The sequence below is a fragment of the Lynx rufus genome, unplaced genomic scaffold (genome assembly GCF_022079265.1).
Source record: "Lynx rufus isolate CCGP_SWC_20201006 ecotype Redwood Valley unplaced genomic scaffold, mLynRuf1.p SCAF_9, whole genome shotgun sequence".
NCBI classification, from domain to species: Eukaryota; Metazoa; Chordata; class Mammalia; order Carnivora; family Felidae; genus Lynx; species Lynx rufus.
In genome coordinates, this window is record NW_025814897.1 from 60680403 (window position 1) to 60752491 (window position 72089).

At 40.7% G+C, this 72089-nt stretch overlaps 2 protein-coding genes across 2 annotated transcripts; both read left to right on the forward strand.

Moving 5' to 3' along the window:
- The first annotated feature begins 24452 nt into the window (after positions 1–24452).
- LOC124504690 (olfactory receptor 52M1) lies at positions 24453–25406 on the forward strand. The gene has a single exon (XM_047070160.1). It carries the CDS (start codon positions 24453–24455, stop codon positions 25404–25406), a length of 954 nt encoding a protein of 317 aa, XP_046926116.1.
- A 42232-nt stretch (positions 25407–67638) lies between these two features.
- On the forward strand, positions 67639–68628 carry LOC124506397 (olfactory receptor 52I2-like). Its single transcript, XM_047072449.1, has one exon. The coding sequence runs from the start codon at positions 67654–67656 to the stop codon at positions 68626–68628; it is 975 nt and encodes a 324-aa protein (XP_046928405.1). The 5' UTR covers positions 67639–67653.
- Positions 68629–72089: the final 3461 nt, after the last annotated feature.

Below are 72089 nucleotides of genomic sequence, written 5' to 3' on the forward strand. Positions count from 1 at the left end.
GTTACAGTAACTATTTGCTGTGGTTTATGAACCCTTATTTATTTTGGCATAAGTTTTATATTTCAAAGTAGAACTTCCCATACAACAAACATTAAATTTTGAGCATATTGCTCCTTTGTCTCCTTTACTTATTTCAGTTAAATGGAACTGCAGATCTATGGACTTTCTGATCCTTTTTACCCATGCTCCCTAATAAGTCTAAAGTTACTTAATGTACATAAATTTTCCATTAAATTGTTAAATTGGTTTCCTATAATTTTTAGTTCAACCATGGTCTCTGGCTGCTATGAGGGATTTATTCTTCCAGTCTACCCTTATTGTCAGGTACTTATGAGTGCTAAGTACCAGGCAGAGAGATACCACTCCTAGTATTTGCAACTACTCTCAGCTGAGAACAACAATGCAGGATAAGGTGGTTTTTCCGAAGAGGAGGGAGGGGCAGAGAGCCAGAACGCCACCACTGGAACACATTCTGTGTGTCTCAGACACATGTTCTCTGTACCAGGCAGCCACATGGGTGAAAATCTGCTTCTCTGAGCATTATCCATTAGTCTGAGATCAGCTTTCTCATTTATAGACTCATCATATGGGTCTACAATGATTTATTTGTCCTGTTTTGGATGACACCATAGTAAGTTATTTTATTGTAGCTTTAGGGAAGGAAGAATCTTCTGTCTTCTATAACTGAAGAAAGTTTTTGGTGTATTGTGTATACCACTGTTGAATACTGGGTTACATGTGTCATAAGAAAGTAGATTAGGATGGTGAGATAGCTGGAGATTTAGAACAGGTATTTGATTAACAAAAAACAAAACAGGAGATAACATTATGGAGTTTCCCCAAAAAGTTAAAGATAAGCCTACCATGTGATCCAGCAATTCCACTTCTGAGCATATACACAAATGAAATGAAAATGGGACAGATATATACACTGCCATATTTACTGCAGCTTCACAATAGCCAAGATATGGGGACAAATTTAGTGCCTATCAATGGATGAATGTATCAAGAGGTGATACATACACACACAGGAAGATTATTCAGTCATGAAAAAGAACATTTTGCCATTTGCAACAATATGAATGGACCTTGAGGACATGCTCAGTGAGGCAAATCATATGGTATTTGTCTTTTTCTGAGATCACTTATATGTGGAGTCTAAAAAACCTAAACTCCTCTCAAAAAAATAAACCTTTAAAACAGCTAAACTCCTAAAAATCAGTACCATGTAATTTGGTAGTTACCAGAGAACTGAGGTGGGGGAGTGGGAGGCAGGGAGGAAGTGGAGAAGATGGGTGTTCAAAAGGTACAAATTTGCAATGAGTAGATAAGTCCTGGATATGCAATGCACACTAGTGAATATGGATATTATAGTCAAATTTGCTAAGAGACTGGATCTTAATTATTCTAACCACTAAAGAAATTATGCGAGGTGATAGAATTAGCTATTTATTACTACAATGGCAGTCATGGCATAGCATATAAATATGTAAACATATTGTACACCACGTGACATATGTAAATTTAAATTTCAATTAAGAAGTCAGCTGTTTAAGTGCAGAAAGAAAAAACTGTAAACTAAAATTTCTCCAAACTATTCTTTTTTTTTATTTAAAAAATTTTTTTTTCAACGTTTACTTATTTTTGGGACAGAGAGAGACAGAGCATGAACGGGGAAGGGGCAGAGAGAGAGGGAGACACAGAATCGGAAATAGGCTCCAGGCTCTGAGCCATCAGCCCAGAGCCTGATGCGGGGCTCGAACTCCCGGACCGCGAGATTGTGACCTGGCTGAAGTCGGATGCTTAACCGACTGCACCACCCAGGCGCCCCTCCAAACTGTTCTTTAAAAACTGAGGTAAAGACATTCCCAGATGGAGAGATTCATTGCTAGCAGAGTTTAATTATCAAGGTTGCCCTTCAGGCTGAAAGAAAAGGATACCAGAGAGTAAATCAAGCATGTGGGAAAGAATGAAGAGCATCAGAAACAAAGGAAATTTCATAACTGTTCTATGTTCCTCACTTATTGACCAGTTTTATGTTACATATACACCTAACAAAGCACCGAAACATAGGGAGAAAAACTGAAGGGAAAAATAATTGGAAGTTTTAATACCATATTCTCTATTTATATAATGATTAGACAGCAAGGATATAGAAAAATTGAACACTACCAACCAAATTAAGTAGTTCATTTATAAAACACTATTCAATTACAGAACACATTATTTTCAGTCACACATGGAACATTCTTCAGGATAACCAGATGGTATGCCATAAAGCAAGTCAATAAATTTAGAGGGACTTCAACTATGTAAGTATGTTCTCCAATACAATGGAATTAAGAAATCAGTAATAGTAAGACATTAGAAAATCCCAAATAGGGATTTTCTTTTAACTTCTAAATAATCCATGGCTCATAGAAAGAAGTGAAATTAGAAAAAGTTTTTAACTGAATGGAAATATATATCAAAATTTATGGGATGGAGCTAGAGCAGTGCTGTGAGGGACATGTAGTTTTAAGTGCCTAAAGTATAAAGGAAGAAAGGTCTCAAATGAGGAGTCTAAGCTTCTAACTTAAACTATAAAAAGAGCAAACTAAACCCAAAGTAGGCCAAAGCAAGGAAATATAAATGGCTATCAATGAAATAGAAAACAGGAAAGTCAAAAGATACCAAAATCTGATTTAAAATAACTAGTTGACCAGTCTTTAAGACTAAGGGAAAAAGAGACAAATACTAAAATCAGGAATGGAAAAGGGGACCTCATTGCTGACTCTGAATTTTGTGGGTATGGAGAGGGCATGATATTTTGGAAAAGTGAGACATAAGATAGGGCTGGCATAATTTAACTTTTGAATGTGTAGAGCTCCTTTAGCACTTCTAATAAGAGACTGGTCTAATTACTAGAGAAGGAATTCATCTCCCCCAAGACATTTGCTTGGCTGAGACTGGGAAGGGAAAAGTTCTGAGATCCCTCTGGACAGAATGCCGATCGATTGATTCACTTATAAAGTCTTACCAAGTCCCATCTACTTCCTAGGTATTTATCAGATCATTCCATTTCCCATCAATTACACTGCTCTCTCTAAATCTGAGTATAGTTCTTTAGGAATCTACAAATTTGAACAACTTTATGCACCTTCCACACACCTAAAACATGGAGCAAGTACAAGATAACTGCAATGAGGTAAAACTAATTAGGAAAGGAAGTTACCAAATGATTACTGACAGCCAGAAGGAAGGTGAATCAGCCTGCTCAGGCTGCTGTAATGAAGTATTACAGACTGGTTAGCTTAACAAAAATTCTCAGTTCTGGAGGCTGGAAGTCTGAGATCATGGTACCAGCATGGGTGATTTACAGTAAGGACTCTCCTTGATTTCAGGCCACCATCTCTTTGCTATGTCTGCATATGGCCTTTCCTTGTGTGCACATGAAGAGAAAAAGGAGAGTGCTCTGGTGTCTGAGGACACTAGTTCCATGGGATCAGGACCCCACCCTTACAGCTTCTTTTAACCATAATTCTTTGGAGGGCCCATCTCCGAATAGCTAACCTAGAGCTTTAAAATTTGGGGATGGGGAAGGGGAATACATTCAATCCGCAAATTATCTCATGGACTCCCATTAGACTTTTTACCCATTTACCTGGTCAAAGCACTCACTATTATCAGGAGAGTGGTTGTCAAGTTAGCTGAAAGCTTGCATACACTGGGAGACCTACCCTTGCACTTTGTCTTTCATAGCCATCCCTAAGAATAACCCTGAAAGGAGTCTCCTCCTGGGGGCCATTTGACCACAGCACAATTCCTATTTATTGGTGGATATAGAAGAACTTTAGCATGGCCTCAGATATTGAGCAATCACAGTAGTCCCATTTCTCCATACTCTGGTTTTGCATTTTAGTAACAAATTCTTTAAAGCCCAACTTGAAATTGGCAGCTTATCAATTTATAAGGACCACTTTGGTTAATGTTTACAGAGGTTATGTTGAATCATGATCTCTGTACAAATCAGTGTTCTGAAGGAATGCAGACTCCATGGTTTAAGAGACAGAGACCATTATCATGGTGTTGGTTTTCAAGTTCAGCAATAGATTGGAGTAGTGAGGCAGAAGTGTTGGTTTTCTTCTATATGTCATAGATTCAATTTGTTGGGATTCATGGCTTGCAGAAGTTACTTGAGATATGGCAGCTAAAAATCAGCTACAACTAAAGCCAGCAGAGAATACTTTGATCTCCACTCACAATCTCCAGCATTATTATACATCTTTGAGTCCAGATTTCTTTCCTTTTGTTTTTTCATCTACTAAAAGTCTCCATTTTCCTAACTTTATTCATGACAAAGTTAGGTCAGATTTTTACCTCAAATTTTGGACTTGCCAGTTTCCCTAGTTGTATTAGCCAATTCCTTAAGATTACCCCTCCAATTGGTTCTGTTTCTCTGGAAAATCTTAATTCAGCTTTTGGAAACTTTAAGAACATACTTTTAAAGATGGGTTTTCTAAATTGGTTCTGGGTATCTAATTCAAATCTGATTAGATATAGCCACTATTTCCAACAGTAAAGACCATGAGCAGTTCATGGCATGATAGGGCAATAGAGAAACTTGAAGTATTACCATTGGAAACCTGTAGTTAAATAAAGGAGGCAAGGTTACTGGTGACTACGTAGGATACCTTCAAACGTGTGTCAGTAACAAGTAGAATGGGATTTGCTGGTTATTCCTGATATCACTGGATAAAGTGGGGAAAGAGAAAGATGAGCTCAGACATTCAAATTCCCAGCTCAAGAGCTACATAAGGACCTGAAAGTGTCTATGTGTGCCTTGTAGCCACAGGGCTGAGACTTCCGGGGGCGGGGGGTGAGAAACAGACAAAACCAGAATCTTATCCTGGGACTGGCTAAATTATAACGCAAGCTGAACTCAGCCTTGCAGGGAATCAAAGTAAGGGTCTTGGTTGGGAAAAACTGGAATCCTGAAGTTGAAAGGGGATATATGAGAAGACCCAGATAAAGCTGGGGGACATGGAGCCCCTTCATTCTGATGGAGCCCCTTCATTCTAGTATGGAGTATAAGTCTAGTATAGTGTATTCCTAGAAATGAAGTATATAGGAAGCCTATTAAATTCTTGATCTGTAGAAACAAGATTCTGGTAAGTCTAACCTGAATCTAAAAAAAAATTTTGCCAGTGGAAGTGGCCTCTCCACCCGAGTTGATTAACCCTACAATGGCTGAGGAAACTTAGTGGTTTTACCTAAGGCAATTGCCACACAGGACAATGCAGATTCTCCTTAGGATCCACTCCCACCCCACTTTACTTTTCGGTTCAGCAAGAGCCCTAAAGGTGAGGTATAAAGTACGACCCAGGAGAAAACACACTACTCCAAAAGAACATGAGTTTTCTAGTTCATATAGACAAACCCACAGAATATGTGTGGGAATGGACATTAAGGGTGGTGGATAGGAAAGAAGATAAACTTCATGTGGTCAGTTTTATTGAGGTGGGTCCAATAAGCAGATATGCTAGATTTAATGTTACAGCTCAGAATCAAAAGGTCTATAGCAGCTCAGTTTTTTGGCTGAAACACGGACATAAGTGTGGCCCACAATAAATTAACTTGAAATGCCAAATCTGCCTTGGAAAACTAGGAAAAGGAATCCAGAGACTGGAGATAAAATGTTAAGGTAGATTTTCCATTTAAGGTCAGTTCACACACCCTTACAAGGGTCTGGAAAATATACCTTTCACCACAGCTGTAAGAATGGAGTTTGTGAGAGGAGCCCCAGAATCTTTGAAGAGCTCTGTGATTGCTCTCTTCTGTAGGCCAGGCCTTACAGTCTACCTGCAATGGGAGAAATTGGATGCTGGGATGGCAGGAGCCAAGTGGTAGGGTTTAATTGCCAAAGACAAGGTGGGCATGGTTACTGTGATGGACAGGAGAGTCAAAGTACCAATCAGGATTTTCTGTCTAGTATAGACTTATAACTATATACTTACAAGTTATAACTTATGTAGTTTATATATACATATGTATATATACTATTATAATTAGCATAGATTTATAACTCTAAGTCTAGTATGGAGTATAAGTCTAGTATAGTATATTCCTAGAAATGAAGTATATAGAAACCCTATTAAATTCTTGATCTGTAGAAACAAGATTCTGGGTAAAGTCTAACCTGAATCTAAAAAAAAAATTCCTGGCCCCTCAGTCAATTCCCAGACTTGAGCCAGTTTACAGATTCAGAGCCTCTCGAATGAGTGGGAGGCCAAGTTCCCTTGAGGGGACACTACAGGGTACATTACCAGAAGTTTATAGTAGTCATTCTCCCAGTCTTCCCCAAAGATACTTATTTTTAACTAGGGTAACTGCATGAGGGAAAATGATCAGACCGTTTGGAGAATTACTAGACACAGGCTCTGAATGGACACTAATTCCAGTATACTCAAGATGTCACTGTGGTCCCAACAGTAGGGATTATAGAAGTAAGGTGATAGAGTTTGTTTAAATCCATCTTACAGTGGGCTAAATGGGTACCCAAATCATCCCCAGTTTCAGAATACATAACTGAAAGACATACTCAACAATTGGCAGGATCCCCACATTGGCTCTCTGACCTGTGGTGTGAGGGTTATTAGAATGGGAATGGCCAAGCAGAAGCCACTACAACTCCCTCCAGGAAGACCGTAAACTAGAAGCAATACTGCAGTCATAGAGGGATTATAGAGATGAATACCACCAAAGACTTGATGGACACAGGGGAGATAATTCCCAACACATCCCTATTTAGCTCTTGCAGAAGACAGATGGATCTTTGAGGAGGACAATGGATTCTTGAAAGCTTAACCAGGTGACTAGTTGCAGTTGCTATGCCAGATGTGATTCCATTGCTTAAGCAAATTAACTCATTCTCTGGTGTCTAATATTCACCTATTGATCTTTCAAATGCCTTTTTCTACATCCCTTCCAGTAAGGATTACCAGAAGCTATTTGCTTTCAGTTGGCAAGGCCAGAAATACGCCTTTACTGTCCTACTTCAGAGGCATATCAACTCACTGGCCTTAGGTCATAGTTTAATTGTCCAGGATCTTGTTCACCTTACCCTTCCACAAGATATCACACTGGTCTACTGCATTGATGCCATTATGCTGATTTGACCTAAAAAGCGATAAGTAGAACTATTCTAGTGTTATTGGTAAGACATTTGTATGTTAGAGTGAGACATTTGTAGGAGTACAGTGCTATAAGGCATAAGAGGAATACTGATTGGGAAGGAAGAAATAATGTTATCTGCAAACAAATACAGCTTTATCATCTATGTAGATAATCTGATGTCCTATCAACTGAGCAACCACAACCAAGATGTCCCTCAGTAGGTAAATGCATAAGTAAACTAGTATAAATGAGAACGATTACAGCAAGGGTGCAGGATACAAGGCTAATATACAGGAGTCCATTGATTTCTTATGTACCAGCAATGAACACATGGAACTTGAAATTAAAAACAGTAAGGTCAGAATGGCTAAAATGGTTCCTCAAAAAGTTAAGATCCAGCAATCACACTACTAGGTATTTACCCAAAGAATACAAAAATACTAATTCAAAGGGATATATGCACCCCAATGTTTATAGCAGCATTAGCCATAGACAAATTATGGAAACAGCTCGAGTGTCCAGCAACTCATGCATGAATAAAGATATGGTATAAACAATGGAATATTACTCAGCTATAAAAAAGAATGAAATATTGCCATTTGCAACATGGATGGAGCTAGAGAATATGCTAAGCAAAGTCAGATCAAGACATACCATATGATTTCAATCATGTGTAATTTAACAAACAAATGAGACAAGGGGAAATAAAAGAGGCAAACCAAGAAATAGACTCTTAACTATAGAGAAGAGACTGATAATTATCAGAGGGGATATTGATGGAAGGAGGGGGATTTAGTGCACTTGTGATGAGCACTGGGCGTTGTATGGAAGTGTTAAGTGACTATATTGTACACCTGAATCTAATATTGCACTTTAGGTTAACTGGAATTTAAGAACCCCATAATATTTACATTACCACCAAAATAATTTAAATACTTCTTAGGTATAAATATGGAGTATGTACATGATGAGGAAGACTAAAAATGAAATCAAGGAATTACTAAAATGGGGATATAGTCCATGTTCATACTTAGGAAGACAATATTGTCAAGATGTTAATTCTTCCCAACTTGATCTACAGATTTGATGCAGTTCCAATCAAAATCCTAGCAAGTTTGTGGTTATCAGCAAGCTAATCCAAAAGTTTAGAGAGGCAAAAGAACCAGAATAGCCAACCAAATAATGAGAACAATGTTGAAAGACTGATACAATCTGACTTTTAGACTTACTATAATCAAAAGGAACATGATGCCTAGTGAGCTGCTTTGTTTTTGGAGGCAAGATATCCCTCTTCTGGGTGTGTTACTTGGGCCCACTTACCGAATGACCCAAAAAGCTTCTAGTTTTGAGTGGGATATGGAAATAGGATCTGCAACAGGCCCAGGCTGCTGTATAAGCTGTCCTGCCACTTGGCCCATATGTTCCAGAAAATCCAATGGTGCTTGAAATATCAGAAGTAGGGATACTTATTGGAGTCTTTGGCAGGCCTCTATAGGTGAGTTGTAGTGCAGGGCCTTAGGATTTTAGAGGAAATTCCTGCCATATTCTGTGGAGAACTACTTTTCACTTAAACAGCTCTTAGTCTACTATTGGGCCTGAGTAGAGACTGAATGTTTGCACATGGGTCATCAGGTTATGATGTGACTGGAACTGCTTATCATAAACTGGGTCTTACCTGACCCACCAAGCAATGAAGTAGAGCTTAAACAGCAGTGTTTCATCAAATACAAGTGGTATATATATGATCAGGCCCAAGAAGGCCCTAAATGCACAGGTTACATTGTCTTCCTTATGCAGAGGAAGACAAGACTTGGGCCTGACTTAAAGATAGTTCTGTACCATATGCAGGTACCACTCGAAAGTAGACTGCTTCAGCAATATAATCCCTTTCTGTGATATTCCTGAAGGACAGAGGTGAAGGGAAATCCCTGAAGTGGTCAGAACTTTGAGAACTGTCATTTATTTTTCTTGGAAGGACAAGTGGCCAGAGGCACAATTATAGACTGGTTCATGGCCTGTAGTTTGGCTGGATGATCAGGGACTTGGAAGAATAATTGGAAATCTGGGGATGATAGACTTTTCTGAATGGGCAAGGTATTTGTGTCCTAGGTAAATGCTCACCAAAGAGTGAATTTGATAATCAAGCGGATAGGATGACCTGTTCTATGTATATCAGTGAGTCCCTTTCCCCAGCCACCCCCGTCATTATCTAATGGGCTGATGAACAAAGTGGCCATGGTGGCAGGAATGCATGGCCTAAGCACTATGGACTTCCACTCACCAAGGCCAGCCTATGGTGACTGCTACTGGCTGATGAGGAATTCAGCAAAGACTACACTGAGTCCATGATATGGCACCATTCCAAGGTGATCAGCCAGCTACCTAGTGACAATGATTGTTATACTGGACTGCTTCCATCATGGAAGTGGTAACATTTTGTTCTTCTTGGAATACTTAACACTTAATGTTTATTTTTGAGCAGAGGAGGGCAGAGAGAGGGAGACACAGAATCCTGAACAGGCTCCAGGCTCCAAGCTGTTAGCACAGAGCCTGACACGAGGCTTGAACTCATGAGCCATGAGATCATGACCTGAGCTGAAGTCAGACACTTAACCGATTGAGCCACCGCGATACTTAACTCTGGATATGGCTTTGCCTTCCCTGTATGCAATGCTTCTGCCAAATTATATGTGGACTTAGAATACCTCATCCACAATCATGGTATTCCACACAGTATTGCTTCTGATAGAACTCCATTCAAGGCAAATAAAATGTGGCAATGGACCCAATGTTATGGAATACACTGGTATTTTCCCCACCATCCTGAAGCAGCTGGCTTGATAGTGTAGTGGAATGGCCTTTTGGAGACTCAGTTACAGTACCAGCTAGGTGGCAATATATTTCAGGGTTGCAAAAAGGTCTACAGAAGGCTCCATTGGATACTCTGAATCAGTATCCAATATATGATACTATTTCTCCCACAGCCAGTATTAACAGGTCTAGGATTTAAAGAAGTAGAAATGGGAGTGGCACCACTATTATCCCTAATGACCCATTAGCTAAATTTTATGCTTTCTGTTTCTACAAACTTAGGGCTTATAGAACTAGAGGTCTGAGTTCTAAAGAAAGGAATGCTACCTGGAGACAATGATTCCATTGAACTTAAAGTCAAGACTGCCACCTGGCTACTTTGAGCTCCTCCTGGGTGAATCAAAAGATAAAGAAGGGAGTTATTGTGTTGGCTGGAGTGATCGATCATTACTACCAAGGGGAAATTGAACTTACTCCAAAATATAGGTAAGAAATAATATGCCTAGATATACAGGAAATTACTCAGGGTGTCTCTTGGTATTACCATGTCCTATGATTAAGGTCAATGGAAAGCTACAATAACTGAGGTAGGATGATAACTGATCACGATCCTTCAGGAATGAAGGTTTGGATCATTCCACCAAGTAAAGAACCATAACTAGCTGATGTGAAGGCAAAGGGAATACAGAATAATGGAAGAAGGTAGTTACAAGTAACCAGTTCTAGCCACACCTAGAAGGTCAGTGTAGGCAGAGGGTAAAACTAAGGAACTACTAACACTGGGGAGTGTAAAGGAATGGTCTCATTTTGTGGATTAGGATCAGCTTCCTAAAGAACCTTTACCAAAAAGGTATCAGGAGTGTAACTAGTTCGAGTGTTGAGTCATTGGTTTTAAATGCTGCAGAGTGAAGAACATGTCTGGGTTAAAATAGGATCTGCAACTCACTGTTGATCAGATGGCTGTACATGGTCCAGACACACTGGAGATAATTCCTGAGGAAATGGCCAGCCTGGCAGTCTGGATAAAAACCACCATAATGTGTTTATCCTGAGAAAAGGAATTGCCAAATTCCCCCTGTAAATGCCAAGTGAAACATTCAGGTGAAGTAACCAATATGCTTCTTATAAGCAAGTCATGTGGAACTGGCTTTATGAGGACTGGGATATTCTTGCTGAATATGCCTGTTACCCAGGTTATGGTAAATGCTGTGAGTAAGGGGCTCCCTTTGAATAGGCACTCAATGTAATTCAATAGCTACAAAATTGGACAATAACTGGAGAAGCCTTATCCAGTTGCTCTCAGCTTCCCTGTATGGGTCTTACTGATACCAAGAATATAAAAATAATAAAGAGGGGAGAGAAAGGGGAGTGTCAAGGAACCCTACTCAGCAGAGTGGAAGTTTAGATGGTTGAAAATGGGATGGATAGAGTGGACAATGATGGAATTGAAACAAAGCTGTTGATGCAGCACTAAGGACTGGGTGGGTCAAAGGCACATCCTGTTGGTCTCCCAATATTAGAGGTCCCTAAATCTGTTCCTATCTGCCCCAGTTTGGAGGAATTTAAGAAGCAGAAAGGCAAAAATAAAGTTGAGAAACCTGACCAGGAAATGCCTGGGGCTATGATAAAGGCAGATTAATCAAGGTATAGATTAAGGTCTACCACCTGGGGACCCAAGGCCATGGGCACATGTGCAGATAAAATGACAGAGGGAGGAAAAAAAAATTCTGGACTCCTTGACACAGGAGGCCAAGGTATTGTGAATCTGAGATCTGTTGAAGTCTTAATGGGGTATAAGATTAGGTTGGGAGGAGGATATGGAAATATAGCAGTTGATAAGATTAAAGGTGGGAGTTTATTTAGATCAAAGTTGGGATTCTTGGGTTGCCTGGGTGGCCCAGTCGGTTAAGCATCGGACTTTGGCTCAGGTCATGATTTTGTGGTTCAGGAGTTTGAGCCCTGTGTCAGGCTCTGTGCTGAAAGATCAGAGCCTGGAGCCTGGTTCAGATTCTGTGTCTCCCTCTCTGTGCCTTACCTTGCTCACCCTGTCTCTCAAAAATAAATGTTAAAAAAAAATTGGGATTCTCAAACAGACTTTTTGAGGTGGTCACATCTCCTTTACCTGAATTATTGGGATGGAGATTATATCCAACTAGATTGCTTCCCCTACCTAATACTGTACAACAGAAGACCTTGAAATCTACCTTCAGACCAGCTTTAATTGAACGTGCTAAGTAGGAATTACTGAAACTGCCTGAGTCCACTTAGAACCACACAGAATACTTAGTAGGCAAAAAGATTACCACTTTAATGACATGCTGGAAGTTGGATCATTGGTACCAACAAATTCCGTGTGGCTCATGAAAAAGGAGATGGTTCATGGAGACTAACCATGGATTATGGAGGCTTAAATAAGTTGTATAGCTCAGCATTTTCAGAACTGGTTTCAATCATACAAAAAATACAATGGAGGGAAGAAGGCTGGTACTTAGTGATTAATTTTACAGATATTTGCTATGTCTTCATGGAAAAGAGCCAACCACAGTTTGCCTTCACCTGGGAAGGAACCCACTTACCTTTACTGTCTGCCACAGGGTTTTCTGAGCTCGCCCACTTACTGCCATAATTTTGTTAGAAGGGATTTGGACTGGATGCAGATCTCAGTTATGATATCAGTGTAGTGTATTATCTCAAATTAAATCCAGGTAGATTTTAGTGGCCAACTGGGGCTGGTTAGTAAATCCAGCAGATGTTCAAGCACCTGTACAAGTGGTAAGATTCTTGGGTATAACTTGGGCAGGAATTACCTGGGATATTCAAGTGATTATGAACAAACTGTCACTACCCACTCCTAAAACCAAGCAAGAAGCCCAGAGTTTGGTTAGTTTATTTGGATTTTGGAGAACTCATTCCATATCTGGCAATATTGCTAGCTTTTATCTATAAGATTACCTGAAAGAAAGCTGTATTTGAATAGGGACCTGAACAAGAACAGCCATGTCTGACTTCTACAGGCTGGCTCTCCTAATGCCTTTGGGTTCTTATGACCCCCACTCAGGATTTTCCAAGTATCTTCCACCTGTACTCATGTAGACTGGAGCTTATGGCAAAAGTCCATGAGGGTCTCTTAGAAGCAACTGTTGGGATTTTGGAACAAAGAATTCTCAGATGTTGCCATCTAGTATATGCCATAAGAGATCTTAGCCTTCTTTTGGGCATTAAGACTGCTTCAATGACTGAAGGACATAATCCTGAAAACTGAGATACCTGTAGGGTCTTGGGTGATGTCAGAGAAACACTAACAAGGAAGGCAATTCCTAGAGGGGTTCAATAAAATGCAATGATTTGTGTAGAAGCATGCAACCAGGGGACTGAAAGGAGGTACCCATCATACTCATGAGCAGGTTATCCCTTTTCCTCTAGGGCCAACTTTGGAGCCACCTGAGGAACTGCTAGAGTGAATTGCCACGTGGACAGTATCTGGTGAACAGCTCTTGAGTGAACAACAAAGAGCTGCTTGGTTTTTGGGCAGCAGTTTCAAGATGAATGGATGACATCCCATTTGGGAAACTGCCACATAAGACCACCAGATAGAAAGGCTTTGATTAAAGAAGCTAAGAATAAATCAGCTTAATAGGCTGCATTGCATATTTATCTAGCAGTGATGGAAGAATGGTGCAATGGTAAAAAGCCCCTAGGTTTATTTACCAACTCATAGGCTATAACCAATAGCCTGGCTGTATGGTCAGGTAGATTGGCAATGGAAAACTTGACTATTAAAAGGGATGCCTAAATGGGGCATGGCCCTGTGGAAGTCACTCCAGAACATAAGGGGCACATCGGAGTAGGACATATTGATGCCCATTGGAAGAACCTCTTCCAGGTTTGGAAAGGAATTAGAACTACCTGATGGACTTTTCCATGTGCTCGAGGTGGCTATGTAGGTCTATGAAGTGAGTGGACATAGTGGTACTGTAGCAATGTAGAGTTGGGCTGAATCTAGACATTCTTCTTGCACCCTGCAAGGCACAAAATGTCAGAACGGTTCTGTCAACAAGAGAGACTGCATATGGTTATGGGAAAAATTCCTGGGTGATGGGAAGGAAGGCCCCACACATAGCTGGCAAATGGATTACATAGGCCAATGCCAGTAACCCTTGAGGGGGGAGCTATAAATGGATCCTAATAGGAATAGATGCTCTAGACTGGGTCTTCACATTCAGTGATAGATATAAGTACCCAAAATACTGTTAAGAGGTTGAAACAGAAAATACTGCACCAATCTGGGCCACTGAATTACATTTGTTCAGAGCAAGGGATTCATTTTTCAGCCCATAATGTCCAACAGGGGGGATAAGATATCACATCAAATGGACATGTTTATCACCCTCATAGTAATGGTCTGATAGAGAACTGGAATTGGCAGTTGAAATTTTTGCTGTCTAAAATGGGGAGACATGGGGAAGAGACAAAAACATGAATAGCTGGCTTACATGCCTCCATGAATATGTAGTTATATTCAATATGAGGGGGACTAAGGGAAGGTCCCCACTGGATAGATTCTTCTGTTTTTCATGGAAATTTGGGTGAAGAATGGGGGAGAATACTGGTGTGACTACACAATTCTTTGTATCACTTCAATTTTTTTCCCTACTTGTTATAGTGGTCCAGGGACCAGGGATGCTACCGTGGGTGCTGAAAGTGGGGGAGGATTCCAAAGCAAGAAACTCTGAATTCCTAGGGGCTGATGGCATGACTTGTAGCTGCACCCTATTCTGGTGAAGTTGGGAATGATAGTGAATGCAGTTACAGTAAATGCAGCTGTATTTCCTGGTGAGGATAGCCTGCTAGTTTTCTACTTTTGTAAACTACCCTACATGAATGGAAGTGGGCTAAGGGCGAGGCACTTGCTAGATTAGTGTTACTGCCAGCAATGTGGATCAGTACAGTGGCTGAAAGTAATATCCCTTCCAGAAGGTGGAAAAGTCTAGATAAAAAATGACAAATGGACAGGGGAAATAGCTTTACCAGAAGGTAAAGGAATAAGTGGGTTAAACAATGAAGGAAAGCCAATAGTTGGTTAATACACAAAGGTAACATTCTCTTGCTCTGAGCCTCTAAGTACAATTATTGTAACAACCCCTGTCCTTAACAGTGTCTGGTATATGGGCAAGGGAAGATTGTTGGAAAGGCAAAGCAAACACTTCTGCAATTCTTACTGGTTTGTTCTGTAATGGAAGATCCTAAGTCAATGTGAATTAGAAAAAGGTCAGAAGCCAGAGGAGGAGATATGCCAGGAGACCTCTCCAGCTTTAAGACTTTGGACAGTAACAGGTCAGCTGAGTCTGGCCAGGATCAAAGATCAGGTATCTAAAAATGGTATCTTTAGCCAGTCCTTATAGCAATCCTGACTACTGTTCAAGGGTGTGAGACCTTGACCTTGCACTCTTGGATTTTAATATTGGTCTTTAAAAAGGGTTTGGAGTGGGTTAATAGGTACCAATTATATGTGGTATATAAGAAATCTACTTTAAGCATAAAGATGCATAATATGTCTTTTGCTATCCCTTTACTAACACTATCCCTTTGCATAATAGGTCTTTTGCTACCCCTTTACTAACACTAGTCAAAAGAAATCTGGTTAATTTCAGACAAAGTTTAGAGCAAGGGAAAATTACTGGGATTAAAGAGGGGCATTAAATAATGCTAGAGGTTGGGGCGCCTGGGTGGCTTGGTCGGTTAAGCGTCCGACTTCGGCTCAGGTCCTGATCTCACGGTCCGTGAGTTCGAGCCCCGCGTCAGGCTCTGTGCTGGAAGCTCAGAGCCTGGAGCCTGTTTCAGATTCTGTGTCTCCCTCTCTCTCTGCCCCTCCCCTGTTCATGTTCTGTCTGTCTCAAAAATAAATAAACGTTAAAAAAATTTAAATAATGCTAGAGGTTAACTCTCCAAGACAATCCTTAATGTGTATACACTTTACAGATCAAAACATGCAAGGCTAGAACTGCAAGGAGAAATAGATGAATCCAAAATTATAGTTGGAGATTAACTTCCCTCTATCAGTGATAGATCCAGCAAGTAGAAAATCAGGACATAGTTGAATTGAACAGCACCATCAATCAACTGGATCTAACTGACCTCTGTAAGTTACATTATTTAACAGAATATTCTTCAAACTCACGTGGAACATTCACGAAGATAGCACTTTTTTAAATGTTTATTTTTGAGAGTGAGAGAACACAAGCAGAGTGGCGGCAATGAGAGGAGGAGACAGAATCCAAAGTGAGCTCCAGGCTCCGAGCTGTCAGAGCAGAGCCCAACGTGGGGCTCAAACTCACAAACCATGAGATCATGACCTGAACCGAAGTTGGACACTTAACCAACTGAGCCCTAAGATAGGATTCTGGGCCATAAAACACACTGTCTAGTAGGTTTAAAAATAAGTCAGTCTACTCATACCAAAATGGAATTAAACTAGAAGTAAGGACTGCTGGAAAACCCAATACTGAGGTTAAATGTTTTTTAAATAGATGGGTCAAAGACTTAAGTTAAATAGTTTGAAGTTACAATAAAAATATGATTTGTATTTTGTATTCTAAATTTTATATTCAAAGTTTGTGGAATGCTGTGAAAGCAGTGCTTAGAAAAAAATTTAGCCTTGAATATATATTAGAAGAAATGAGATCTAAAAGAGGACCTATACTTCTATCTTGGAAAACTAGATGAAGGGATTTAAGCCTCAAGTAAGCAGTAAAGAAATTAGAACAGACATCAATGAAATTGAAGTCAGGAAGTCAATGGAGAAAGTCCAAACCAAAAGCTGGTTCTTTTACAAGATCAATAGAAGTGATAAACCTCTAGCCAGGTTAAGGGGGGGAAAAGATACAAATTATTAAACAAATGAAAGAGGGACCATAACCACGGACCCCTACACGGTAGAGGAGTATTCTGAACTATACTCATACATTTGACAATCTAATGAAACAGACCAATTCTATGAGAGATCATCTCTGAAACTCGAACAATAGATGAATATAAAGAAAATGAATCAGTAACTTTCTAACACAAGACACACAGTCCATATGGGTTCACTGGGGAATCTCAAAAACAGATACAAAAATCCTCCGCAAAATATTAGCAAACCAAATCTGGCAACACATATACTGTGACCAACTGAGATTTATTCTAAGTATGCATGGTTGACTCAACATTTAAGAATTGCTGTAGTTTATTAAGTCAACAAGCTAAAAGAAAAATCATGAAGTCAATGAATGCAGAAAAAGCATCTGACAAACTAGCAATGAAAAATGTAGAATTGGAACCTACGGTATATGAATTCCAATTTGTTTTTCACACACTACCTATGTAAATTTCAGGCAAATTAGTTAGCCTCGGTGTGTCTCAGTTTCTTCATCTGAGAAATGAGGATTATAGAAGCTCACATCTCCTCAGGTTGTTTTGGTGAAGAGGAGAAAAAGAATTTGGGAGATGATAGCCACAGGAATGAAAGTATAGCAGCACAAGGTAGTAAGGGGAGGAGAATATAAGAGGGGGTACTTGATACTGGGATAGGGATTTCATTTAATGACTGAGAATTAGAAGCTTTTTTATGTTTATTGGTATAATACAGCCCATCATTTGTCAAGTCATTCTGACACCTGAATTAAGATTTTCAAATATGCCTATGAAGATGTGGATCTGAAGGGGATTCTCTCATCCAGTTGTACATCCACAGTTACTTCAGGCTTTAACAGAAACCTCCCACATCCTGGAAAATACAGAAAAGAGTAAATCACCAATGGTACTGTGTGGGAGTGGGTAAAGGGATGCTAGGGATCTGATGGTTTGAGGCTCAGAGAAAGTTGATTGGTGGAATGAGGGATATAGAGGGAGGTGCAGGATAAGAAAGGATGTGATAAAGTTCACAAAAGGTGTGAAAACTCAGGGGTGTGTGTGTGTGGGGGGGTCAAGGATGGGATCAAGATAAGGAAAACCCGGGTTTGAGGATAACTTGGTCAAGGACACATGTCTAGGAAGTGTCAGTACTGGTAATCAACTAGACAGATGTGGGTTCACGTATAAGATCTTACCCACTATAGTATACCACTTCCTTCAGAAGTAAGAAGGGGCTCGAATTTGATCCCAGATCCTGGCTCTACCACTTATAAGCTAGGAGGATTTTTGGAAAAGTTCTTTATGTTGAGCACCAGTATTCCCATTTATGGATGAGAAAAAAAAATCAGCCTTCAGGCTTCAGAGAAGATGTATGCATGTCACTCAAATATTTATTCCCACCTACTCCAATTCAGGAGTTGGCCTATCACACTGAAGAGTTATTTTTTTTAGGAATTTCACATGAAGGATGGCTTATTTCAGAGCAAGAATACAACTCATTGAAAGAGTTATAAACCTGGGGCGCCTGGGTGGCGCAGTCGGTTAAGCGTCCGACTTCAGCCAGGTCACGATCTCGCGGTCCGGGAGTTCGAGCCCCGCGTCGGGCTCTGGGCTGATGGCTCGGAGCCTGGAGCCTGTTTCCGATTCTGTGTCTCCCTCTCTCTCTGCCCCTCCCCCGTTCGTGCTCTGTCTCTCTCTGTCCCAAAAATAAATAAAAAACGTTGAAAAAAAAATAAAAAAAAAGAATAAACTTAAAAAAAAAAAAAAAGAGTTATAAACCAGAAATCCAATATTCAATTTATTTTGGGTCCCTGGTATCCATAGGTTAGCCTGACCAGAATAGCCTCCTTATATTTGATGGACTTATAAGGGAAGCCATGTTGTAAGACAGGGCTGATTGGATGAAGGCAAAGCTGAATCAACACATTCAAACATAGGATTAACATGTTTAACATGAAGCTTGAGGTTTTCCTTTGTGTTGTGGAGCTGTCATGGTCTCTCATCCTTGGGCCAGGATGCCCTCTCCTGGACAGTGCTAGAATGTGTATGGACCATGTTTATTTCGGATTCATCTCTGCTTCCAAGGCTGAATAGACTTCTGACTCCCATTTAATACAGATTTAAGATATCCTATGGGGAATGTTAGTATCTTTAATGTTCTTTTACACAGCTCATATGCATACTTCTCTATCAGTTGAAAAAGGTGGTCTTGAGTTGGTCCATAAAGTCAAATTATTAAAGAGGCCTTATAACCTTTAACATGATTCAATTGATACTTAGAAATTATAGTCGATAAATCAGTGTATCATGCAAGATATGAATAAGAATCATAGCCAACCTACTAAATTCTAAATTTAAAGGAGGAGTTCAATTGGATGTGGTATTTACTGAACCAAGTTTCAAAAGCTAGATATAGATTTATATCTGGGATGACATTCCTACTTTACTTGGCAGAGGGTATAACATGTGCACAAGCACAAAAGCAAGGAATTACCCTGCAGCTACAAGCAGTTTTACATAGAATATAAACTTAAGGTTGGGAAGGAGGTAGCAAGGTTCTAGAGTTCCCAGATTTTCCTGAGGTGTTGGAAAATAAGATACTCTGGAAGGGGAGTAAAAATGAGAGCCTTCGTGTATTGATTCTACTGCATTAACCCCTGTTCTGACCATGTTGGTTCCTGGTCCAAAGGAGACAGGAGGTCTCCTAGGCTGATGAGAGCTAATGCTTCTGAAAGACACAAAAATTATAGTAGTTCTAACAATGCTGTTTATTAAGTGCCTGATAGGTTTTCTTACAAGCCTCTTCATACACAGTATCTCAATTATGAAAGCTACCCAGAGATGATTATTCCTACTTTACACTAAGGAAAAAAACAAAAAAACCTTGTTCAAGGTCACACAGTGGGTATTATGACTGAACTAGCTTGCAAACTCAAGCCTTTGGAGCTTCGAAGTCCATGTCTTGCCACAGTCCTAAATCATGATACCCACCAACACATAAGCATCCCATTAAGATACACCAAGATGGGTGCCTGGGTGGCTTAGTTGGTTGGGCGACATACTCTTGGTTTTGGTTCAGGTCATGATCTCAAGGTTTGTGGGTTTGAGCCCCACATTGGGTTCTGCCCTAAGAGTTCAGAGCAGGCTTAGGATTCTCTCTCCCTCTCTATGCCCCACACCCAAAACAAACAAAAAGCAACACCAAGAGATAAACCACTTTCTCAGTTTGGCTTCTCTCCTTTCTGAGGAATGGGAATGGGATGTTAGGTTGGAAAGGTTAGTTTCAGAAAGACATAAAGGAGATGCACTGCTCTACCTCCAAGTCCATGGGATCCATTCCTCAATAATGTGAACCAGAGTGGGGTGGGGGTGGGAGGGGGGAGTCCACAGTATATGGTTTTTAGGGAATAGTCATTGGTTTCTCTTTTCAATTTTTTGGTTTGTCTTAAAGTTTAGAGACACTATTATCACCTCCAAATACTTTCAGAATATCAAAACTTCATTAGATATTTACAACCATGCTGAACTCTAATTACAAGGAGATTCTTCATCCTTTTCCTATAAAAGCTTTTATGATTTCTATTTCTACTGGTGCCCTTAGAATAGCTACAGACTCCAGGGAGGCCAGATACAACCAGCAAGAGCAGGACTTGGACACCCAAGTAATCATGACTCAATTAGAGAGTCTGTCTGTTCTCCTGAGACCTCTCTGGACCAAGCCTGACATAATAGGGATAGCTATGCTTAAGGTTAGATTTTGTGTTCACTCTTCTGGGACAAAGCCTGTTATTTTCCTTCTTTACTAAGGGAAGTGGGAAGGTTAACAAGTCCAGATAGAATTCCCTCAACCCCTGAACAGAATGCTTATAAGTGCCAGGCCTCAGTGGCATTTGCAGAGCCCTAGGCTCTTGCTGACACTACCCAGCAGAGGTAAGAGCATTGTATAAAAGGGGAATCTAGAAAAGGAACAGAGGTCATCAGGAGGGGTTCCAAGACTATTAGGATGAACAGACTTGGGACCCTTGGGCATTCTACTTCTGACTGTGCTCCTGTGTAAGTCTCCAAGACAAGACTCAGAGGGAAGGAATTCTCTTGGGAGGGGACTTGAAGTGTGGAATCCATACAGAGCTCATGCTTCCTTACAGATTCAAGGAGTCTGAAGAGGCCCTCTAGATTGCTAATGGCAATCCAAAACACTCCAAGACACCTGCCAATGTTTTCAATACGCAATAAGTTATTCTCATTCAACATAGCTAGGCATTGTGTTACCCCAGGGATTATACTAGAGAAGATAGGAATGCTCCTTATTCTTATGAAACTTAGATTGTTTGAGGGATCATCCATGTAAGTAGGCAATTCAGAGCACTGTGTGTGTATAGTACAAAGACAGGCACTGAGCACAGACAGGGTTGGAGCGATTTAAGGTGACATCTAAGTTATGGAAAGGTGCATATGTAAGGATTGGCTAGGTGAAGAGGAATGCCATCCCAACACCAAGAACATGGGTAATTCTTGGAGGCAAAAGAACATGATATAGTTAGAAAGTAGAAAAATTCAGCCTTGTTGGAAGGTAGTGGGTAGGGTTAAGAATGGTAAAAAATCTGGTTGGTGTTGGCAGATGTATTTGGATAGAGCTCAGGTGGCAGGTTGGCCTGACTCCTTATATCCTCATGGCAACTCTGAGCAGGAGCTTCAGTAGCCTCCCCTTCTATTGTGTTTGAAGTGTGAAGGCTGTTTGACTAGGGAGACCTATGTTAAGGAATGTTACGATCTTAGGGAAGGATGGGAATGGGGCAGTCAGCAAAGTTAACCAAGACTCAGCCCAGTCCCATTTAACAACGGAAGTGCATCTCTCCAGTCATGGGTACCCTTTTCAGATTTATGAGGGGTTTCTGGAGATGAATAGAAAGAGGAAAACATGGAGAGGAAACGGTCATTGGGAAAAAGAGCACTGTATGTTGTCAGGTACAGGGGAGCAAAGAGAAAGGATACAAATAAAATCTGCCTTCTTCAGGGCTTGAGGCCATTCCAGGGGATTGAAGACATTTGGCTCGGCTCTAGTAAGGTCTGATGTAGTACAGGTGTGCTGGATTTCAAGAGAAATCACTTCTGATGTCTGGAAGTCCCTAGTTATACTTAGCTTTGTATGTAACTTGGGCTGTGAGATCTTCCAACAACAGGACTTCTCTGCCCAAACTCCGAAGGAAATGATTCCCCAGGTTGTGAGGCAGTATTGATGAGACTCAAATGGCATCAAAAGAAAAAAAAAAAAGACTGCTGAAACCTCTTCACTAAAATAGGAGGGTAACTGCTGAGGGAGGAGGAGTATGGGGATAGAAAACAAATTCATTGACAAGTCCTGTTGATTTTTCCATTCAAGGGTTCTTCCTTTTCTGGAATAAAGATTCTCTATGTGATTACACCTTTGCTTAGTACAGCATCAGGTTATTAAAGCCAGTTGATTAGATGCAAGGGTGAAGTAGACAAGTCCCCTCTTAAGTCTAGAAGTCCTGGTAAAGGTCATTTAGCCCTGAATGCCATTCATTTTCCTGTAGAACTAGTTCTGTAAAGTTGTCAACTTTCAGATTACATGTCCTGCTAAGGAAGCAGACAACTTCTCAAAGACAGTACTGAGTGAAGATTGTATAGTATTGGGATCTGGTGTGACCCATCCAAACCAGTGGCCTGGTGAAAGTGGCAGTTGAAGAGATTATCTACAGAGGCCTGGAAAGGGTTAAGGAAACTGACAAGGGGATGGTAAAGCACCAGAACCAACCTTGCACATTATTATCCTACTCAGGCCTGACCACATAAGGGAAGATGCTGTTGCCAGAAAACAGGAGGGGTCACTTTTTAGAGCTGTTGCCTTTGGTAGAAAACCATGGCAAGGCCATATGTGTGTGGCAGGAAGGGAACTGGAGAACATGTTCCTGATCTCCAGTCTCCTTTTCGTACCTCTTGTTGGTGCCTCATATTGGCTGAACTCCTCTAGAAGACAGAAGAGAAGGGAATCTGAGTAATGCAGCCCTATAAACTCCAGCTTATAGGGACCTAGGACAGGGCTTCAGAGGGACAAATGGAAAATAACCAGCACACAGGGTGAAAAAACCAAGACAGGCTCCCCTTGCCTGACTTCACCTGGTCACATCACAGGCTGGTTCCTATGCTCTTTTTTTCCCCCCAGCCTCAATGATTCAGCCTTTTTACTGCTACTGCCAACACTGTTCCCATTTGTAGTGATATAGGAGAACCTTGAGATGGAGAGGAAACCCAGCTCATCGAGAGGAATTCTGTGGGATCAAGTCATTACTATGGTGGTCATCCTCACAGTACCACGGCTCCCTAGAGAGGCATTCCAAGGTTTTTTGAACTTTAATATTTCAAGACCAAAAATATATCCAATATTCTCAACTGCGAAGAGCTAATGCTTACTGTTAATGTGTCAGACATTGCATTCTTGTTTAATCCTCATGCCTCCTCTAGGCTACAAGTGTTTAAGTTTGTTGTCAGTTGAAGTCAATTATATATGATATGATATGATATATGATATGATATATATGTAAACTTGCCTCAGCTCCTACTGCCAGGATCTGAAACCAGATCTGGAAAATTCCAAAGCCCAGACTATTAACTATCTGCTATAGTCAACCCAACAAGGTTCAAGATGTAGGAGACAAAGCTTATATGTTTTTCTCCTTCCTTGACATTCCTCTAGTATAGATAGGAAACATTCTGGCATAATCCTTTAGACCCTGAAGAAAAACCCACACAAAATTGCTTCTAGGTCTTTTCTCAAAATACAAATATCCCTTTAGCCAGTTGTCCTGAACTCCAAGTAGGACATTTCTTCTTTGGCCAAATACTTGTTGTCTAGGCTTCATGCCACTCAGAGCTGAATGGGTCTTCTTCCCTAATGGGGAGAATGCTCTGCTTCTGGGGCCTTATCCTCTATCTAGCCTCCATAAAAGGAGAGGGCCCTTGCAAGGATCTGCCTCTCGGCAGACAAACTGAGTTACATTCAGCAGCTTTTGCTTTTCAGGAATTGCTTTGTTTCTATCCTTCAAGGTCCCTTTTCTTCACCGGTCCATGTCTTAGTGATTTTTGGCCTGTAGATTAAAGGTTTCAGATCATCCAACAGCAAGTGTTGGCCTCAAGCTTAACCTTTGATTTACCATAGAGCCTAGACAGTCCTGGGGGTCTATCAATGTCTTTTCAAGAAGCTCTCATTTTGAGACCTAATAGAATACTGAGAGATACTGTATAGTTTACCTTTAAAGGACTAAATAGGTACTGGTCTGCCTTAGGTCATTTCAATGATTGATGCAAGAACATTGCTCCTTGGGAGTCCTATTATACAGAGATACTCTTACATTCAAATATGTATTTGGCTTGTGCTTGGAAATTTTTTGTCAGGTAAAATTTTGTGACCGTAATAATATGACACTTACACTATGATATTGTTCCATGATTTCTTTTAAGAAGTTTATAGCATCTTACCAATGATTCTATTCTTTATTATAGGATTTAATAAAATATTTCTAGAAAAAGTTTCTACTGCATTTTGGGGCATGAGTGAGAAGGTTCATTTATGAATCATGCTCACTTTTCAAAATTCCTGCTCAGTACCCAGCTCCTTCCAGCTTGCCGGCATCCCAGGGCTGGAGTCCCTGCATCTCTGGCTTTCCATCCCCTTTGGCTCCATGTACCTGGTTGCTGTGGCGGGGAACATCACCATTCTGGCTGTGGTAAAGGTGGAGAATAGCCTGCACCAGCCCATGTACTTCTTCCTGTGTATGTTGGCGGTTGTTGACCTGGTTCTATCCACTTCTACTATGCCCAAACTGCTGGGAATCTTCTGGTTTGGTGCTGGTGATATTGGCCTGGATGCCTGCTTGGCCCAAATGTTCCTCATCCACTGCTTTGCCACAGTTGAGTCAGGCATCTTCCTTGCCATGGCTTTGGACCGCTACGTAGCCATTTGCAACCCGCTACATCATACCACAGTGCTCACTCATGCTATGGTGGGATGGTTGGGACTGGCTGCCCTCTTTCGGGGGGTACTCTACATCGGACCTCTGCCTTTGATGATCCGCCTACGGCTGCCCCTTTACAAGGCTCGTGTCATCTCACACTCTTACTGTGAGCACATGGCTGTGGTCACCTTGGCATGTGGTGACAGCAGGGTCAACAATGTCTATGGGCTAAGCATTGGTTTTTTGGTCCTAATCTTGGATTCCATGGCTATTTCTGTCTCTTATGTGATGATTTTCCGGGCTGTGATGGGGCTAGCCACACCTGAAGTCCGACTTAAAACCCTGGGGACATGTGGTTCTCACATCTGTGCCATTCTGATCTTTTATGTTCCTATTGTGGTTTCTTCTCTCATTCACCGATTTGGTCACCAGGTACCTCCTCCAGTCCACACTCTACTGGCTAACTTCTACCTCCTCATTCCTCCAATCCTTAATCCCATTGTTTATGCTGTCCGCACCAAGCGGATCCGGGAGCGGCTTCTCCAAATGCTGAAGACAGAAACTAAGTTCAAGTGACCATTACTTCCTTCCCTCTCAAACATATGGAGAAGGTATTTAAATATGGTGGGCAGCTTGCCAAATGGGAGCGTCAAGCCGTCTGAGAGGTTAGGCCCAGTGTTCTCCAGTTTTTGTGATTCCAAAGGAATGTTAAGAATGTACAGCTTTAAGTTCTATTTATGTTTATTTTAATGACTAAAGGGTATTTGAGCTGTAAAGGTGAAATTATGATGACCTCAGTAATACAAATAGTTAGGATATTTATAAGAATTAAGTGCTCCCTCTCTCTCTGCCCCTCCCCCGTTCATGCTCTGTCTCTCTCTGTCCCACAAATAAACGTTGAAAAAAAAAAAAAGAATTAAGTGCTGAATGAACGCTAACTTGTGAGGTAGTTAGTACTGTTCACATTTTACACATTGGAAATAGGATAGAATACCCTTGCTTTATCAGTTGCATGCAGAGCTTCTAAGATGCCTAGATCCAATGCTTTGGAGTTTAGAATGTTATATAATAGGTTCTACTTTTTTCTGTGCCTGCTTCAATTCTAAAAAAAAAAAAAAAAAAAAGTCATTTTATTCATGTGGACTTAACAGGAAAAGCAATTTTGATTTAAGCCTTTAAGCCAAGATGCTAAAATTGCTTGTACTAAGAAAGCATGGAGTGTTCTAGAAGAACATGGCCTGTTAAAAAAAGATCAGCTTAATGAAGGGCAGTGGACAAGATGATCAGGTTTCAACATGACCTTCGTACTTCTCCTGCAGACCCATTCCTGTCAAGTAGCCTGAAGCGTGTGAGGGCTCCATGAAGAGGAGAACCTCTACTCCTTGCAGTAGCTCTCCCTGGGTACATCTGTAGGATCCCTCACTACATATGGTCTTTTTGAATTGATCACAAAATAAGGTGAAGTTAGGAGTTCCAGCATTTCTAGGAACATTGACTTTACCTTCAAGTATTAGTTCAATATCTAGAAAGGGACTATAAAACACTTTGCTAGTTAAGTAGCTGCTGTTGAAAGTTACTAATGTGATTCTTAACCACAGTTTGTAGGCAGTTACTGTCCCTGCTTTGCACATGAGAAATGGACATTCCCAGAAGTGACAGAAGAATTGCCCAAGGTGACTCAGTTTATAGGAGGTAAAAAAAAAAAAATTCAGCAGTTAAATTTGAGAGAGAGTGAGCATTCATGAGTGAGCATGAGGGGCAGAGGGAGGGGGAGAGAATCTCAAGCTGGCTCCATACTTAGTGCTGAGCCAACAGGGGGATCTAGGTCTGATCCCATGACCCTGATATTATGACCTGAGCCAAAAATCAAGTCCAACACTCGACTGAGCCAGCCAGATGCCGCATGGAATTCAGTGGTTTAGAATTCCAAAGCCTCTAGTCCTTATGACCCTCATTTTACTCAGCTGTGGAAAAGATGAAAAGCTTTTTTAATAAAGGTCTGAATGGTTGCATATTTAATGTCTCTTACACAGCTGACACTATAGTCAGTCCCAACTGCGAATGCACAGATCAGTTTCCCTTCTAAGGGTAGAACTGGATGCAACTCAAAGTTGGATTACAAACCCTTAACTATAACCAGGCAGGAAGATGTTGAGTCTATTGAGCTTTAGGTATACAACAAATGATCACAGACCTTAGTATGAAGGGAAGTAGTCAAGTGCAAATGAAAGATCACTATACAACAACCAGAATAAATGATTTCTGATTCTGACTATTGGGATATCTAGAATGTGTTCATTTAGGGTTCTGATTATATTCACATTTCCCCGAAATCTCTAACTTTTAGCCTATTCTATCCCATAGTTCCATCATGGTTTAGCTTTCCTGAACCTTAGGTCTGAGTTTGGGAAGAGTCAAATAGTCTTCATATAAAGGGAAAAACAATCATAAGCAAAGTCCTATTTTGCTTACCCCCACCATGGTTGGGGACCAAGGGAAGGGGTTTGGAATTAATGTCAAGTATGTGTTCACCGGATCTCAGGTGAACTCCTCTTTGTGGAGGAGTGTGGGAAAAGGCAAGGACAAGGACATGGCCTGGAGAAAAGGTCTGAAGCTTTAGCATTTAACTACCAGGTTAAAAATTGGAGAGAGGTTAGAAACCTTGTTATTCTCCTTTAGTGCATAGCATTTATATTTTCTGAGGGAGAATATGCTCAAGGGACTTAGGTATAAACTTGAACCCAATTTATGGCACTCTTCATTTGGAGTTCAGCCTAGCACATGAATTTGCTTTTTGCAGATTAGCTATGGAATATCAATCCCTCAACTCTTATGTATTTTAGTATTGTGAAACCTGGATGTAGCCAAGAGGCATTCGGTTTGCTACCTAAGCAGAAAAGACTAAGGGGTTTTATAGAGCATACAACAAAGCATGGAGATTGTTGTGGCAACCTTCAAATATGCCTCCCCCATCTCCTGTGGTAGGAGTGTGGTTGACTGTCAGCCTTAGCTGTTGCCATCTAAAAATCCATCACCATGTTCCGCTGAGGTCACATTTTCCACAAGCAGCTCCTAGCCAATGGCTAGGCATTATAGGGATGGAAGGTAGGCCCATTCCTGCAGGACAGAATACTTGTGACAGGTAACTATGGCTATGGGACTCCTCACTGTACTTCTAAAAGCTTCGGCAAGGCCAATGAAGTCTGAGACCTTTCCTTCCTTAACCTCTTTCAATACTTTACAGAGGTCAGGCTGGCATTGTGAGCGGATAGCTTGCCCAGCATTTAGCTCCCTCTGCATTTCTCTCATAGGCATAGCTTCCAGTAAGTCTAATCCCATCTTGTGGTCTGCTTCTTAGAGGACCAAGAGTGGTCAGAACAAGCAGAATGTAAAGTGGACATCTGGCTGGCTCACTAACTGCCTGGCGGAGGAGGACGATGCCACCTTAGTGGGTAGGGCATAGGTAGTCCTTCACACAAGATGGTGACTCAATTGCTAAAGATTTCACTAGTGGGGAATTAAGAAGATATCCCAGTAGGGGGGAAACACTGTTGCAAGTGTGAGGATACAAACATTTGAGAAATGTGGGGGAGGGTACAGTCTATAAAGTCATGGATTTTGTTTTTCTAAATTACACTGATGCCTTGCAGAAGGATGGTAAGATTGAGAGCTATTAACAAGCAGTTAATGGTTATGCATGAGAGCCTGAGCATCTGCTTACTTACAAAAATATTCTTATCTGCTGCAATAATACAGCTAAGTGACAGGCCAAAGACCGTTGTTAGAGGCATAGAGCACTCAGTGTTTGAATGCTCAGCCAGAGAAGGTCAGGGTTCTATTTTGGAAAACCTGGGACACTAAAACATGGCATGGGAACCTATGGATGCCTACCTTTGGGTATAGTGGCCCTATAGCTACTCCAAATGCTTGGACTTTGAGGTGACCCACATTTCCTTAGTAAGGGGTGGCTTCTGTGAGGCAACAGGTGTTCTTCTCCAGAGCCATCCTCACCTCTCTTCCTGGCTACTGTGCTGATAACCAGGGTTAAAGGGTAGTATACCCTCCCTTTCTGGGGGAGGCAGGGCCCAGGTTCTCAGAATTAGCTAGCACATACTGACATGAGTACCTGTGGGAATGGTTTGGGGAGTATTTGATCAGGAGGAATAGGATGTAAATATGTAATATTAAGACTAGATGAAAAAAAAATTCAACCTGGAGGCACTTTCTTGGCATGTGGGATTTATTACCCTTGCGAAGACCCTAGGAGATTGTGCAAATTCCCTGTTAGAGTGGCTCCTTTAAGCCTGAAAACAATGGCTAATGAGAAGCAAAGTGAAAATGCTTAGGTTGTCCTGAAAGGTAAAAATAAAGATGTAGGTAATCATATTGTAACAGGTTGTTATGTAATGACAGAAGACCCATCAGAAAATTATGTTCAGTTGAACACAAGACACAACATCCAAAACCATCATAACTGGTGATACAGGCACCAGTACCACTGAGAAGTTCAATGGTGGCTCTCACCAGGTCTGATGACAGCAAAGGTAGTTCTAGTTGTGGGCTCATGAAGATCAGTGGGGATAATGGAGAAATTGAGACCAAATGGAAGCATTTGGCCACAAGTCAGAAGGCTGAAAGTACTTTAAGAACTGGTAAAGTCAAAGGGGCTTGGCTCCAGGGGATTGTGGAGCTGTTTTAGTGTTTTTGGCCCCAAGGGCTGAAACAGGTGGGTAGCCAGCAAGGCTCTGGCTTACCATCTAGAAAAACAAAGTACAATGGATATGAGACTAGGGATGGTCATTGCAATAGTCAATCTCTTGCTCAGTTTCCAGACCTGTACTAATTTTCAAGATCTAGGACTCATTAACCCAAGAGGTACCTGGATCCCTAAGGGGAAGGACTCAAAAAACCTCAGTTCTATACCATGATTCCCTGAACTCTTCTCTAAAGAGAACTATGGTCATTTAGGCAATTTTACACTAGGAAGAGAATACCTAGACATTGAAGACTGATACTGATAAACTCAAAGAACAATCATGGTCCCTCTACTGGAGTTGGGGCTCTGCTCTAGGTAGTAGAATCCAGTCAGTAAGGGGTCTTAGAGAAAGTCCAGTTCTCAGTGTGTCCTGATTTCACGAACTTACCCAGTGGTCACTTCTTCAGCCACTTAGTGACTGATTAGAACTATTAGAGTTGGAATAACTACCATATGGCATACCTGGTCTGTGAGGGAAGAGGTAGCACAGTGGGGAAGGCCAGATAGAAGTCTCCAAAATTTCTCTCCAAAGTTAAAAAAAATGCTACTCAGGTCCATGATAGAGAATTTAGCAACCGGGCAGATGTATTGTTTATTCCAATTTCAAGAGGACTGAGAAGTTTCCATTCACATGGGATAGGCAATAGTACTCAGCTTCCCTCAGGGGCATGTTAACTTTTTTCTTTTTTTTTTTTTTTTTAAATTTTTTTTTTTCAACGTTTATTTTTGGGACAGAGAGAGACAGAGCATGAACGGGGGAGGGGCAGAGAGAGAGGGAGACACAGAATCGGAAACAGGCTCCAGGCTCTGAGCCATCAGCCCAGAGCCTGACGCGGGGCTCGAACTCCCGGACCGCGAGATCGTGACCTGGCTGAAATCGGACGCTTAACCGACTGCGCCACCCAGGCGCCCCAACTTTTTTCTTTTTTTTAAATTTTTTTTAACGTTTATTTTTGAGACAGAGAGACAGAGCATGAACAGGGGAGGGGCAGAGAGAGAGGGAGACAGAATCTGAAACAGGCTCCAGGCTCTGAGCTGTCAGCACAGAGCCCGACACGGGGCTTGAACTCACGGACCGTGAGATCATGACCTGAGCCGAAGTCAGACGCCTAACCAACCGAGCCACCCAGGCGCCCATGTTAACTCTTTTTATACCATAATATAATCCTAAAAGGACTAGACCTCCCACAGAATATCGCAATGATCTACCAGTGACAGGTTGATTGGGCAAAATACACAAGAAGTGGACTGTGAAAGCCTTAGACACATATGCTCCAGAGGAAGAGACAAATACTGAGAATAGTCAGTAGCCTAGCATTTCAGTGAAGGTTTCCAGGGGTCCAATGGTAAAGAAATGTTTCTAAAGTGAAGATCTTCATCTTGCAAATTCTATACAAGGAGAAAACAATGCATGGTAGGCTACATTTGATTCTGGAGATAATGTATTCCTCACTTAGGAATTCTGTACCAGAGGACATGGAAGGCTTCCAGCTTTGAGTGGGCCCAGAGCAGGAAAAGGCTCTATCGCAGGTTCAGGCTGTGGTGCCAAACATCAATGACACATAGGTCATAGAAACTAATACACTCAAGTGTTAGAGGTATCAGTAATGGGGAAAGAAACAGCATGTAGCTTATGGAATTATTATACATGCCCTAGTATTTAAGTTAGGCTGTGTCACTTACAGCAGAAAACTGTATAACTTGATAACTCCTGGCATTTTGTTAGACCCTGGTAGAGACAGAACATTTGGCCACGGGACAACAAGTGATCACGCATCCAGAACTGCCCATTAGGAGTTGGATGTATCAGACCTAAGTCAAAATTAGACAGGTCCAGCAGCAGTGAGAGATGGAAATGGTTCATCCACGATCAAATCTAGGAAGATCAGAGGGCAGAAGCATGAGCAGGAATTCCAGAGTCAGGTCATCCAGAGCATTTGCAGTAGTTCTTCTCCTGCAGATCACATAAATGGCCACATGAAGCCGTCTGTTACACCAAAAGAAAGAAGAAGCCAGAGACTGGTTTATGTTTTATGGGTTGGGAAGGCATGACCTAAAATGGATGGCAGATGCATTATAGTTACATACAGAGGTGGCCTTGAGACTTTGAAAGAGTGGAGAATCAAAGTTTCCTAGTTGGCAGAATTTCAAGTGGTACGACTGGTCATTCATGCTCTGTGAAAAGTAAAGTGGTCCAAGAGTCATCTCTAAGTCCTTGGGCAGGGGCCTACAAAGTAAGAGACAGGAGATTTAAGGTAAAGAGGTCTGAGAGAAGGATGGGGGTTGGGTTTAAGTTGAGGAGTTTTGTATCTGTGTAAAATGTACACCAGAAAAGGCTCTGAACTAAGCCACTGAGGCAATTCTGCTGGTTGACATTCAGTGGTCATCTCAGGACTGGTGTGATGGGTTATTAGAGTAGCAGCAGTGACAGCAAAGGAGACTGTGGGAGCTCAACCAAGTAGATTCCTACTGAGCATGGAGTTCAATGCTGAAACCTAGACATAATACTATTATTCAAGGAGGCCCCTTGGCAAGTCAACTACTTTGAAGGTCTGTACTGCCAGTGATATGTACTTATCCTGGGTGTGGATTTTCCTTTCTTGTCTACGAAAGCCTCAGCCAGCACTACTTTGAAGACTTCCTGAATGACTTATGGGAAAGAGATCCCACATTACACAGTAACAGAAGAGTAGACATTCTTCACCATAGGATATGCAGCATAGGGATCATGACTATGGGATTCACTGGAAGCATTAACATTACTTCACTTACCAGAAGCAGTTAGACTCAATTCTGGGGCAGTCTTCTTTTTTTTTTTTTTTTCAACGTTTTTTTTTTATTTATTTTGGGACAGAGAGAGACAGAGCATGAACGGGGGAGGGGCAGAGAGAGAGGGAGACACAGAATCAGAAACAGGCTCCAGGCTCCGAGCCATCAGCCCAGAGCCTGACGCGGGGCTCGAACTCACGGACCACGAGATCGTGACCTGGCTGAAGTCGGACGCTTAACCGACTGCGCCACCCAGGCGCCCCTGGGGCAGTCTTCTAAAAACACAGCTGAAAAGGCAGCTCAGAGGCAGCACTCCACACAAAAAAGTGGCCATCCTTTAGGATGCTGTATTTGCATTAAATTAGATCTCTATCTGGTGCTTGGTCCCCAGTAGGATACAGGAGTCCAGGGACAAAGAGGTAGAATCAGGAATATGTTACAGTCTCAATCATCCACTAGGGGACTTTTGCTTCCTATCCCAGGAAATACAGTCTCTGAATGGTTGGAAGTCCTGATCCTCAAAGGATACAACAAGGGTTCTGTTGAACTACAAATTATAGCTGCCCTCAGGCTACTTAGGACTCCAGTGCTTAGGGGCCAACAGGTAAGAGTTACTATCCTGGCAGGAGTAACTGACCTAATTGAAGAAGCAGTTGCTTTTACACAATGGATATGGGGGAGTTTGTAAATGAGAAGCCAGGTGATCTAGTTAGGCATTTTCTAGTGCCCATGCCCCATTATAAGCATGAGTGTACATGTGAAACAATCCCCAAATAGGAGTATGATTACCAAGGGTTCAACCTCCTCAGGAATGAAGAATTGGGTTGCTTCATCAGGTAGGCCACCAAGATTTAAAGTGGTGATAGCTATAAGATTCCTCAAGATTCAAGATTCCTTGAGGGTGAGAGGAATTCCAAATAGACAGTGGAAGGAAAAGAGTAACAGTTGTGGTTCTGATAGGAGTTCCAGACTGGGGTTGTAGTTCTACCGGCCTTTCTCTTCTAGTTTACCCACAGCAAAAGAGGCCCATGGGAACTATGGGGTTGCTGCTCCCAAAATATGAAGGACACCTGTACCATGCAATAAATTGTGGTGACCATGAAAATATGCTCCTCAGATCTGATTGCAGGAAGCATATGTGACTAAACAGCTTCTATCACACTGCTCAAGTCCACGGCCCTGCCTGGGTTCCACTTCCTGTGGGGTGGCTTCCAACCAGTGAATGAACATAGCACTAATAATGCAGACTTATTCTTGTGAGACAGTGGACTTTCCTTATGGGTGCCTTTGGCTTAAGTACTCCTTGTGGCCTTGTCAAAACTTTTAGAAATGCACTGAAGTCTAAGACCTTCCTTCCCTTCTTACCTCCCTCCTGCACAGAGATCAGACCTGCATTGTAAGCTTATAGTTCTTCCAGCCTCAGGATTCCTTTGTATCTTCCTTCATGGGCATTTCCCACTGAACGAATCTGACACATGTAGTTCCTCCTTGACATCTGCTCTTCAGAGAACCTATTCTAACACAATTACGGGGAGTGCTGCTGAAAAATGTTCAGTTCATGTTCACAAGTCAGTCCTGTGAGAAGGGCTAATACCGCTTATGGACATGAAGACTCTTATGAAGATGGACTTTCCAAAGACTTCTCAGATGTTTAAAGAATGAAAGCCACGTAGCCATTACAATCCTCAGCACACAGCTCAGCAAGTCTTCTTCCTTACCCTAGAACAGAATTCATGTGGGGAAATTGTAGTACCAATATAAATCTGAAAGACCTAGCGTCAGAAGTGTCCTATAGCAATTGAGTTCAAAGTGTAAAGGTAGAGCTGCTCCCTTGATGTTACCATAGGCACTCACGATGAGGCTTTATGGGAAGGGAGAGTATAATAGCTGAAAACTGATCTAGACTAATAGACTGATTTGTTACAACCCGGTTTCCTCCATTTTTCTCTTTAGCAGTGTTTTACAATATTTTTGAGAGAGAGAGAGAGAGAGAGAGCGAGCGCAAGCGAGCAGGGAAGGGGCAGAGAGAGAGAGGGAGACACAGAACCTGAAGTAGGCTCCAGGTTCTGAGCTTCCAGCACAGAGCCAGATGTGGGGCTCGAACTCAAACTGTGAGATCATGACCTGAGCCGAAGTTGGACGCTTAACAGACAGCGACCCAGGCGCCCCCAGCAGTTTGTTTTTATGTTGAGTCTGGTTATGGGTAGAGAGTCTTTAGGTTTCCATTCTAAGCTACTTCTCTCTCCCAATTCTTGGACTCATGAGAATATAAGGGATACATTACCAACCACTTGGCCTTGTAAGAACAAGACTTCTGAACATCTCTGGGTTCTTAGAGTAAGCAGAAAAATATTTCTGGAGAAACTTCAGCCACTTGGCTGAATGTTGGTTGTGTGGACTGCTTCAGTTGTTAGTATCTCTTATGTGGAGGTCCTATTCTCTATCTGTTCCCTCAGGCTGTCCTCCCCTCAAGCTTTCTTCTAAGTCCACTCTTGGACTGGTTACCTGAAGGGACAGTCTCAGCCCCAAACAAAGAATTAATATTAAATCCTTTTTTTTTTTTTTTTTTACCCATCCCTTGTGACAAGTGGTGGGACCTCTGTTTCATATACAATAAAAATGGCTTCTTATTCAGACTACACCTCTATCCATGGAGTGGTATTGAAGGATTTGTGTTAAGGTTTTAGGGTGGTTGTAAGTAGATGTATACACAAGTGAAAATATTTTCGAAGTTCTGTAATACAGTATCACACCCAAGTACCTCCAACATAAAGTCCTAGGCAGGCCTATTAGAATCACAAGGATAATCGTGAAAACTATTAAAGATTGAGCCCTGAGAATCTTTAATAGTCTTTTTGGGTGGGAGACCTATGGTTCTCTGAGATTAAGATGGTTGACAAGTATAACTGCTGCCTTCCTTCCCCAAGATCAGTCTCAAAAGGTACCCTACATAGGAAACTATAATAGAAATTCACACCCTGGGGAAGGTTGGGGTGGGAAGAGACTGGAAAGTTTGTGGGGGTAGTAGCATTGGCCCGAGACAAAAGACAGACACCCAAGCACTACTATGGGACAATGCAATAGATAATGGACTATAAGAGCTTGGGTCTTGTTCCTCCCCTGCATTGCCTTGGAATCATCGGTGCCTTGTTAACATTTGTGTGGACTTTGTCCTTAAAAGTCAAGTCACAGCTGCAGAGGAGCTCTGTGTAGGTGGCTTCACGGAGAAATAGGTAGGGCACAATTAACTTTAAGTAACAGCATCCCCACCCTCAGACATTCTCAAAACTGACAAGTTACCCAGGAGATTTCTCCTTTTAAACCCTTTCCATAGAGAACATGAAGTTTTAATTTTGGGGAGGAGGGGAAAGATTTACTATCTATATTTGGTGCCTTGGGCTCTTTGCTTTAGGATTAGTATATCTGCTCATTGGTGCTGGGAATCTGCAGTGCCATTTGCATTGTCTAGTAGTCAATACTTCTAGAGAAGTCAACTCACAGGCCAGAAAATGTTTGAGAAACAACTATTCCAGAAGGCAAACAACCCGCTAATTTAAAGTCCACCAGAAGCAGATTAGAACAGATCAACCACTTCTAGAAGTGGTCCCACATTTGGATTAGTACGCTCATAAGACAAAAACAGATTTTACCTGGCATAAAGTTGACTTTATAGATGTAGATGGGACAGGAAACAGCAGCTCACCATTCTCAGTCTCCCTGGGAAGTTCCCCCATCTGCAGCTTCTTGGACCCCTCATCCCTATAGCAGTGTGAAGGGTTGTTAAGGATGATGCTAAAAATGTTCTATTCTGCCTTGGTATAGATCATGGCATTGGATTCCTATGGAAGTCTTGTTACTTAGGTTACACAGGCCCAAGACCTGTGTCCCAGACCCTCAAGTCCAGGTATAGTCTCACAGACCAGAAGACTCAGTAAACAAGACAATCAGTTCTTTGTAAGCAGTCTCTTAACTCATTAAGATAACTTACTGAAAGGCCTGTCTCATTAAGTCTAGCTGGAAAAAAAAAATCAGATGGAAGATAATTGGATGCCTACCTTATTCCATATACAAAAATAAACTCCAGGTTTATTAAGGACTTAGATGTGAAAGTAACTTTAATTCTTAGTAATGATATATGATTAAGTTTTAGGTCTTAGGATAGATGAAGTTTTAAAAACAAAGATTACTTCAAGAAAGTTAGGACGTTTGACTAAATTAGCAGGAAGTGCCTTAAACTGGGAGGTTACAGATGGGAAGACTCCTGATATATACAGAGGACTTATAAAAAGAACTACCAAGAAGAATTGCAAACAAAAAGAGGATGGACAAGATTATCAGTCTCAAAGTTGAAGGCCACATCTTTTAGGGCAACCCAATGACTAAGCAGGGGGCGCGGAAACACAGTGGTCAATGTGGTCCAATTTAGGACAAAACTGAAAGGTCACTGTAGAAACAGCTCCTGGAGGAGTTGGTCAAAGCTACAGTTCGATTTTCATCCTAGCTTTTTGCCCCTGCCAACTTTTCACTTCCCTCCATGCAACACTCCTTACATATTCAACACTAACATTTGGTATTTGGAGAGGTTCAAGGAAATATATACTAAGAAGGTAACATGTTAGAATTCCAACATTTGGTAACATCGGGTAATGAAACCTTATCCCTGTTGTAGGTGAATCACAGATAGCCCCTGGTAGCAGTCTGATCATTAAGACTTACTGATGTATTGGGAAGATATACTTGCTAAAAGTAATAGATTGACATAGGAGGCACTTGTGAAAGGTGTTCTATTAATTCATGTGTTCCATATCAAGCTAGGATGAAGACAACAGCAGAGCTACTCTAGATGTAGAAGAATCAAGATCAGGAGGTTAATGGCAGTTTACTTAATCAGTATTCATAATCCTTTGCCCTGTGTTTAAACTTGAAACACAGTTGATTGTCTTCTCTCCTGGGAGGGAAAAATTCAGAACTTTTAGGAAGAGTGCATGGTAATGACTCTACCAGTTTTTTCTCCCAAAGGGACCTACAGCCATTTATTCAGATACTTGCCACTGTAAAAAAGAGAACTATTTGAGAATGTTTGACACAAGTCCTAAGTAACCCTCATACCCAGAAACCCAAAGATTATGGCCCCCCCAGTCAGGACAGGGAAGCATAGGAGAACTAGGTAACAAGTGGATTCCTGGCCAATAGCCAGCTTACAGAGGGTCCTCTGATTCTGGGATGCATCTTATGATCATTCACCTTATCTGAATGTATAGTCAGAATGGATATATGTATCTATTCATGAGTTTGGCCTAGGAATCAAGAGGTATAGTAGAGAAGGCTGAAGCAAGGCCTTTGGAACTTTCCTCTTTTTCTGAATAGGACAGTAAATGAAGATACTGTGTACTTGAAGGGATGGAAGAACTTAGTGATGCTTTAAAATGACCTAAAGCATGGGGTCACCTGGGTGGCTCAGTCAGTTGAGCAGGTCATATTCTTGCAGTTTGTGAGTTTGAGCCCCACATGGATTTGCTGCTGTAAGTGAGGAACTTGCTTCAGATCTTCTGTCCCACCTCTGAGCCTCCCCTGCTTGTGCTCTCAAAAATAAACAGGACATTAAAAAAAAAAAGCGACCTGAAGTCTGCGGAGGTGGAAGTCCCCATCACATCCCCATTTAATGCACAGTATGGCACCTGAAACAGCTAGCTCCTGGAGAACACTCCAAATGCATGTACTAGCCCCAACTAAGTGGTGTTGCCAGATGTGTTCTCTGCTAGAGCACATTAACACAGTCATGTACATGGCACACCACCATCGATTTGGTGGATGCTTTTCTACAGGACAGGAGCTCAGATACAGTTTGCATTCACCTGAAATGAACACTGGACACATTTGTAGTTTTGCCATAATATAGCTGAGATACCTGAAGCTGTGCTCTAAGATTCTTTGATGATGAAAGTATTCTATAATCGGTATTCAGTTTAGTAGCCACTAACCACACATGGCTATTAAGCATTTGAAATGTAACTTGTTGGAGGCCTTAGGGTTTTACACACACACACACACACACACACACACACACACACACACACTTCAGAGCATGGGAAATAAACACTAAGAAAATATCTAAGTGATTCATAGATCTACTTGGTCTTTCAGGCCAAAGCTGGATGGCTGCTGCACTATCATCCCACGCAAGAGTAACCTTGAACAACAGTGGAGAGGGGTACATCCTCCCAACAGGTATAGCTTCTGTCAGTACTCCTCGTTCTCCATTTTATATAAAAAGGGTTTTCATTTTGAGGTTTAAATACATAGGTGTATATACTAATGAGAAGTGGCAAATGGATTTACTGCTGGTCAGGCCTAGAAGGAGAAAAACTGAGGACAAGTTGGTATAGAGTAGAGATCTGTGGATGGGCATATGGGAGTAAGCTGAAGTATCTTTATAGAGAGTGCTAACGTCCATCAGAAACCATCTACCAGAAGAACGTGCTAGTCCAATAGATACAATGGGAAGATCCTGCAAAATTAGTTTTGAGACTGGCACCTCATTCTACACCACTGTAGGCCAGAAGAACTATGATGCCAGAAGTGTTAAGATGGTTGCCAACTACCACATTAGACCTAAGGCCATGTTAAAAGTCCAAGACATTGCTATGGTGTCTCCAAAGTTTGAGTCACAGAAGTCTATAGAAGATCCAGAAACCACAGGGGTGATAGCTTCTGTATCAATGTGAAAAATCACAGCCTAATATACAGTTGCTATGTTAACCAGAAAAAGCATTTCACAAAGTTTAACACTAAAGAAAAAAAATCCTCAAAGTGGTTTTAGAGGGAACATACCTCTAACATAATAAAGGCTGTATAGGAAAAATGCACAGCTGACATTTTATTCAATGGTGTAAAAGAGCTTTTCCTCTAAGATCTGGAAGACCAGAAGTCCACTCTTACATTCATTCAACATAGTACTTTCTCCAGTAAGGACAAGTTTGGTGGGTAGGCAAGTAGAAGAATAGTCCATTTTCTGAGACATAAGTTTAGCTACTTACATTTTCTTAACTATGATAGACAGCTTAAGTTTATGCCTTTTAGTCACCCTGTACATATTATCCGAATACTGAGTTTGTTCTTTGGTTTCCAGCCCTTTATCCTCCTTCGGCCTTGTAGATTGACTTAAAGGAACCAAGTTCAAGCACCCAAAATGGGGAGGAGTATTCCTGCCTCTGTCAAGGAGATTTAGCCAACAGAGGCTTCCACATTAGGGACACACTGCCCCTGAAGTAGTTCAGCCCAAGACTGACAGGATGTAGCTAGTATCTCCTGTACGCTGGTACTCCAAGGTAGAAAAAGATTAGGATTTCTACAGCATCTTTGTCACAGGTAAAGGCATAGGAAGTGATGGAATTGGGGTTGAATGATAAACATTGCCTGGAGACAGATGACCATATTACCCCTAGAGACAAGTAGGCATCTTCTGGAAGATTCTGGGATTTATGAACTTTAGGAGATTGAGACAAACCCTAAGGATGTAAATGTAATTTTATAATCCTAGGTTAGGATACAGGACAGCACTTGTTAGACTAGGAAATTTCTGGGGACAAACCTAGGATAATCATGAAATATAGTCAGTATGTATTAAGTGTTTTGATAAGTTCATGGGGGATTGAATCTAAAATATAAGGAGAGAAATTGCCCTTAACTTCCAGGGCAAGGGAGTCTGGAGGAAAAGGAAAAGGAAAAGGATTTCATAGGGTCAGAAGCCCTGCTTCTTCAAACCTTAGACTGAATAGGCAGCTATACCCTCCCAGGGCTTTGAGTCCCAGATGAAAGTAAGAGCCTATAAACCAATACAGGTGTTGTAGGGATTGGCAGATGGAATACTTTTTGCTAACAGCTTAGTTTTTATCACCAGACCAGGATTGCATTTTCAGTTTACCCATTAAAAAAAAAGTTTCATGTGATCTAGAAGTAAATAGGAAGGTATGGGACTCAGTTTCTAGAGCTATGCACAGGTAGGAAGCATTATGTTAGTTGCTCCAAGTTTATGGATTTGAGAGGCTTTTTTTTTTTTTAATTTTTTTTTCAACATTTATTTATTTTTGGGACAGAGAGAGAGACAGAGCATGAAAGGGGGAGGGGCAGAGAGAGGGAGACACAGAATCGGAAACAGGCTCCAGGCTCCGAGCCATCAGCCCAGAGCCCGACGCGGGGCTCGAACTCACGGACCGCGAGATCGTGACCTGGCTGAAGTCGGACGCTTAACCGACTGCGCCACCCAGGCGCCCCTTGAGAGGCTTTTAGGAACAAAGGGATCAAACCTCACTAACCTGAATACGAAAAGTAACGATGATTGGGGTTTAGGAAGTAGTTGTAAGTCAGGTCAGAAAAAGCAGTATGCTATTACCCAGCTGCTCTCCTCCAGAGAGGACTATAACAGAGTTACAGTTGGTAATAGTTTCAATAAAGGCAGAGCTTTGGATTGGACAGGAGAGCAGGAGAAAATCCCTGTTCCCTGTATTCTTCCTTCCATGAGGGTTTTGGTATTGTTTCCCCAGAAGTGAACGTTTTAGTCCTTCTTGGACTTATTCCTTCCCAGGAGGAAAAGGTTTGATTGTATATTAAAGCTGACACTCTACTTTGATCTGGTGGCTTGTGCCTGTTCAGTTGTTAATGACATCCTCAGGAATGGGAAGTTGTTTTTGGTTTTGAGAGGGCCAATACTGGGGCACCTGGGTGGCGCAGTTGGTTAAGCGTCCGACTTCAGCCAGGTCACGATCTCGCGGTCCGGGAGTTCGAGCCCCGCATCAGGCTCTGGGCTGATGGCTCAGAGCCTGGAGCCTGTTTCCGATTCTGTGTCTCCCTCCCTCTCTGCCCCTCCCCCGTTCATGCTCTGTCTCTCTCTGTCCCAAAAATAAACAAACATTGAGAGGGCCGATACTATTCCCACTTTAGAGAAACAAGTTACTGTTTTTGCAGCATTAATGAAGTCTGCTCAACTACTGGACTTCAGGTGTTCCTTTTAGGTTATGGAGCACAGTGAGCTTGGAGTCGCAACGAGAAGCTGCTTTTCTCATTGCCCAGTACCAGGAATCACAGGATCCCAAGATTCCTAATCAAGGGCCATCACAGCCTGACACAGAAGACCTCATTTGAGTTACACTGGATCCAGATCAACTTGCCAAAGGAAGGTAACTGCAAAGGAGGACAGTCTAACCCTGCTTGGTTGATGGTCTTATTAGTAAGTGTTAAGAGGCATTTGTGAGCTGATGTATTTAGTGATGGATCTTTGTCCTGGAATTTGAGTCTGATGACTGAGGTCAACCCTCAAACTTTTTTTTAAATAGCAGCACTCCAGCAGGGGAGAAGGGCAGAGGGAGAGAATCTTAAGCAGGTTTCACGCTCAGAATGGAGCCCGATGCTGGGCTTGATCCCATGACCCTGGGATCATGACCGAAGCTGAAATCAGGAGTCCGATGCTCAACCAACCGAATCACCCAGGAAGACAACTTCTCTTGAATTCCAAGGAAAAATACTTGGGATATCTTGTTGCTAGAGGAGAACCCAGATGTGAAGGCTGAGAGCCAACTTGGGTGCATAATTCCTTAACCATTTTTTTCCTGGTCCAATTCACTTTAAATTTTAGTTAATGAGTTCAGTGCAGTTCTATAAGCTGGTCTGATTTTCCTGCTAAGTGGACTGTAGGACTGAGTTGCTTCCTGAGTGGAGAAAAACCTTGGGAACATAGGATTTTAAGCCTCCACTACTGTACCAAACTCCAGACTGCATAGCACAGCCCTTTCTCCAAGGGACAGAGTAGTTGAATCTCAGACCTTCCTGGACTGGAGTCCCAGCTAGAACTGTGTGCTGCCCAGGCTACCACAAACATGGCATAATCCTTGACCTGCTTCCACTCTATCTGGGAGATCTCTCATTTCTGGTCTTGTGGGGCCTGGCAGGGTTTGGGGGGTGGGTGGGAAGCCTCCTGCACTGGTTTTCACTTAGTGAGTGAATAGCCAGTTCACTATTGATCATACAAAGGTGACCATGTTCTCACAGTGTAACAGTTGACAGGAGAAAGGACCTGAAAGACATGGTTTAAGCAAGATTCCTCCAAGTGATAGCTGATAGAAGTCTTCCAGACTTAAAAAACTGGAAGTGTGAAGATGTGGAGGAAGGACAGAGCTTGGGCTTTCCCAGGAAATAGGAGAAAGTTGGTGTGGATTAGAAGTACTGGGGTTCCCAAATGCTAGTTACATTCCTTTCTCCTATAGGTACTTACACAATTAAGACCTGTGAGCCAAGTAAACCTTTTAGTGCCTGGTACAGTTATAGACTTCTGAAACTCTTTACATTTACTCCCTTAGTTTTCATAACCACCTTGTAGTATTATTAGCCTGATTTTACAGGCAAGGAAGCACTGAGGACAAAAGTTAAGCAGTTTCAGAGGATGCCCAAGTCCTAAATAGTAGAGCCATAAATCAAGCCCAGGTAGTCTGACCTCAGAATGTAGGCTTTTAAACAAGTATACTATGTTATCTTACCATAGAAATTAATGTTTTGGTTTGACTGATTAAACTGGAGTATGGGACCAAGATCTAGAGAGATTCACTACCTGTCCACTTCTCAATCCAAGGTGAGATTTTGATGGGCTGAGGAAACGCTAGCCTGCTTCATAAAGACACACAACCAGTCTTTCACCTATAGTCTACAGATGACCCCAGGATTAGAGACAATTAGAATATGGACAAGTATTTGACTTTAACTCCATAAGCCAATAAATAGATCAATAAGCAACCTTTGGGGTGCCTCAGTGGCTCAGTTGGTTAAGGGTCCAACTCTTGGTTTCAGCTCAGGTCATGATCTCACGGTTTGTGGGTTCAAGTCCTGCATTGGGCTCTGCACGGGCAGTATGGAGCCTGCTTAGAATTCTTAAAATGACTCAAAGATTAAAAAAAAAAAATTAGCATCCCTTTTGTAGGGGCCAGTGAGAGGTTGAGAGAATTCAGGATTTTCTCCAATGCTGCTCACTTGAGTGGGGGTGTGTGCATATGTCAGTCTTCATGGAAATGGAGATTAAGTGATAATCCTTACATTGATCTAACAGAGGCAAGCAGGAATAGGATTCCCATAATATGCCAGAGTTTTTGGCTTCAGAACACTAGATATAGTTAAGCAAAGTTCCAATTTCAGGGACCAAATGCAAAGTCCTAAAGGAATCTGGATAAGTCTGAAGATGAGCTTTGTGGGCAAGTATAAGGAAACTTTTCAACATTAGGCAGCCATTAGTGAGGAAGGGGACTGCTTATAAAAGCACTGTCAGAGGGATGTATATGTCTTATATGGGCAATCGAGTGATTAATGTGTATTAATTTTCAAGAGAGATTACAAATATGACCAAGCAACAGGTAACAGTAGCCAGCAGGAAAAAAAAAACCGAAGAACAAACATGTACTGCGTTTGTATTAACCATATACTCCCAACACCCACACTTCCACCTCCACACTATGGCTGTTGGTGCCACAACTCTATAAAGAGCTTAGAGTAAAGGCAAGCAATCAGAAGTCCACTTATAGAAACAGGAAGGAGAAAAGGTAATAGCTTACATCATGAATTTTTCTATTCTTGTTGAATATAGCCTGGAATCAAGCAATTTGAAGGTGGATAATAATGGGCTCAAGGATCTGTGCACTGCAGTCCTTAGTAAGGACCACAGGAAATTCAGATATCCCACTGCAGAAAGGCCTTTAGTATAGGTCTATGTGAAGGAAGTCTGGGCTTTGTTGTTCCCAAAAGGGACTGCTTCCTATCTGCTCAAGTGAAATCTTGGTACCAATCCAGGACATGCAAACTCTGGAGAAGCCTTTGATGGGAGCTTGGGATTGTCAGTTACAACAGCACTGAGAGCTGAAGATGTAGTCACCATGGCATGTTATTTTCTGAAGAGTGACTGTTCTCCCTGCTCTGACCTGGATTGCTTTAACAAAGCCAAACAGCATGAGTAGAAGACTGGTTTAAACATCCCAAGTTGAACCCAGCTGAGGAGTCATCAGATAGGAACTGTAAACAAAAAGCTCCCAGGTGATCTGAGTAGTCTTCAGCTGAAGACATTCAGGCACACAAATTTAGTGAACCACCACTGAATCATCAGCCTTCAGTTCCTATAGGACAAAAGTCCTAGAATAAGACTAAAGCAAAACTTAGCAAAACAGGAAACAAGATCTCCACTGGGCTTTAAGGTTTTGTTCATGAGTGCCAGCTGCTAAGATACATGTTAGGTTGAGCAGCAACTCCTCCCATAGCACTTCTGTGTTTGCTCAGAGGAATCAAACTACCAACAGCTATGGTACCCTACTACAAGGGGCACTTTCTCCTCAACCCAGGTCTCCGTTCTCCTGGCTCTCACCTTCCCTGCTACAAACTCCTTCAACCTTTGATCCAGGCTTTTACCACCTTCCTTCCCCACAAGATGTGAGCTGCCACTTTCCACCACACTAATTGGCATGCGTAGGGAGTGGTTGGTTTGCTGTAGGACATCTTTAGATAAAGATTCTGACAGAATTGGAAACAGATCCTAAGATATCCCTTTTATGAGCCACAAACGTGAAGAGTTTTAATCTTACATTGGATCAAGAGATGCTCTCCAAGGGAAGGCAGCCACAGGTGAGGCTATCAGACTCTTCTGGGATGACAGTCTTGTAAGTGATGAACAGTACCTGGGAGTTTCTGAATTAAGGACACAACTCATCCCTTCAGACAGGATTAACTTCTCATACACTTGAGGGAAGAAACTTTATTTTTTTCTCAACGTTTTTATTTTTGGGACAGAGAGAGACAGAGCATGAACGGGGGAGGGGCAGAGAGAGAGGGAGACACAGAATCGGAAACAGGCTCCAGGCTCCGAGCCATCAGCCCAGAGCCTGACGCGGGGCTCGAACTCACGGACCGCGAGATCGTGACCTGGCTGAAGTCGGACGCTTAACCGACTGCGCCACCCAGGCGCCCCAAGGGAAGAAACTTTAAATCCACTTTGAGGGACAAAGGAATACTATTGCAAAGGGCACTTAGGTTTCACTTCTCAGTAGGTTCTCAATGCTTTTATGGCTTCTTCTGCCGGTATCAGGATTCATTCCTGGAGTACAGAAGTAGCCTGAACATGAGGGAATGAGGAAAGTTTCTAGGATCAGCATCACAATCCCATCTCCTATAGAGCCCATATACATTCCAGGATCTTGTTACTTAAAAATATTAGGAGGTTAAGTAGAGACTCTTCAGGCAGAGAAATGTCCAAGCAGAAAATCCTATGAGAAAATGGGGTTTTGAAGTAGAGATTCTTACAGTATCTGTAGGTTTAACATGAGGAAGTTTAAAAGGGAACTCTCTTGGGTCTAGGATCCCACAAACACCTGAATGTTGGTGTTAACAGTACTGTTATGAACAACTTGAGTCTAAAATCCAAGGGCAGGAAGAGTTTGAAGAGAGACCACTTAAGAATCTCAAGGACTGGAACAACTATGGGCCAAGGAAGAACACAAGAGGACCATGTGCCTTTATGAGGACGAAGTAGACACTAAGTCATGAGTTTGAAAGACAGAGTTGAACAATAGGAACAGGAGAACTATTCCTCAGTGAAAGCCATTCCCTCAGCCTACCTTTCTAATTCCAGCAACACCAATTGAATCAGAACCTAAATGAACACCAAAATGTTTCTAAGGTTCAAGCTACTTGTTTGAGAGGAGTCGAAAGAATAAAGAATGTTCAATAGCCCTTGGTCCTGCAGAAGGGCTTTGTAAAACATGGGCTTCAGGCAAAGCAAGTGTCCTATAAAATTCTTTAGACATCAGGAGTCATTTCTTGAAGCATTTGGATGGCTCAGAGGCAGAAAGTAGCTACAAATTAAGCCTAGTGAAGGCATTGGAAGGACAATAGGTTATATACAGAGCTTCCTTCTGATGTGTTCTTTTTGACTCAGAATAGTAAAAATAGCCAGTAACCCTAACAAGGATGGGGAGGTTAGCTTTAAGAAGAGATTACAGCAAAGTTAGAACCGAGGCTTGAGCTAATCAGAGAAGGTCCTTTCTTCAGCCTTGCATTGTAAAAGATACTAAATCTATGAGTTAGAGATACCCTTAAAAAAAGCAGGATTAATTTGAGAGAGACCTCACAACCATTAGCTAGTATCATCCCAGCTAGATGGGTTCTTTGGGAGCTCTTACCAGTCCCAGATTTTCCAGCAAGCCCACAACAGGGAAGTAAAGCAAGCCTAGATAGGAAGAATGAGCTCCACCTGGACTAAGAGGTAGTTTCCAGTTTTGATCAGCCCAAAGCGTCTCTCTCAACCCAGCACTAAGTTTTGTTCTTCTTTGTTCTTAGAGAAAGGAAAGAAAGTTGAATTTACTGCCTAGGTCTCAACTTCTCGGGACATTTTGTGATTAGTGAGATAAAGGGAACTAAGTCTAAGCGTCTTATAGTCTCTCGTCTGTCTTTCCCACAGCCAAACAACAAGAAATTCCCCATCTCTTAAAGGAGACAAACAGAAAAGCAGAGAAAAACGGACACTGACAGAAAAGAGAAACTAACTTTTCTAGATCCCAGAAGCTCTCCTGCTACTCAAGTTCCGCGAACCTGGCTTTAGTCAGCAGCATAAATACCCTAGGGGACTGTGGAAGTCTCACTTAAATAGAAGGTGAGAGAACATGATTGGTCAGTGTTGGAGGCTGGACGTGATTGGTCAAACCAGAGCCAATAAGCTTCCTGAATCTTTTTAACCATAAGTAAAGTAGCAGCCCAGGATTGGTGCTGATTTTTACTTTTGATTGGGAGACCCCTGAGTGTGTACACCTGTATGATAATTAACTCTCCAACATTTATGGTCAGGATTCACAAGGAAAAAACAGTTGCAACTGACAGAAATGGGTTAGAATCTTAAAACAGCAAATAAACTCAGTAAATAGTAATAGTACACCATTCCACATGAAAAACGTTAAATTTTCTTTCTGTATTACTATAGAGGAAGACCCACGTCATGTTCCTTTATGTGTGAGTAGAAACCACTGCCAACGTTCTTCTTTTTGGGTCTCAGTGGCCCTAACGGTCTTCCTCCAGAAACATGTTTGGGCAAGACAAGAATGTGTAACTAGTGACCAGTCACTTCATGGTCTCAAACAGATGTCTCCGCTTGATATCAAAACCCACTTTTCACGTCTTAGAATTTTTCTCAAAACATCCTCATCCTTAACTCCAACCTGTGGAAAACTGGTGAAATCTCTAGCAAGCAGCAGAAGCACCATTACCATCCTTACCCTGACAAAACCACCTTAGTAGAGGAGTGCCCATGCTGCCTGGAGACTACTCATAAGTTTATGGTCTCCTCTACAGCAGCTGTACCAGCAGCATCACCTGAGACCTGTTAGAAATGCGAATTCTCAATATTCTGAATTAGAAACTCTTGGGATAGCACTCAACCATAAGTGGTTTCACAAGCCCTCCATGTGGTTCCAATGCATGCTGCAGCTGGACAACTACTGCTCTGTACCAATTCAGTCAGAATCCTGGGGGGGGCATGCTGCTTTCCTAAACATCAAGTGTATCTTTTGTAAGTCTGTCTGGGTGATTTCCATGTGCAGTCAAGGTTGTTGACCACTGCCTTCATTATGCATGGATTCAGTTACCATCTCTATGCAAGCTGGAAGTGATTACCAAATCTTTAATTCTGGTCCAGGCCTCCCTCATCTCCCTTAGGCCAATATATCCAACTGAATTCTAGAGAACTGATTATGGGTAGGGCTAGGTGTTCAGTGCTTTACAATTTACCATTTCATTTAATCCCTGAGAGGTAGCTATTTTCATACTCCTTTTATAGTTGAACTGAAGCTTTTAGATATTAAATCACCCACTCAAAATTAAACATTTCATAAGTGGCTAATCCCAGATTCAGGAACACACCTTGCTTGCTGAGCACTATATCATTGTATATGCTACTTATCAGAAGTTCATCACTACACAGAATCAGCTAACTGGAAATGTGACATGATTGAGTGACAGAATAGAGCCAGAATAATTTAGAGCTGACTGGAAATTATAGGGGAGCTATATGGGATTCACACAGAGTCTAGAAAATCCTGGAATGAGGGTGTCACATAGCAGAAGCACAATTCTAGGTTTTGGACATTTATTCTAGGTTGAGACATATTTGTGTCAAGAAAAGCCCTTCTCCTCTAAGCACCACCTCCACTTTCAGTATCACAATAAAGGTTTCAAACTATATTAATCCTAAGGTTTACCAACTAGCACTGTTTCATTTTTTAAAAAGATTATCTAACTTCCTAGTCAGAAAAGGAGAAGGCAAGCAAATCAGCAGCATTGCAGAATTGCTGGGTCAATAAATTATTAAATCAACAAATGATAAGTGGGTACTCAAGTATCTCCTATGCATCAAAAGCTCTAGTAGGTATAGAGAAAAGGTACTGCTTTAGAATAACCTTGATGGAAACCTGAATGAGGAGCATATTGCACAATGTAAGTATAGGAAGCTTCAGAATTCATTTTTTGGGGGTAACATCATTCTGCAGCCAAGTTAGGGTACTAATAACATAGAAAAGAAACAAACAATTATACACCATTCACTTATGGCTAAAGGCACAAAAATATTTTAAAAACCAGTAAAATGTGCATTATAATGATAATGATAATGTACAAATAACCAAGAGATTCTAACCCCAAAGTACAAAAAAAATTAGGTTAACATTAAGTTAATGTTAATAATGCAATTCATTTTTAACTTAATAATGCAATTCATTTTTCAAAGCATTCCTGGCAGGTTGAAGATTAGAAAAAAGAGATCTCACATGTGAGAGAGGTTATTTTTTTTAATTTTAAAAATGTTTTTATTTGTTTTTGAGACAGAGAGAGACAGAGCATGAGCAGGGGAGGGGCAGAGAGAGAGAGAGATACAGAATCTGAAGCAGACTCCACGCTCTGAGCTATCAGCACAGAGCCCTACGCAGGGCTCGAACTCACGGACAGTGAGATCATGACCTGAGTTGAAGTTGGACACTTAACTGATTGAGCCACCCAGGCACCCCATATAAGGTTATTTTAAATCCATGACCTATTCTATCTAGGATGCAGAAACTTATCAGAGGTTAGACGTCCACCCAGAGAGGAGGTAGATGCATCATATTTCAGAGGGGTTCCTACTGGGGGGAGGGTCACAACTGCTACAGACACTCCTAGAAACACTTAGAATCCCCCTTTTCTGGAAGCTCAAACCTTGTTGTGCCTGCCCTTTTACATTGGGGAATTGTATCACCACTCAAGAAAAGTTTAAAAAGTAACAAACACTGGGGTGCCTAAGTGGCTCAGTTGGTTGGGTGTCTGTCTGTCTCTTGATTTTGGCTCAGGTCATGATCTCACGGTTCCTGGTATTGGACCCTGCATCAGACTCTGTGTTGGCCATGGGACTTGCTTGGGATTCTCTCCCTCTTTCTCTCTGCCCTTCCCCTCCCCGCCCACATGCACACATTCTCTCTCTCTCAAAATAAATAAATAAACGTAAAAAAAAAATGTAGTAACTAACACCAATTTTATGTGGGTCCTTTAAAGGAATGTTTCAGGCATCATATCCTTCTCGAACCAAATGCCATGTTAACCAGGCAACACTTCAGGTCTAGAAAGCAGAATTAGTGCCCATGAATCTTCAAATAATATTTCTACCTCCAGTTCCTTTCATTCTTGAAAGACTATTTCCTTTCAATTACATTAATAGAATTAACACAAAATTAATATTTCTTGAACTTACTTAACAAATATTTAACTGTCACTACATGCAAGGAATTTCCTTGTGAGGAAAGGCTAAAACTAGAAAGACACAATACCTTCCTGTATAGATGGATACACCAATGATCGTATGACTCCTTGTCAACGAGGAAACTAGAGGTGGGAAGTGAGAGGAATTTGGGGCATGAGGTGAAGGGCTATCTGGTAGTACCCACATGACCTCGATCAGGCTCTACACAGAGGTTGCCATAGCAGCAGCTGGAATGAAACAAATGGACAGAGTTCCAGGACACAGATAAAGATGAGAGGATCCCAAATGGTGTAAACAAAGTCTGATATACATTGCATTCCTTGCACCATGCATATCTACCCATGTCCCATTATATCCAGCTCCAGTACCACAAAACAGCTGTACTAGAAATCCTAGAGCAATTGGGAGAAATTTGAGTATGAAGTGAGTACTATGGTTATACAGAAGAATGTCCTTATGCTTAGGAGATTCATGTTGGAGTATTTAGAGGTAAAGTGTCATCATATGTATATCAGGTGTATTTGTAAGATATGGTTATATATATGTATATATGTGTGTGTATATGCATTTATATATAAACATATATGTGTGTATATGTGTGTATATATAAACTTATTTATACACACATATGTATATATAAACTTATGTATAAATACATATACACACATATATGTATTTATATATAAATATATAATTTGTATTTGTATATATATACATATAGATACACACACATATATAAGTTGATATATAAATACATATACACACACATATATACACACATATACACACTCATACATATATCCTTGTGTGCATTTAAGACAAATATGGTTAATAATTATTTAATCTAGGTGGCGGGTTTACAGATATTCATTGTACTATTTCAATGTTTATGCATATTTAAAATTTTTCATAGATTTGAAAAAATTGTCCTACTACCCAGGCAACTTTGTTTTCATGCTTGTTTGAGAATTAATGACACTATCTTTAGAGACAGATGTCACTGAAGTCAGCTTGTGAGGAAATCTGGTACCCAGTTATCCACTGTTACCCTATCCCTGAAGCCATGTACTTTATATATGGTTCCAAACATGCAATTCATCACTAGATTCTGGGGCTCTAAGCACCTGATTTGGAAAGGCTCATGTTAATTGGGTCAGGGAATACTGACCCTGATACTGTAAGAAGTATCAACCCTCTGTATTAGTTACTTATGGCTGTATAACAAATCACCCCATTTAAATGTAAGGTTTATTCTGAATCAAAATCAGGATCTTCAAGAGATCTCAACACCATTATGTCCACTGCAGCACTACTCACCATAGTAAAGATATGGAAACAACACGAATGTCTGTCAACAGAGGAATGGATGAAGCAAATATGGTATATACATATAATGGAACATTTCAGCCTTAAAAAGGAAATACAACCATTTGTGATAACATGGATCAACTTAGAGGACATTATGCTAACTGAAATAAGAGAGGCACAGAAGGATAAATACTGCATGATTCCACTTATATGAGGTATCTAAAATAGGCAAACTCATAGGAGCAGATCATAGAATGGTAGTTGCCAAGGGCTGGAGGGAGGAGAAATAGAGAACTGGTGCTGAATGGATACAAAGTTTCAGTTATGCATGATGAAAAAGTTCTAGAAATCTGCTGTACAATATAGTACTTACAGCTAACAACAAGGTATACTGCACTTTAAAATATGTTAAGAGAACAGTTCTCATTTTAAATGTTCTCACACACACATACACACAAACAATACAGGGGGGTGATGGATATGTTTAGCATCTTGATGGTGAGGATGGTATCACAGGTGTTTGTACATGCCGAAGCTCAATAAAATGTATACATTAAATATGTACAAAATTTTAAATATCAATTATAGCTCAATAAAGCTTTAAAAATTTTGGTTTAGGGGCATCTGGGTGGCTCAGTCAGTTAAGTGTCCTACTTCAGCTCAGGTCATGATCTCATGGGTTGTGAGTTCAAGCCCCACATCGGGCTTGCTGCTGTCAGTGCAGAGCCTGCTTCGGATCCTCTGTCCCTTTCTCTCTGCTCATCCCCTGCTTGTGCCCTCTCAAAAATAAATAAAAAATGGAAAAAATCAGGTTTAGTAGCTTAAAACTAACACTTATCATGTCACAGTCTCTGTGGTCAGAACTCTGGGCATGGTCGAGTTGGATGCCTCTGCAGTCACGGTGTCATTCAGGCCTTAGTCATCTCAAGGCTCAACTAAGGGATGATCCATTTCTGGGCTCACTTGTGTGGCTCAGCCTCAGGTATTCTGGCTGCTTGCAACATGACCCTTCTTGCCACATGGGCATCTCCATAGAGCTTCTCACAACAAGGAAGTTTGTCCTGATTCCCAAAAGAGAGAGGTCTGAGAGGGAGAAAGTGAGAGGGTCAGAAAGATGGAAATCACAGTCTTTCAGTGACCTCATATTGAAAGAGACAGTTCAATGCTTTTGGCACATTCTATTTGTTAGAGAAATAGGTCACTAGTCCTTCCCACCCTCAAGGGGAAGTAATTACACAAGAGCATGAATACCAGGGAGTAGGGATCACTGGGGCCCATTTTAAAGGCTGCCTATCATACCTTCCTGCTTAAATCCTAAAATCCATTATCAGACCTAGAACCAACTCAGAATAAAGACATACAACCAACATTAGTTAACTTTTAATTAACTTTTTCTACTCTTAGAAAAAGTACCTTTCAACATAGCAAAAGAAGAAGAAAAGGGAAGCATATGGCTCCACACAATAAGAGCTCTCCTACTCAAACTGTGCCCGGGGCAGCTTACAGGGCAGTCTTGTGGGATCTCATTTTCTGCCTGCCAGCTTGTAGTCACAGTCAAGTCTGCTTTCTGTGGCTGTTCCTGCTGTTAACTGTCTTGGACCCTGAGAGTTTTCATGCAGATAGTGTATCATGCAATACGCTCAGGACTAACATTTGAACAGGTGTGAATTGTGCAGAGTGACAAGGTGAATTACAAGTCCTCACTGATCCCATGAGGAACTCTGGAGAGAAGATGACCCTGTACACTTTTCCTGAATTGGGCAAGGGGGAAAAAACCCGTGTACCCTGAATCAAGGAGACACTGGATGCAGTCGCTGCATTAGGAAGGTGATAATTTAGGGTAGTGCAGCATCCTTTGGCTGACGGTAATTCCTGGAAAGGAATGCAGCTGGGAGCCCTCAGTGGCCAGCACTCCCAGCTCCTGAGTAAATGAATGCTTCAGCCTTGAAGGGGGATCTATGTGGTGCTCTGCAGTCTACAACTAGGGAGTGTTCATAACTGATTAGTCTTCTGAGGGGACTTGGGGTGGGTAAGGAAATAAACCCTCAAACTTTTCCTGATTGGAGAATGGACTCTCCCATTATTATAGTATTTCTTCTTGGTTAAGAAATCATGAAATAGGGGCACCTGGGTGGCTCAGTCGGTAAAGTGTCTGCCTCTTGATCTCAGCTCAGGTCATGATCTCACAGTTTGTGAGTTTGAGCCCTGCATGGGGCTCTGCGGTGACAATGCGGAGCTTGCTTAGGATTCTCTCCCTCTCTCTCTCTCTCTCTCTGTCTCTCTCTCTCTCTCTCTCTCTCCCTCTGTCCCTCCCCCACTTGCACTGTCTCTCTCTCTCTCTCAAAATAAATGAATATACTAAAAAAAAATAATTAAATAGGTATGCTAAAAGTGAACATATTTTTAAAGATAATTAATATTAAGAGCAAAGAAAAATCCCAGAGATACAATGTAAAAAGATGTTATAACAAAAATACATTCACCTCAACTTTGATTGTTACTTTTCAGATACAAAACAAAAATGAATGAGATATAACTATTAGAACTAAAATATTAGAAACACATAAATTTGGAAAAGAAAATTAAATACTTGCTAAATTTCTTTTGTATTTATTGGTTAATTTTCTAGCAGTGGAAACCTTAGAGAAGTACATGTAGGGAGTTGGAAGTAATAGATTTTCATAGCAGGAGCCAAAGACCTTCAGTAATTGATGTCTCTATCTGAACTAGAACCTCAAGAGGCTTATTAAACTGATCCAACTCTAAGGAGAATTATTCTGATGTTTGGAAAATTCTGTTTCATGTTCTATACAAAGACACACTTTTGTGAAGAAGCAACGTACATCTTGTAGGCTCTTCATTAGGTGGTATTGTGGCTGGTTCCACATGGCACAGAATGAAATTCTTGGAAGATAAAGTAGGGTCATGATGTATAGTATCTCAAGCAAAAAGGGTGTGGTTGAGATGGAATTGTGTATCGAACACTTACATGCCTGTATACACATATGCACACACAAATGCCCCTGCACACATGCACCCAACACCTGCCCTAATGCCTAGGCTGCATGTCCAGATAAAGCTCTGGCCTAGTGAACCATAGACAAAATTCCCTAGTTCCTCCAACCTAACTTCTGAGGTTTCAATGCCTGCAGGCAGTGGAGATTTCCAACTACTGCCTAAAATCCATCCATTTATTGACTAAACCATCTCTTCCTTTCACGTTCTACTTTCTTGTCCAATGTGTGTCCTAGGCCAGGTAAGTGTCATATTTCCATTTATAAAAAGACTATAGAGTAATATTCCATTGTATAGATACCACATCTTTATCCATTCATCTACTGATGGACACTTGGGCCGCTTCCATAGTTTGGCTATTGTAAATAATGGTGCAATAAACATAGGGGTTCATATATATTTTCAAATTAGTGTTTTCATTTTCTTTAGGTAAATATCCAGTAGTGCAATTACTGGATCATATGGCAATTCTATTTTTAATATTTTGAGGAACCTCCATAGTGTTTTCCACAGTGGCTGCACCAGTTTGCATTCCCACGAACAGTGCACGAGGGTTTCTCTCATTCCATATATCGTTGCCAACGCTTGTCATTTCTTGTGTTTTGATTTTAGCCATTTTTTTAAATTTATTTTTTATTCAAGTATGATTAATATACAGTATTATATTAGTTTCTGGTGACATATAAAAAATATGACTCTTAAACACAGAGAACTGATAGTTGCCAGAGGGGAGGTGGGTGGGGGTGAATGGGTGAAATAGATAAAGGGGATTAGGAGTACACTTTTTATTTATTTTTCTTTTTAAAGTAAACTCTACACCCAGTGTGGGGCTTGAACTCACAACCCCAAGATCAAGAATCACATGCTCTAGTGACTGAGTGAGCCCTGTGCCCCAAGAGTGCACCTGTCTTGATGAGCACTGAGAAATGTACAGAATTGTTTAATCATTATACTGTACAGCTGAAACTAACCTAACAACTGCATGTTAATTATAATTGAAAAAATTATTGAAATGAATAAAAAAAAAAAAAAGGAGAACTGATCCAAACAGGTTGGAGTCTTTAGTTACTGAACAGACCCGTATGTCACCTTATTAGCTAAGCCTCTAATTAACATCAGCCTCTAAATTCTCCTTCTTGGCTGCATTCTGGGGCTTAATGCCATATCCCTGATGTGATTTAAAAAAATTTTTTTTTACACTTTATTTATTTTTGAGAGAGAGAGAGACAGACAGAGTGTGAGTGGGGGAAGGGTGGACAGAGAGAGGGAGACACAGAATCTGAAGCAGAGCTCCAGGCTCTGAGCTGATGCGGGGCTCAAACTCTGGAACCATGATATCAGGCCCTGAGTCAAATTTGGATGCTTAACGGACTGAGTCACCCAGGCACCTCCCACTTTGTGATTTTCAAAAAGGAGTGGTCCATACTAGGCTTCTCAAATGTTAATATGCATGCAAATCACCTGGGAGGTCTTGTTAAAATGCAGACTGATTAAATCAGTCTGAAGTGAAAGACAAAATTTTGCATTTTTAACAAGCTCCCAGGTGCTACACTACTGGTCTGAAGATCATACTTTGAGTAGCAAGAGTTTAATAGATCCTAATCATTTCCTAAGTACAGCTGAAATCTTATCTTCAACAACTGCACAGATTAGTCCACTTGTAACAAGTATCATTTTGACTAATGATCATGATGATAAATATTGATTAAGTGTCTTGTGCCAGGCAATGTGGTAAACTTCACATGTAGTAATATCTCATTTATTTGTTAAACCAACATAGTAAATAATGTATTACAACTAATCTCCAACTTACAAATGAGGAAATGCATATAAAGAAATTAGATGATCTGGTTAAGAGGTTTGTCCATGGGATATTTGTACTTGACCTTTGAGTTAGGAAATGTAACTTTACAGATTCATAGAGCAATCAAGGGAATGCTGTGATAAATCATACTCATTTGTGTGATATGCTCAAGCTACTTCAGGGGCCACTATTGTCAGCTGAGCATTAGTGCCTTCTTGAGGGATGAAAAACACTTTTGGTTCATTTGGAAGTACTCATCTGTTTCACCCTGGACTTTTCAGACAGTGCCTCTATATACCATTCTCCACCATGCCTAACTCCAAAGTATTCTTTGTGAATTGCATGGTATGTTCTGCATGGGACCTCCCTAATTCAGTTGTACATATCCCTCCATTTGTCATTAAAATAACCCAGTCATATAGCCTCTTTTTTAGTAATGTCTGAGTCATGCTGCTATTGGTAATGTGATCATTCTCATATTCATTATCTCTACTCTGAGAAAACATGGTCACAATATTCATCATGTTAAAAATTAAACGAGAACCATCTCTACACAAAGCACAATTCACTCACTAGTTAAGCTAACAACAAGCTGTGAATGCTTACAATTGCAGCTCCTTTAGGTCGGGGCACTTACACACAGCTCTGACTTTGCATGCTTCACAGATCATCACACATACACTACACAACACGTACAACACATCAGCAGTCAGGGGAGGAAACACAACCACAGACAGCTACAATGGGAGGTGGGTAATCTCTGCTATACCTGTTTGGCACTACATGGGTTAGTGATGGAAGCCAAATGGAAGCAAGCAGTGGAAATTAAGAGTCCTAGAGAAACTAAAGAGAATAATAAATTAAAAAAAACACCAACAGCTTTCCTCTCCCTCCCTCAGATAAAAATGCTATCCATACTAATAATTCAAAAAACTGTTTTCCATTATATCAAGAGGGTACTCATGAATGAAGAAATGTAGCAAGCCATCAAAATTTCCTGAAAAAGCTTATGCAGATTTGTTATTGCTGGTTCAGGAAAACAGATGCTTTCAAATGCAAAGAAAATGACAGACATCATCTATATTCAGGTATTATAACAAGAAAAGAAAGAACTGGAATTAAAATATTTCAGCCTTTGAAAATTCTCCACCTTCTCCCATCAAAACAAATAAACAAAGGAGAAATTGTGAAGCAGAGGAAAACAGTAACAACACAAATTAATACGTCTTATGCATTTGCAGATACTGAAAAGAAAATCCTCACATAAGAAACTTAAAACCTTGGAAGAGAAAAGGACAATAATCAGGAAGATATAAAAGAAAATTTGACCAGACTCAAGAAGGGAATTAAAAAATAGACAAATAGTTTGCCTAGAAATGCAAACTAAATTAGAATTTCCTCAAGAGAGAAGGCATTCAACTTAAAATTTCGTTAGGGGCAAGAGAAGATAGAATTGGAAACACCTAGGTGGGTAAACAAAATAAAGAGATGAAGGGGATCAAAGAGAAAGTAACAGATACATAGGAAAACAGAAAAAAACCATATCATCTTCCTGAAGAAGATTTAAAACTGATGGAAATTAGAGGTGATCTTAACATGCATTTTTAAGAGGACTCTATACCTATAACTATTTTTTAAAGTTTATTTATTTATTTTGAAGCGGGGGAGAGTCAGAGAGAAAGGGAGAGAGAATCCCAAGCAGGCTCCACATTGTCAGTGCAGAGTCTGGTGTGGGGCTCAAACTCACGAACCATGAGTTCATGACCTGAAATCGAGAGTTGGACGCTCAACCCACTGAGCCACCCAGGTGCTCCTGAAATTGTCAACTTTTGAGACTAATTTTGGTGAGTACATCAAACATTAAAAATAAAGAAAAAAGTGCTTTTGATATTCAGGAGAAAAAAATACAAGTCACTTATAAGGAAAATAAAATCAGTTTTGAATTATACCTCTGGATAGCAATATACAAAATCAGTAATATTAGGGAAACATTTTTTTTTTAAACCTCAGGGAAAGAAAGTGTGAACCAAGATTTTACAAACAACTAAGCTGTCTTTCAATATTAATGATATAGAAAAATAATGTTAAACATTACAGACAGAGAATATGTTAGCCACACTCCTTTCCCAAGGAATCTTAGTAGAGAACAAGTTTGATCCAACCAGAAGATGGCTGGGAAAACTTTGGCAAAAGAACCGATGGTGAGGGATGAATATATTTATTTGTTATCCAAGACTTTAAAAATGTAGAGCAAGGGTAGAAGGATGCCAACCAAATGTTATGTGTTCTGGCAAAATGGGAAGAGTGCAAATAAGAATGAGAAGTGAAGTGAGAAAAAAGAGAAAGTAAAAGTTTATTTCACTGATTATCCTCTAGGTAAGAGGTAGGGACAAAACGATATCATTTAAAGCTGACAGGCAAAATAGTAAAGGCCTAAAGTAAAAAATGGGGAATGAGGGACACCTGGGTGGCTCAGTTGGTTAAGCATCCAACTCTGGATTGATCTCAGCTTAGGTCTTGACCTCAGGGTTGTAAGTTCAAACCCTGTGTTGGACTCCATGCTGGGCATGGAGAGTACTTAAAGAGAAAGGGGGAACGAATGTTTATTATAAAAGTTATTAATATAAAGATATCAAGTAGAATAACACAAACCACCCTAATGCTAAAAGAAATACAAAAATAGAGGAAAGAAAATAGAACACACAGAGCAATGCAGTAAATACAACATGAAGTAACATGATAGAGTTGGAATAAAATAAATCATAGTATCATTAAATATAAATTAGTCCAACTCATCAAGTAAAAGAAAAGGATTTTCACACTAGCTCAGAATTCAATATCCAACTGTAAAACAAAGTGATTCAGATAGGTTAAAGTAAGGAAATAGAAAAGGTTTATCGTGCAGATATGAAGTAGCAGCTGTGTTCCTGATATCAGACCAAGTATATTTAAGGCTAAGATATCATTAAGCAATGCAAAGAAAGATACTTTATAATTCTAATGACCTTAATTCATAATAAAGATCTGTTACAAATGTACACCAAATGATGACACAGCAACCCCCTTTATACAGCAGAAACTACAGGAGACACATAAATAGAAGCAGGTTGATAGTAGAAGGCAATGACACAGCAATTCTCAGCCCAAGAAAAGTCAAGCAGACAACAAATTAGTAAAGCTGTATTAACCTAAACAACATGACTAATAATGTATACTCTGATAACAGAGAATACACATTCTCAATTACACCTGACACATGCCTAAAAAGTGACCACTTATTACATAATAAAAAACAATAAGTTCCATAAAGCAGAAATAATAAAAATTTCTTAGAGTACAGCATAAGAAGGCTAGTTATTTATAAGAGACTTTATACTCTTCTACCTGGAAAATTAAAACTCTTTATAGAACAATTCTGGGTACAAAAGAACTAATCAAATGTAGAATTTCAAACAATGGTACATACTGAAAATACTTCACATCGGAATATATGTAATAAAATAAAAGCAGAAGTCAGAGAAAAAAACACTTAATTTCAATAAAACAAAAAATAATACAAGTCCTAAATTTACAAGCTTAGAACAAATGAAGCTAAAATAAAGCTAAAAGAATAAAGATTAGTGAATAAGTAAAAAAATGTACATAACTTAAAAACATAACTAATAAATAAAAATCTGGTTATTTTGTGGTAGTGTCCCCTCCCTAAGGAGAGAAAAAAAAAGAGAGAGAGAGAAAAGAAAAACAAAAACAAAAACAAAAAAACTTCAAGGTAACCTGGCTATGCGCCTACGGGACAACATCCCTCATGACCTTGTAAACTGAGACTACTTAATCGGACTACATGTTTTTGTGTGTTACCATATATGGGAGACAAAGAAATAGAAAATGTATATAAAAAAACTATGCCACGGGATGTTCGGATGTTCGAGGCTCAGTTCTCAGGGTATTAACCCAACTGAACAGTGCTGGCAGGAATAAAGTAGCTTCCTGGGAAGAAAAGGCTCGGTGTCATGACTCTGTGCAAGAATCCTGCTACAATTTGATACAATAAATACAGAAGAATAAACTAGCTGAGATAGGGAAACCAAAGGACTCCATAAAAATCTGCTTTTTACTCCTTTTCTTGCTTCTATTCTTGCTAGGATTTGCACCCTACTTTACACATACAAGTAATGTATGTCCTCCTTGTAAGGGACAAGGAGTTCATGATTTCTTTGACAGCTTCCAACACAATAGATAACATCTAAGGAATGACTGGGAGAGAATGACTGGACAAAGCCATCATATGCATATTCCAGGCCACCGGCACCAGACATCAGGATGTCTAGACCCTCTGGTTCCAAGGAATAAGTGACTTATGAAGGACACCTGGACCTTTGTCCTTGTTCTGGTTAGACCTGGTTAGTACCTGTCTGAGAGGACAGGTACACGAGACCACTGTCCTCAATAAAAACACCAAACCCCTAGCAAAGATGAGACTCTCTTCCTTTTCCTTTATGAGTCTCCCAGGTGCTCTGTGTCTAACTCTCTCTTTCTTCAGTAAATTCTGCTCTCACTTCCTCCTGGTTCATGCTTGATTTCTATCCTTTGTGTGGCCAAGGATTCTCTTGGCTGGTTCTGTGGGACCTCCCCTTCTGGGTCCTTGGACCCAGCACTGAGGTCCATCTTGGTGCAGACTGTTTTGGTCAGGTCTTTCGCAGTCTTTTGTAGTACAGTCCCTCCTTTCCAGAGCATCCTGCCCCCACATTCCTGCAAGATACGCTACTCAAGGGCATAGTTTTAGCTGTCCTAGAAGATCTATGACATAAATTTTCAGCTATCCAGGAACACTGGATTTGGCAGTTACAGTTGAGGGCACCCAAATACAGTCCCTGCACTATCTCACTCCCAAAACCCACGAAAACCCACTAGATTCAGATGATTTTATAGGAAACTACCAGGGAGAGAGAGAGAGAGAGAGAGAGAGAGAGAGAGAGAGAGAGAGAGAGAGAATTGCAGAGAAAGAAAACATTCATATCTTTCCTTACAAGGTAAGTATTGCACCGATGGCTGTACCTGATAAAGATTGTGCAAAAAAGGAAAACTAGAGACTAACTTCCTTGTAAGTACTGATATAAAATTCTAATTAAAATAACAGCAATGCAGAATTCTTCTACCACACCAATTCTTCTGCTTGGTCTTCTTTCTTTTCAGCCTACATATGGCAGCTTTGTAAAATAACTATTTTCATGTAATCTGAGGTATTCTTCCACGTTCTGTAGGCTATGACATTCTGAAAGTGGGAGAACCAAAGATTCTGGAAGCTCTTGCTTCTCCATAGAATACCTTTTCTATGTCATTGTTCTGTTATCTTGGGTCTTTGCCCTGTGGGGAATACTTCTCTCTTGGAACTCCTCTGGCTGGGTGTGCTGAGCTAAGGCCTCACTACTTGTGAGGATCCGCTATTGCCAGTGATGCCTCAGTGGGAGCCAGGGTGAACCCCAGGGGAAAGCAGTCCATCTGTCCCCATTGCTGCCTCACCTCATGCTGGGGCTATTTGCATTAGTATCCCTTTTGCCTCCTGCACTTCACTGCCCACTTTCCTTCCTATATTCCACATTGCTGTCTAGGTTTACATTCTGGCCTGTGCTCTGAATTATCCTGTAGGCCACAAGGACCCACAGATTTGAGTTTAAACTTTTAAGTACAGCAGTTTTGGGGACTAATTCTCTTGCAGGCTTGAAGAGTGGACCTTCTAATAGATGCTAAACCCAGTAAAGTGGACCTAAACCACCCCGTGTCATCATTAGTAGTGTGCTGGGTCAGGCTGAGGAAGGCATGAAGCACCCCTCCTCCCCTCAAAGGCAATGGAAGGCCTCTCACCATTCATAGCGCTGATAACTTGGTCTCTGATGAGGAACTGGGGAGCTGGGAGCATGCAGTATTGTCTCCTTATTTTTCATATTCCCATGTATCTTTTGCCATTATAAAAAAGAAATTATAACTTGCGCCTATTGGCTTCTCTTTCTTTCTCCTCTTTTTGGCTTCTTTCTTTTTCTTTCTTCTTTCCCATTCCTGCCCCATGATGATGCTTAGGAAGAAGTCATGACCTTTAAAACATGGCCCATTCACCCCTCTAGCCCCATTTATTTTCATTCTCTTTCAAGTATCCTGCACTTTATCTTCTCTGGTTTATTCTCTGTTTAGAGAATATTTTGTCTTCTCCTATTTTTGTGCTGAGGTCCATGCCCTTTCTCGCAGTGTGAAAAGTTTATCTTCCTTGGTCTCTTTTACACTCTTTCCTTTCTCTGTTCAAAAAAGACTATAACACAGTGACATGAGATATATTTAACCAGTGAAACCCACCATGAGTCTCCAGGCAGAACTGAGGAAAGTGAAGTGGACTTTGAGAGATTAAGTATATTATCAGTATGAAGAATTCTACAACAAAGTAAAATGAATTATGACTGCTTGAATTTGAATCCTGACTCTCTGGCTTACAAGCTCTGTGAACTTCTAGGCACTTCATCTATACAATGTAGATGTAATAATAGCAGCTGCTTTAGAGGACTGTGAAAATGGAATGGGATCATCTTCATAAAGTTCTTAACAGGGCACTTGCCACAAAGCAGGATTTCACAAATCTAATCTTGGGCTTCTGTTTTCTTTTCAGGGTTCACTCTATATTCTCTTAGGTATCTTCAGAGCACTTGAAGAAACAAAGACTCTTTGTACACTAAGCATCTTCCTTCCTTCCTTTCCTAATCTGGAAAGCCCCAGAGGCTAGAACACAGAGAAAAATCAGTCTCTGGAGGAGTTGCAGTGTTTGGCTCTTGGCAGAGGCCAAGGGAAGCTGGGGTGTCCAGGGAAAAAGCAGGATGGTACAATCTTAAGGGGAAAGAGGACTCCAATGGGAGGTCTTTAAAAGTGACACTACTCACCATGACTTTGTTGTTTATCTTTGATTTTGTGTTGTTCTTCCTGCTCCTCCTGAAGAGTACTGAATAAATCCCCCTTATTTGGAGTGAAAGAAATGTGGACACATCAGAGGACATTGAATAGTGAATGCAACAGGAATGTGGGTAATTGACCTGGGGACCGGGTGTTGGGCTAATGGAGTCTTAAGGCCAAGGTCACCCTAGAAAGGAGGAGAGAAGTCCTCCATCACACTATAAAGGGCTGGTCAGGTCTGGTGGGTAGTACTGATATGAAGATCACCTCCTAGAAATGATGAGAGGATGGGGGGAGAAAGAGGGAACAGGGAACACATGGTTACTTTGCTTCACAGCTAAGAAAGGAGTAAGTCCAACTTTGGAATAATGGAGAGACAGTTTTCAGGGTCAAAAGGGAGGTTATGAGAAAAGAAACTGAGCAGTAGGACTGATGGGTAGCATGTTTATTTCATTGTAGAGGGGAAGCATAGGGTTATCATAAACACAAAGGCTCCATTCAAATGAGTTATGCATTACTGCTTTTACTGTTAAGACAACTTTGATCTGAATTGTGTATTTCCCACTCTTTAAATAGGAATTAAAAATCCTCACATACCCTTTGATGTAGTCATTGAAGTTGACTTGTCTAAGCTTTTCTGTAGCGATTGGTCCTCCAGATCTTTATGCAAATGTCTGCAGGATTGAAAGAAGAGGCAGATTCTGGCTGGAAATGTCTTAGCAGAGGTTGACCAGAGCTTTCTGAAGAACAATGCACCTCAACAATTAGGAAGCAATTGTATCTGTATATTGCTCTGGGGAGTGGCTATGTGGGTTTGTTCACATGTTAACTTAAAAAAAAATTATCAAGCTGTACACCTGAATCTGTGCATATTATAGTATGTATGTTATACTTCAATTAAAACATTAACAAATATGGGAACAGGCAGTCATATTAAATGTTTTGGATAGGTTAAGTTAAATAAGGAATGAAAAGAAATCACTGGATTGGCTACACGTCATTGGCTACACGTCATTAACATTGACCAGTGTTAATTTTGGCAAGAAAATTTTCAGGTGAAATAAAAATGAAAAAAAGATGACCAACTAAACCAAATGTCCTGTTGTTTGTAAAGACTAATAAAACATATAAACCTCCAGGTGTGCTAATTAAGAAAGAAAAGAAAACAAAACCTCATGGATGAAAGGTATGACAAGCTAGAAGTTGCCAGGGCTAGAGAGAGGAGGGATGGGCTGGACACCAGCTGAGATTGCCTTCAGAAGTAAGGTGGATTTATACAGGGAAGTGAGCCAGGAGAGGAGCAAATCCTGGATCAGAGGTGAGTGGGGTGGTGGGTGGAGGCATTCTGTTTCCTCAGGCTCTTCAAGCAATAATGGTCAACTTTGAATTTGTTTTTTTTTTTTTTTTTTTTGGTTTCTTTTTTCACTTTATTCTTTTTTTTTTAAATATGAAATTTATTGTCAAATTGGTTTCCATACAACACCCAGTGCTCCTCCCAACAGGTGCCCTCCTCAATGCCCATCACCCACTTTCCCCCTCCCTCCCATCCCCCATCAACCCTCAGTTTATTCTCAGTCTTTAAGAGTCTCTTATGGTTTGCCTCCCTCCCTCTCTTTTTTTCCCCTCCCCTCCCCCATGGCCTTCTGTTAAGTTTCTCAGGATCCACATAAGAGTGAAAACATATGGTAGCTGTCTTTCTCTGCCTGACTTATTTCCCTTAGCATAACACTCTCCAGTTCCATCCACGTTGCTACAAAAGGCCATATTTCATTCTTTCTCATTGCGGCGTAGTATTCCATTGTGTATATAAACCACAATTTCTTTATCCATTCATCAGTTGATGGACATTTAGGCTCTTTCCATAATTTGGCTATTGTTGAGAGTGCTGCTATAAACATTGGGGATCTGTAGCATCCAGAAAACACATGACAGTCTTAAGGATGTGCTGAATATTTTTTCCACCCTTTACAACCATTTTACTTCAAAAAGATTTCCATTGTCTTCTCATTGCTATCACTGAAGATGTCTCACTCACTGGCTATACACTGCAAAGTTATTTTACTCTGACCATGAAATAGAGCTCACTATTTTATTCAATCTGTTCCATTATAAGACATTTTTTTTTAACTTGGTCTCTAAGTCCCACTTATCCTTTTGACCATGCTATTCTGAGCAATCTAGAACTAAAAGAATAAAACAGGGAAAAGTCTCATTTTTTTTTATTACCAGTGTTTTACTGAGCAACTATGTACCATGAGTTGTGCTAAGCACTTTTGCACAGCTTCTCATAGAGATCTTTTGGGATTTAAATGAATTAAGTATTATTACCCTCTTTCCTTGGAAATTTTAAATACTTAACCAAGGCAAAACAGCTATCAGGTGCAAGAGTAGAATTTTCAGTCTAGGTAGGATGTACCTCGTACCAATGCTTTTTAGCCACTTTGCTATCTTGTCTCTTGATGTTGTAGGACCAACAGCACATTCTGAGTGGAGTACAAAGAAGCATGCAGGATTTATATGCTGTATTCTAAGGAAAGAGAAACGAGGGATTCCTTGAAAAAGTTCAACAGGTGTCTCTCAAGACTGAGTGATACCAACAGAGGAATAAGGGACCCTTGTAAGGAGTGTTCTTAAATGGTTAGGGGAATGTACACGTGCTCAAACATGAACTGAAATCATGGAAACCATCTATATGAAGGGGAAAGTAACTAAACGACATCATACAGGAATGGAATGGTGGTTAATGATGGCTCCTTATACTGAGGGTGACTCTCTATACTAAGTTTTACCTAACCAGATTCCTACACATTAATGATATGGTAACACTAGAGTGTGGTAGACTGAGGTTAAATATAACAATAAGCAGAAATAGATAAGCTCATGGATGTGCAAAGTAGTAACTCTGTTTGACAAAAACTGGCTGAGGGAGGTCCCTGATATAATTATAGATAGATATATCATCTATATCTATATCTAATACCATTATATCAAGTATACGAATAATACCTGGCCTCTAATACGACACACACACCTGGGAGTCACACGTGTTAACAGGAGCTGGAATGACATGGACTTGATTTTCTTTTTATTTATTTATTTAAAATTTTTTTTTTAACGTTTTTATTTATTTTTGAGACAGAGAGAGACAGAGCATGAACGGGGGAGGGTCAGAGAGAGGGAGACACAGAGTCTGAAACAGGCTCCAGGCTCTGAGCTGTCAGCACAGAGCCCGACGCGGGGCTCGAACTCACGGACGGCGAGATCATGACCTGAGCTGAAGTCGGCCGCTTAACCGACTGAGCCACCCAGGTGCCCCTGGACTTGATTTTCAAATTTACCACCTGCTTGCTGTATGATCTTGGACAAAATATTTAATCTCATTTTAACTGTATTAACTATCTTATATGGAATAGATGTTTTTTTTCTATTTTACAAATGGACAAATACACTCAGATTATGAATACTAGATTTTTCAAGTTAGTACTGGTACATACTATGTACATTAGGAAGTGTTTTCCTTTCTAAAGGATAAAGCTTGTTATTTGGAATGTCTTGGTGGTTTAACATGAAGAGGGGGTTATATGAATTGGAGAATTATAAAAACCTATTGGGGGTCATCTATGAAGGAGCCCTTAAGTTTTGTCTGCAGCTACTTAATCTACTAATTGAAACCAGCTCAACAGAAAATGCATGCTGAAAATTAGGGTAAGTAGGGATCACAAATATTTCCAGACAGTTTATCATCTTCTATGGAAAGTGGTAATGTTACTCTCTGATGACCTTCTTTTCCTGAACTCATCAATCTATTTGTTCAACGAGAAGGATGCTTCATTCATCTACTGTCAAAGCACTATACTGAAGATATAAAATATGACATGTTGAATCTTAAGAAGTTCATTGTTTCATTCAATAATTATTAAGTATCATGAACTGAACATACAAAGATAGAAGACAAACTCTTTCCTCCGTTTTCTCCCTCATTCTTTGGAAACTGTTTGCTATGAGTACATGTATCTTTTTTAATATGCTTGTGGCACCATGGCAATGGGCCACACACGTGGTATGAGGCCATCAACAAGACACAGTTGATTGAATACAATGACATCATAGGTAGAGTACTAGAATGGTTTAGATCCCTCAGAGGTCAACATGGGAGATTCCAGGAAAGTTCAGAAAAAGGTACCTAATTTAGCCTCTGTGTGAGATGGAGAAGGGGCCATGGGCTGATATTTGAATAAACAGAAATTAGTAAGGCAAAGAATACTGAGGGAGATGGAAGGTGGAGCAGGATAAACTGGTCAGACGTCAGTTTTCTGATCCTGTAGTCCACGGAGCTGAAAATGCCACTAGTTGCTCCTAGCACTATACAGCTGGGAGCAAGTCTTATAGGATTGCATCCATTTCTTACATAATTTTATGTGTTAACAGGAAAGCAGTCTCATCTGTGATGCTGGGGATACCCTATAACCACACAGTGGAAACTCCTGCCACCTTCTTCCTTGTGGGTATCCCAGGTTTGCCGTCTTCCCATCTTTGGCTGGCTATTTCACTGGGTGCCATGTATACCATATCCCTGTTAGGAAACACTCTCATCATGACCGTAATCTGGATGGATTTCACTCTACGAGAGCCCATGTATTGCTTCCTGTATGTACTGGCTGCTGTGGATATTGTTATGGCCTCCTCTGTGGTACCAAAGATGGTGAGCATCTTCTCTTCAGGAGATGGCTCCATCAGCTTTAATGCGTGTTTCACTCAAATGTATTTTGTCCATGTAGCCACATCTGTGGAGACAGGGCTATTGCTGGCCATGGCTTTTGACCGCTATATAGCCATCTGTAAGCCCCTGCACTACAAGAGGATTCTCACACCTCAACTGATGCTGGTAATGAGTGTGGCCATCACCATCAGGGCTGTCATATTCATGACTCCACTGAGTTGGATGGTAAGTCATCTGCCTTTCTGTGGCTCCAATGTGGTTCTCCATTCCTACTGTGAGCACATAGCCGTGGCCAAGTTGGCATGTGCTGACCCCATGCCCAGTAGTCTCTACAGTGTGATTGGCTCCTCCATTATTGTGGGCTCTGATGTGGCCTTCATTTCTGCCTCCTATAACCTGATTCTCCAGGCAGTATGTGGTCTGTCTTCAAAGAATGCTCAATTGAAAGCATTAAGCACATGTGGCTCCCACATGGGGGTTATGGCTCTGTACTACCTACCTGGGATGGCATCCATCTATGTGGCCTGGCTAGGGAAGGATACAGTGCCTCTGTATACCCAAGTACTGTTAGCTGATTTATATTTGATCATCCCACCTACCTTTAACCCCATCATTTATGGCCTGAGGACCAAACAAATGCGGAAGCGAATATGGAGCTTGCTGACACACTGCCTCTTTGACCTCTCCAAACTGGGTTCATAAACACAAATTCCATTCAGATCTTGAGCAATCAAGATGACTCAAGATCAAGCATTCAAGGATACCTTAGAAATTTGTAGAGCTGGTTTGGTTTGTCTAGCATCAGAAAGAGTTCTAAGATGAAGCTGTAAAAGGTATTCTTGCCTAATTTTCCAGTTTCTAGTAAGAATGTGTACGGAATGATTAATTTTATGACAACGTCTTTAATGGTTTCAATCAACTAGTATCTGTATAAGAGATGAGTCTGGGCAGAGAATACAGATTTGGGGTTTTTCTTTCCTTAGCTTCTGACCCTTATGTTCAACTTAGTATCCTAAAAATCTCCCTGCAGACAGAAACCAACAGTTTAGTCCCCCCATACCTGGCTGATTTTCTCAGAATTGTTCATTTCTCATGTGATTATTATGAAAGCAACTGTTAATATATAACCCTGCCTTCTGGCCCATTGATGAATCCGCTCCGCTTGGGTCATGTGCTTATAACTCACCCAGAGTAATTCTCTAGTCAAACTGGATCCCAGTTTATCTGAGGAGATAATAAACTTGGGATCACTGATTGTGGTCATTTTGTAACACGTGAACTTGGAAAGAGAAATCTGTACCACAGCAAGATATCAAATTAGCAAGATGGGATGAAGAAACCAAGTCTCTGGTTCTCTGATTCCAATTAATTTTGGACACCCAAGCACATCTTTTACTAAGTTTTGTAAGATACCTCTATATCCTTTTAATTTCTCTCCTATTGTGAAGCTAGTTGGAGTCAGTGTACTAATAACCAGCCTTTTGCTTTTAAACAGCAGAAATTAAGGCAAAATGAGTCTGGTTGTGGGTATCTTCCTCTTTGCTTCCCAGTCCTGTTCTGTTTAACTGAACTGTAAGGCATAAAAGAAAAGGATCAAATGTAACATAGGTCTTTCTTCATTTGGACACCACCATAGAAGTGTGCTCTGGGATGAGGAGGTTGATAGAAAACAATATCAATAATGATGCTGAAATGTGACTATTCTTTTCCAGGTCACCAGATGTTGGTGTTTGGGTTTTGTTTTATTTTTAACTCTCTGAGAGTCTTAAATTGAATAAGCAGTATACGTTAAAAGAAGGTTTCACATGTAAAAGACACATATATTTGACTCTGGTACATGTGAAAATTTATCTTAATAAAAGATAATTTCCAATAGTGTTACAACTAGTTATTATATCTGAGTCTTAATATTTCCTTGCTACTGATGAAGGATATACAATGCTAATTCATAGAGGGCACTAAAGATTAAAGAAAATAATGAATAGAGAGTGCATAACAATAACATCTGATATACTGTCTCTACTTAAAAAAATATATGCCCCAAATTTCTAATTCTATAGTTTTAAGGGGTAGGTTTAGGCACTATTGAAACTGTATTCCCATGTAGGTCAGTACTCATGTGATAACTGTTCCAAATAATCTGCTTAACAACTTAGCATCCATACCTTTGGCAAGCACTGAAATTATTTCCCTACCTAGAATGTATTCTATTTCAGAACACCAGTGAAGTAGGAATCAGCTTCTAAAAACCTGATAATGATGCACTGAGTTCCCGAAAAGTAGGAAAAAGGAACTCCTCTTACAATCCTTAACATAAAAACAAATCAAGATCATGAAGTGGTTAAATGCATTTGATAAGATTTCCATTTTAAAATGTCACACTATTCTTTCCTTATAAGCAACCCAAAGAATTGACTATGTTCATCAAATACAAGAATATTAGATGTATTAAAGAATCTGATGTAAAGTGACAAAGGTATAGTCTAGCCTGCACGCAAAACAGAAATTTCTTCTCAGCATTTCCCACAGAAGTCTGCCCTACTTTATGTTTCATTCACATTGGTATTTCTTGAAACTAGCTGGGACCCACTGTTAGCCCTCAGATATTGAATTACATACTTTCAAATTGGACTAGTTCCTACCATGGCTACCCCAAAACAGAAAATCTTGTGCTTCTCCAGATATATCAGATATAACCTCAGCCCTCTCACACCAAGCAATGTATGCCATTTAACTAGTGCCTGGAACCTACACAGACTCTCAGCGTTTGGGTATTAAGAGATTAAAATCAATCCTGCTTGGGGCACCTGGGTGGCTCAGTCAGTTAAGCGTCCTACTCTTGGTTTTGGCTCAGGTCATGATCTCATGGTTTTGTGAGTTCAAGCTCCACATCAGGCTCTGCAGTGACAGTGTGGGGCCTGCTTGGGATTCTCTCTCTCCCTTGCCCCTCCCCCTCTCTTTGCCCCTCCCCCACTCACATGGTCTCCGTTACTCTCAAAATAAACTTAAAAAAAAATCCTATTTGAATAGACCCATAACCAGTAAAAAAATCGAATTACTAATCAAAAATCTCCCAAAAACCAAGAGTACAGGGCCAGATGGCTTTCCAGGGGAATTCTACCAAACGATTAAGAAAGAGTTAACACCCATTCTCTTGAAGCTGTTCTAAAAAATAGAAATGGAAGAAAAACTTCCAAACTCTTTCTATGAAGCCAGTACTACCTTGATTCCAAAACCAGACAAAGAGCCCACTAAAAAGGAGAACTATAGACCAATTTCTCTGATGAACATGGATGCAAAAATCCTCAACAAGATATTAGCCAACCATATCCAACAATACATTAAAAAAAATTATTCACCACAACCAAGTGGGATTTATACCTGGGATGCAGGGCTGGTTCAATATCCACAAAACAATCAATGTGATTCATCACATCAATAAAAGAAAGGACAAAAACCACGGGATCCTCTCAATACATGCAGAGAAAGCATTTGACAAAATACAGCGTCCTTTCTTGATAAAAACCCTCAAGAAAGTAGGAATAGAAGGGTCATACCTTGAGACCATAAAAGCCATATATGAAACACCCAACGCTAGTATCATCCTCAATGGGAAAAACTGAGAACTTTCCCCCTAAAGTCAGGAACAAGACAGGGATGTCCACTCTCGCCACTGTTATTCAATATAGTATTGGAAGTCTTAGCCTCAGCGATCATACAACACAAAGAAATAAAAGGCATCCAAATCGGCCAGGAGGAGGCCAAACTTTCACTCTTCACAGATGACATGATACTCTATATGGGAAACCCAAAAGACTCCACCAAAAAACTGCTAGAACTGATCCATGAATTCAGCAAAGTGGCAGGATATAAAATCAATGTACAGAAATTGGTTGCATTCCTATACACCAATCATGAAACCACAGAAAGAGAAATAAAGGAATCGATCGCATTTATAATTGCACCAAAACCCATGAAATACCTAGGAGTAAATCTAATGAAAGAGGTGGAAAATCTAGACACTGAAAACTATAGAAAGCTTATGAAAGAAACTGAAGAAGATACCAGAAAATGGAAAAATATTCCATGCTCCTGGATAGGAAGAACAAATATTGTTAAAATGTCAATACTACCCAAAGCAATCTACATATTCAATACAATAC

Coding starts and splice junctions, on each gene's coding strand:
- LOC124506397 (XM_047072449.1), top strand. CDS start 67,654: ATGCTGGGGATACCCTATAACCACACAGTGGAAACTCCTGCCACCTTC.
- LOC124504690 (XM_047070160.1), top strand. CDS start 24,453: ATGCTCACTTTTCAAAATTCCTGCTCAGTACCCAGCTCCTTCCAGCTT.